Raw genomic sequence first — 72,089 nt, 5'->3', positions numbered from 1 at the left:
TTTATAACCGAGCTGTACTAACCGACCTACACCGTTTTGACCGACTCTACACTATCTAAACCGAATCACCAAGTTATAAAACCGACCCAACAAACTCCAAACCTATCCTATTACAAAACCGACCCAGCAACTTCCAAACTACCTTATCCAAAAACCGGTTCTGCCTATCTCGTGAGTGTGCTGCTTCAACCTGAAACAAACCTCTTCCGCGCTTGAACCTGGTTCAAGGGTTTGTGTCAATTTGTGTAGTATTGAAACCCCGGTGTTAATTTTTAACCGGATTAATCACCACCCTTTGAGTGAGACGCGCTAACCGGCCCAACCCCGGTCCTCCAGCCGCGACCTAGATCTTAACAATATTAATTTCATGCATATAAATTACATGCATATAATTTCATATTAATTTTATGCATATAAATCTGCATATATTTACACCAAATATAATTTTCTCCTTACATAATTAAATCTGAATATGTTATATAATTTATCATATAATTAAATCTGTATATTATATCTACATCGATATAATTTCTCAAATAATTAAATATGCATATATATCTATCCCCATATAATTTCTCACTTAATTAAATTAGGATGGCTCTGATACCAATTGTTAGATTATCTGAATTAAATCCTAATGATATATATGAAAAAATAATACTACGATTAGCTATTAGCGAAAGCGTACATGTACTCATCATATCTTTCCTTGTTTTTCTCTCTCTGTTGATGGGGACGCAAAGAGGAAAATGAATTGTTACTTCAAATGGGGACCATTACCATTACATATAACCAACAATAAGTTAGTTATTATGGTTTGACAATTCTAATTTAGCCCCTTCATAAAATTAGAAATGTCACTTAGGTATTCTCACTTTATATTTATGACAAATACACCCATAAGCTATAAACTTAATTTCACATTAGATCACATTATTTTGGCTTATATTAAATATGACATATGCACAATTATTTATTATACAAGTGACCCTAAAAATCCCAACAAGATACACATTTTCAGGTGCAATGGGACGAACCTTTATCCATTTTCCTTCCAGAAAGAGTTTCACCATGGGAATTAGAACCAATAATGGCTGCAACTCCTCCAAACTCTCAACCTCTTCAGAGAAACAAACGAGCACGGCTGGTTGTGCTACCCTCTCCAATGCCAGATATTTTTGCAATTGGTATGATATCAGATCATACTTGTAACTGAAGACTCATTTACCTTGGTGATAGAGCGTATGAAATCATGTCCGCAAGGTCATGAGTTCGAGTCTTAATGTTGCAATCACTATGATAATCCTTCCGTCAGCTATTAGCCGACGGAAATCTTGTCTGAAATGTCCACACAAATCACATAGCAGACAGACCAGGAGCTGCACAAAAGTAAGTTACTCTTGTATCCATTGTTGTATTAATTTTTTCAAGAAAAAATATATTGTATTTTGGCTTTGGCTTTTGAAGAAGACAACGTCTTTCCATATTCCTGTGCCCATTGAGCTGAACATGATGCTACTAGGAATTTGTATACCCATTGGCACAGAAGATCAACTGTCTTGGGGGCATCCATTATGCAACTAAGTTCTAAGAATTCTTATACAAAAAGCTTTGCTCTATTCTTTTCAAGTTCTACATATGTTTAGTTGTGCATATACATATTCTTATGTTTAGTTGTGCATATACATATTCTTATGTACATCTATTTTACTGATATTCTTGTCTTGAATGTGTAAAAAAAATGTATAAGTAGAGGGTGTTGCAAATTGCGAAGATACAATACAAAAAAGAAGAGTCTTGTTAAATGTTCCTAGATAGACTTCTTTATTGTTTTTATGGCTTTGATCTTAGTCTTATGGAATAGTTTATTTTGAGCATAATTCAATTAGAGTTTTATCTTCAGATAGGCCGATCTTCAAATTTTCTTTTGTTAAGAGAAAATGCAATAAAATTGCCCAAACTATTGCCAACATAAGTAAAGAATTATCTTAAACCGATTAAAAGAATATAATATAATTTTTTTTTTTTTTTTAAAGTATCATCCATGCGACCAAACATTCTCCCTACAAAGGATGAAAATAGATTTACAAATATCATTACTAAGTGAGCCATAAAAATTACAAGTTCAAAAGTAAGGATTCTCCTCATTTTTAGGTTTTCTCTTATGAAATAATTTAGTTACTTTCAATTCGAACAAGATCAAAATGGTTTACACAGCACTAACTAGCTCTATGTTAAATACTAGTAACTGTTTGTTCTGTTCCATCAACTATGTGAGGTTTTGACTGAACTTTGACCTCGCTCTTTTTATTCTTTTTTTTTTACGAATTGCCGAAACATTAGTTTCGAACACAACCTTTTCAGATTAGAATTTTGAATTGTATCCAAATGTACATCAAATGTCAAGATATAAAGAAAGACTGAAAAAGTAAGATCTAAGTATATAATTATTATCAATTTTAACCCCATTAGCCAAAACAGTGGCTATGGACACACTAACAAAGCAACATAAACATATATAACAGAGAAAACAATAAAATAAAAGAATTTATTGAAACATGTTTTATTGAAATGAATTTAGTGATAATAATAGAGGTACATAATCTTATTTATAGAACTATAGGGTAAGAATTAAAATAGAAATAGGATAATGACAATTAATTAAAGTTTATTATTATGAGAGTCTTGAAATTTTTTATCGGAATTTTGATTTCCGACTTTGATTTCGTCTCGGATTGTTGCGGGCCAACAACAACTTTACACTTTTAACAAAAGCAAATATGTTGTTTTCCTTCAACGGCTTCCTTCAATTTGGTACCCTGCAATATATCATGTTCCAGTAGATCAAACCTCTTCCCTTAACTAGACATAGACATGTTCACAGTTTCAAAAAAAGAAAGAAAAAGAAAACTAGAACTTGTTATTGAAAGTAGATCAATATAAGGAGAAGATGTTATTTGATTGTTCTCCATTACTTAGTGTCATTTATGCTCAATGAGACAGAAAATAATGCAACTATTAGTAGTTACCTTCTCATTTGGAAGATCACGCCAATCAGCACCTGGACGAATAGGAATTCTTTTACATCTGATTAGATTAATCTCATTCATTTCTTTAGATATGTGATCTGTTAAAACTTCCATATTGTCTCTTATTATCTTCTGAAACCAGGATATTGGGTCCACTCCATACTGCAGAAGCAAAAAAAAAGAAGTTATTGTTTAATGTTTGTGATGTCAATCAGTCTTATTGAACCAAAGACAGAACACATACTTTCATGGATGTTACTGAAGCCCCACTGTTAACAGCAGGAAGATCGCCTATGGTATCTCGAACAGTGATTGAACGAAGTGGAGCACCTGATGAGGTACTTCTAACAGCAACATAATGTGAATGAACAGATCTGTTTAAGTTGATCTTAAGATTTGGAGTGGCAAATACATGAACTGGTTCAGGCCAATCAGGTAGCTTCTCACCAGGTGCGGCTGCCCATATAAATGTCCGCTTCCTCGATTGCGATATACCATAAGCCCCAGCTTCCAAAACGCCAAATCTCACCTGCAAATTAAAAAATATATATACGTCAATATAAATGTCTACATTTCTTTTATGGAAAAGGATTACAAAATTTCATAATTTCAAAATTACGTGAAAGTAGCCATGAAAACAACCTAACAAAAACAATACAAGTCTTGATATTTAGAAGGAAATAATTTCTTTACATTTTAATTTCAGGAAATTAAGAATAAAGAAAAAGGCCATGAATGAGACTTTAAATAATACAAACACCATACATACCAAATTGTTAACGTTGAATTGGTAACAATTATAGTATATGTTTCGTATACCTGACATGGAGGTCCTCCATTTATGAAGTCAACTTGTCCCGGCATAGGCAATTTATTCATCAGCTTCTTATCAAGATTTTTGGCCAATTCTGTAGCCTCAGAAGTTGAAATGCAGTCATGGGAATCCCCACATGCGTCCATGATTGCCCTAGATATCATCCACAAATAGTCAATTATTGAGGACAATAGGAGTTGCAACAATTCTAACAAAAAATAATAAATTATCCCGTCAGAAATAGAAAATGAAAATATATATATATATAAGCAAGCAAAAGAATAATGACATTACTTCATACCTTAGAATCACATTACAGTTGTTGACTAACACCATTGTTTCTGGATGATTTAGTCTGAAAGCTTTCCCGGCAGTTTTCTCATACTCAATGGCCCACTTGGTTTCACACACCCCTACAAAAAATGTTCATAAATACAAGTGATGCCAATTTTACTAGAATCTATATAAGCTAATAATCATCAATTTTATCATATCAGTACAAAAAGTACTTGCCTGATTGTCTTAGCCCTTCCGATAGACCACCACAACCAGCAAAAATATCGAGGGTTAATAAGGGAGTAATGGGATTATCCTTCCTTTGCTCCAGTATCATCAAAATTAACTTCTTCTTTACACTTGCTAAAGCAGCAAATTTCCTCTGGTTCTCTGAAATGAATCTTGACAGACAACTACACAAACTCTCTCTGTGCCTAAAAAATGAAAATTACAGCAGTTTGTTTGATATCTATCATATCAGTGAAAGAAGAAAATAAATTTACCTGCAGCAAAATCCCTTTGGTTCTTTTAAGTGATTCTTGACAGACAACTGCACAAGCTCTCTCTGATTCTGAATTCCCGTTCTTCCGGATTCGGCGTGCCAATTTTTTGTTGCCAATTCCGAATTCCATAAGTATAGAGAGATGAAACCCTCCATTTAATAGATTACCATAATCAGGAGTAATCTTATCAGGATTCATCTTCTTTTTTAAAGTCAAATAAATTTATTAACTTTACTGAGAAAGTTAATAAATGACATTAATAACACTAATGGCAACCAAATCTCATGAGATTTTCTCAAATCTCATGAGATTTCCTCAATCCACAAAATGAAATAAATTTATGATATCGCAAAACCGAATAGGGTTCGAGAAATTTGGGTATTTCACCATTTGTGTTTTGGTTTTAAAAGTTGGAAAGTTGAAGGCCAATTTGGAAACAGCCAAGCCACCATTAACAGCAACTCTCAAAAGTAATTTACTGAAAACCTTAAATTTTGTTTCTTTTGGAATTGGTATGTATACATAGCGACTGTGGTGTGACTGACCTTTGTGAGAACAAATAGTGAGAGAGTCAAAGTGAGAGTGAGAGAGATGTCCTAACGGAAACAGTTGTTGCAATTTTTACCCTTTTACCCTCCACCAACCCAAGAAGCTATCTAGAAAAAAAATCAAGTCATAAAAGTTGTCTAAGAAAACAAAGATAAAATTAACACAAACTTTGTCTTGCTCTTGATCAATGTATTTGTCTTTTTTTTTTTTTTTTTTTTTTTTTTTTTGATAATTAGGTCTTTATTTACGACTCTATTTTTTCCCTAACTTCATGTTTTGATGTTAAACTTAAAAGGCAATTTGTATTCATTTAAAACATGAACTTTTTAAAAGAATCAAATAAATTTTATCAAACAAAATTTTAAAAACAATATACAAAATCATTCATATCCCTGGTTATCACAAAATCCTTGCAACCCATTATGTAAAGAATCATCTTGATACTTGCATTTACTTCAACTTCTTATTATTATAATTAAAACTATTATAATTTGCCTGAAGAATAAAAGGCCATATAAACTCATTCAATGACTTTGGCACTCAACATCCCGATTTTGTAGCCATTAGAAAAACAAGATCACTCACTCCCTTATTGGAAGTAGAAATAAGCAAAAAGTTAAAGATTACCATTAATATCTATTGATAGGAACAAGAATGAATATAGCAATTAATAAATAACAGAGCAACTTCAATTCAAGCAGAAGAAACTTATTTAATGATTTGATGGAAATAAAAAACAAGGAAATTCGACTAAACCTAAATTCGGACCGCTATTTGGAAAAGCTTTCTATTTTATTCATATAACTGGCCTCTCCTAGCTCTTCCACCATCCAAATTTAAAAGGGTACACATTTTTGAATGAAGTTAGGTATCGAGCAAAGTATTTGAATTACGGAAAAAATGTATTAAGGTAATTTTTATTCTGTGTCTATTTCACTTGTGTTCTCGTATAATCTAAATAACCATAGTTGGGGTTTTCATCTCGAATGGCCATCGATCAATTCTTTGATATCCAAGCTTAAAGAAGCTCAGTTATTTGAACAATCCGGTGTGCACTAACTTTTTTTATGAATTGTTTCAAAAGAAATTAAACAAAAGATAGGGTATTTTGTGAGAAGAGGGTGTGGAAAAGAATTTCATTTATTGTTTTGTATTATCTTTTAAAAGATAGGGGACCTTCTTTGCGACCCTACCCTTGGCCGCCTTGAACAACTCGACGAAATCCAAATCAACGCAGAAATAAATCGCAATATGTAAGAACATTTAAGACACTTTGGGGAGCTTTGTTTTTCTAATGGTTAGAAACCAATTAGAATAACCAATAATGGAGATGAAAATACAGATAGAATGGAATGAAAAACAGTAGAGTTAAAATGGGAAGAGAATATGAATAAGGTGATATAGGATTTGTCATTGTGGCTACAATATTCAACAAACATAAGATATCCCTGATTACCCTTTATATACTACATTTGGTAGGCATAACTATTACATAAAATGGCCCATGGTTTTAGAGAATAATAACTCATGGAAGATAAGAGGTTTCCGATATATATACATCTACATAGCAGAATATTATGCACATGCAACCATATGGAAACACTTTATGCGTATGTCTCACTAAGTTTTTTTCCAGACGTAATCTCATCAATTCCTTTAATAAATGCTCATCACACATCACCATAAGAAAAAGGGATGGAACCGAGAGCTCACATATATCAAATTGAACGAATTCATCTGCTAAAAGTAACAGGTAAATGTTCCATGTTTATCAAGTGTCAGATAGATTAGCAAAAGTAGTGTTGAAAATCATAAAACATCCACATTATCTCATCACAGTAGCAAATGACAAATGGAAAAAATATGGTTAAACTGAACTGTTTTTAATTCTTAATGGTAACACAATAAAAAAGACAAAAAGTTGAACACAAAGACTACTTCTTTTGATAAGGAAACCACTTTCAGTAGTGAGAGTTACCAGAATACAAAACCAAGGCATAAATCTATCTGAAACTTGACTAGTAAATAAAGGGTATGAACCTGAATCGGACTTTTTTCATGTAATCTTCATACTGGGTGCCAAATGTGTCTAACATGGCAGCTTCCTCCATTGTTGCCTTTTGCTGATAGTACATCAAACAGACTGCAACTATGAACAATGCACTCATAGGTGCTCTTAGCGCAGCACAATATGAGACAGACAAAAGCATCATAGATGCATATGTTGGATGTCGAACCCATCTGAATGGACCAAACTGCACAACTGCAGTTGGCTCTACCACTTTCTCAGAATAGTTAGCAAGGTGTAATGTGGAATTGTATTGGACAAACAGTGTAACCATTATCAAGGTCCAAATAAACAGATTGCTCCACCCACCTGGAATAAGATGTAGTTCTGGTCCTTCAAAAGCTGCAAGCCAATGGCCAATCAGGACTCCAGCACTAAACAGGACACGATTGGCTAGTGGCAGATTAATATCCCATTTGGGATCGTGCTGGCGAGGATAGTAGTCTCCGTACAATCGTTTCCTAACACTCACGTTGAAGAAAAAGAAGTAATGATAGACGAAGAAGAACACAAATGGCCAACCTTCAAGGAAACCGTTGAAATGAGCTGGTGGAACAATTGTCAGCCAACTAATCACTGAAGTGACCAACCCGAGTTGCTCAATCACGTTTGCTTCACCTAGAGAGTATTTTCTGAGGCAGTACAAACCGTAAATAGCAACAGAGATAGCAAGAAACCAAGGCCAGAACAGCCATGTATAGCTGAAATACGTCCAGAAGAAAGGGCTGAATAAACATTGAGTTGTCAATTTTGTAGCTGCAATCAACGCAGAGAAAACTAGAGCCATTTTGCATATAACAATTGGAGTCAAGCGAGAAAAGATTTCTCTCAACGATTCCAATGAAAATTTGTTGAGATTTGTCAGCAATGGTTTCTGTTGTTGTTCTGAGCTGGCTGCATCTGAATATGAGCAATTGAAACGGTTCTGGAAACGAAAGTTCGATGCCACAGACAACGATAAAAAGCGTGGATGAAATCGGGTTGTTGAGTTGGAATTACCAAAGGCAGAACCTTTAAAAGATGTCTGAAAAGCCCCAATCTTTTCCCGGCTGAAGACTGACGATTTGCAGCACGCCAGATGCTTGTTGAAATGCGTAGGAGAAACTCTCTTCTCGTATGGTATAGCGAAAGTAAAAGGAGTTAATTTAGTGCAGTATGCCATATGGGAGTTGGGAGCTGGGAATTTGGGTTGTTTTAAGATTCGATAAACCTCCAGAAACTAAATAAGGGTTTTGAGTGTACGAATCAAGAGCTCCAAGATGACGATGAGGACGCTTGCGACTTCAGTTTCTGTGTGTATCGGATGCTGCTACTGGAATAAATAATGTCAAATAAGGAACGCCTCCTTCGGCTGGCGTTGCGGTGGCTGGCTGGCTGCTTATCGCGCCCTCCCACTGTCTCTCTCGAAAGACGAAGCGGAGGAAGTAGATGATAGAAAATCCAGGCCCTAAGCCTTGTTTGTTTAGTAGATAGGTAAATAAAACCTTTTATATTTTCGAGAAAAAAAAAAAACAAATACAACTTTGAACTTACTTAAATAGTTAAATGTTATCCCTAAGCTTAAAATTATACAAACATGCCTGTTCTTTTTTTCTAAATAAACAGTTAAAATATCCCTTAAAGTTAAAAAAAATATATATATATATAAAAACAAAATAAAAAATCAACTAAATACAAAAAAAAATATATATACATATTAAAAAAATACAAAATTTTCATCACAATATATATAAAATATCTCATATAATTAGACCGGTTTAAAAACATTTCGAACTGAAGTAGAGTTGGATTTGAACGGAAAAAACGTTATTAAATTTAGTAATATATATAGTTGTACACTTTTGTTTAATCAACCCCCAAAAATCCCGTTTCGGTTTGTTTTAAGAAAAATGTTTTGACTTTGTTGGAAATCATTTTGCTTACAATCCTCTCGAATATTGTACAAACAAGAAAACCATTATTTCAAGGTTCCATCGTCTTAACTTGATATGAGGAACCAATATAGGATTCTAACCAAATGAGACATAACTGACTCAATTAATAGTCGTCATCTCGAATATGTTTTTCAATAAATTAGGGACGAAGATTTTTCAGAAATTTGATTTTAAAGGTTCAGTGTTTGGTGACGTGTGGGAAATGACTTCGACGCTATGATCCACACGCCCGTCATGAACGGACGATCTTTACTCCAAAACAAATTATCTTTTTAAAGATTCTTACACTAATGTTTGAGTTTAAAACATGTGAGTGTTAATAAACTAGGCCGACCCCGAACAGTCCCGAAATTTGGGGCCTATGCAAAAAAGAAAAAAATTTGTTCTTATTTTTTATATTAATATTATATTATAAATATTAATAATTTTGTATTATATTTAAGGTAAATAGTTTAGTTGAGTTATTTAAATAATATAATAGTTTTTTAGAGGTTTTAGGTTCAAACATTGCTAAGGGATTTTTTTATAAAAAAGAAATTGGCTCTTTAGACTAAGGGGTCTTAGGCAGCTGCATTGGTTGTCTTATCCCTTGGGGCTGGCCCTGCGTTTCAAAGGGACTATACTTATTTCGTTATTAAAAGTGAGTATATGATGTTTATAATATTAGACGCTACTGAAAATGAAAGCGATAAAAGGAGCTTGAATAACGAGAGAGCATAAAATGAAGCAGAAAATATGAAATTGTCCAAATTATGATTTGACAATATGAATTTGTTAAAAAAAATTAGAAGCATGTAAGAATTTTTTCTAATAATTTTTAGAGTTATAAAAGTCAATTGTGATATCACAAAATTAGTGAAATTTGAGAGAAAAAAATCCAAAACATCTTGTGGAATTTTTTTTTATAAGAAAAATGTTCTTTAACTATTTTTTATTTATTTTTCAAATTTTAAAAAAAATTGAGCATTTAAAAGTGGAAAAGAAGTTGAAATAATAAAAAAAAAAAAAAGTCCTTCTGGAAGCTCGGATGAAGGTTGGGTGCGACTTAGTCTTCGGGAGACTAGCTTCGAGAGTAGATCCTCAGCTCGCATGGCTCAATTGGAGCTCAATGTTGTCTTGGGTAAATCTAAAGGCATTGAGAGGTTTGATCCAGGCTCAGGATGTAGAGGGAGCTTCGAGACTTCAAGGCTTTAGGCTCGAGAAATGCTTTTTTTGAGGAAATGAATATGGACACCTTGACAAGTAAGAGTGGCAAAATTGGGAAGTCTCAGGTAAGTACTAATTTGAGAAACATTGATAAATTGAATGTACAATCTGGGATATGCATCGTGACTCCAAGGCTCTAGGCTCGGGAAATACTTTGGAGGAAAGGAATTTGGACACCTTGACAAGTCAGAGTGGCAAAATTGGGAAGTCTTATAACAAGTACTAATGTGAGAAACGTTGATAAGTTGAATGTACAATCCGGGATTTGCATCGGGACCCCAAGGCTCTAGGCTCGGGAAAGAGGAAATGAATATGGACACCTTGACAAGTCAGAGTGGAAAAATTGGGAAGTCTTATAACAAGTAAGTACTAATGTGAGAAACGTTGATAAGTTGAATGTACAATTCAGGATCTACATCAAGACTCCAAGGCTCTAAGATTGGGAAATGCTTAGGAGGAAAGGAATATGGACACCTTGACAAGTTAGAATGACAAAATTAGGAAGTCTTATAACAAGTAAGTACTAATGTGAGAAACGTTGATAAGTTGAATGTATAATCCGGGATCTACATCAGGATTCCAAGGCTCTAGGCTCGGGAAAATCTTGAAGGAAAGGAATATGGACACCTTGACAAGTCAGAGTGGCAAAATTGGGAAGTCTTATAACAAGTAAGTACTAATGTGAGAAACGTTGATAAGTTGAATGTACAATTCGGGATCTGCATTGGGACTCCAAGGCTCTAGGCTCGAGAAATACTTTGGAGGAAATGAATATGGACACCTTGACAAGTCAAAGTGGAAAAATTGGGAGGTCTTATAACAAGTAAGTATTAATGTGAGAAACATTGATAAGTTGAATGTACAATTTGGGATCTGCATCGGGACTCTAAGGCTCTAGGCTCGGGAAATGCTTTGGAGGAAAGGAATATGGACACCTTGACGAGTCAGAGTGGAAAAATTGGGAGGTCTTATAACAAGTAAGTACTAATGTTCGGGATCTGCATCGGGACTCCAAGGCTCTAGGCTCTAGGCTCGGGAAATGCTTTGGAGGAAAGGAATATGGACACCTTGACAAGTCAGAGTGGAAAAATTGGGAAGTCTTATAACAAGTAAGTACTAATGTGAGAAACGTTGATAAGTTGAATGTACAATCCGGGATCTGCATCGAGACTCCAAGGCTCTAGGCTCGGGAAATGCTTTGGAGGAAAGGAATATGGACACCTTGACAAATTAGAGTGGAAAAATTGGGAAGTCTTATAACAAGTAAGTAGTAATGTGTTGATAAGTTGAATGTACAATCCGGGTTTGAATCCTAAATCCTACATGTCTTTAATTAATTTTTTCCTTAGGACAGTTTTATGCCGAGTGGCATTTTTGTGAATAAGATGAAGTTAGATTTATGTCTTTTTGTTTCTAACTAATTGCAACATAGATTCATAATAACCGATGGATGACCCATTCACATTAACTCTGGACAATAAGGGCGCCATGTCGACTTGAAATTCATCAAGCACAGTTCGTCGTTTCTTCTTCGATCAAGTCGGAGATTCATCAATTAACTTTAATCCTCAATTGTCGATGGTAAGCAACCAATCGTCGATTGTTCTTGGCCTCCTCCTAGCTATGTGTAGATCTCTTGAAAATTTTCATGGAGGTTCTTGAGTTAGAGCTTGATTGATGGCCTAGGCTTTTGGTCCTTGCTTCATCTTAGCAGGGAGGTCCTATTTATAGGCGGTCAAGATTAATTGAGGCAGAAAGTGGATTTCATAATTAAGCCTAATGATCATAGGTGAAATGACCACCAGGGTGACCATTTCAGCATTCGTAGTATCACCAACTTCCACTTTTGAAAAAAATCAAAAGTTTCGGTTGGATGTGAGGAAGAAGATGATTAGGGGTCACAGATGCACGTCTAGGCGCGGCATTGGACGTTTCGTTCGTGTCCTGTTTGCGTCTAGGCTAACAACATTGCTTCGGGTGTTAGCCAATCTAATGCGACGCGGAAGTACTCGGCTTCCATTACAGCAGGAGATACAGTGAGTCTTTATCCATTGGACGAGGGTCAACGCTGCATCAGATGATTGTGTGGTCTATGTAGTCGTTTCCTCTGGTTTCATTGCACCAAATCATAATCATTTTCCAATCTTGTAACTTGTTTAAAATTAATTTTTCTTTTTACTCTTTTGCCTTTATATTATCCTACAAAATATACAACTATTTTAATAGACATAACATTTATTTGGTCTATTTTATTTGTTTTTTTTATTTTTGGCTTTTATAAATAATTTATTTGGAATAATTAGATACATCATTTATTCTAAATCATTTATTTAATTTATTTAAGCCTTCTTAGAATTAAGAAGCATTAATCCCGTGCACGGGTAAAAATATAAAAAAATATATTATTTATATATAAATATTTTAAATAAAAATAATATTATTCAAATTTTTGAATTGGTTTTAATTGGTAAAATTAAGTCAATCCAAATTTAATGTTTAGGTATATTTTTAAATTCATCGAGTATATATATAGTTTGAAAAACATATAAAAACAATATTATGTAATACATGCAAATCAATCATATAAATTGACAATATCCATTAGGTGAGAAGAAAAGTAATATATAAAAAAAATTAAAAAATTGAATTTTGGATCAAATTACTAATCAAATTATATAAACTACTCGGGTCTAACATTTCTTATTATTATATACTTATTTGAAAAATAAAAATATTAAAAAATCATTTAACCCATTCATTTAAGTTTTTTTATATATATGTTTGCGTTACTCAAGCCGACATTCCCTCAGCGGAAGAACCCTTAGGTTTTCTCACCAATGTTTAAAAGTTAACACTTTAACCACGACCAGTAAACCTAACCCTAGACATAGAACCACGACCGACGAATTTGACCTAGGACTGAGCCTCCCAGGTCTAGGACCGAGCAGACCGAGTTCGGGACCGAGCCTTCTGAACCTAAGACTGAGCCCTCCAGTCCTTTGACCCATGCAATCGAGCTCTAGTCTGAACCACTCTAATCTTGACCGAGCCTAGATCAGCCAAACCGACCCAAACCCAAGGACTCGGGGTACTAAAGCCTATTTGGTTTCACTTTTCAAAATTTAAAATTATTTTTGTAATTTTGGAACCCGAATCTATTTTTAAATAATCCTGAAATGTCAAAAAATATTATTTTCATATTTTTGGGATACTTCATAAACCAATGTTTTGATTAATCATGTTTTAAATTTATTTTTAAATTCTGATATTTTTCAGGGTTATATATATATATATATATATATATATATCAACGCAATCGCAGATACATCTTTCTAAATAATTTTGTACAATTATTTACGCGACCTAAGTCTATCATTGTTTAGGACCCTTAGATTACCAATTGATGAAAATAAATGTTATAAATAAAGTTTTAATAGCTAGAGTATTTTTAAAAATAAAAAGATGTCGTCCTTTGACAGACGTGGAGAGCATAGTGCAAAAGCCTTTTTTCGAGCATAACCGGAACACGAACCCCTTTTTTAGAATTTTTGGTATAACTACGTTTTCACACGTATCATTTTATTGATTTTTTATAAAATCACTTACTGACTCTGATTTTTAAATAAATAATCTTTTAAATTAGTTATGTTTAACTAATTTAAACTGATTCCAGCTAAATTGAGGAAATTTGATGAAATGACCCTAAAAAGGGCTTTAAATGAGTTGGTGATTAACGCATAAAATTTATTGCGCTAGTGACCACTTAATATTTTTTGACGAAATTACCCCCGTCGCAAGACACAACCCTAGTTGCGAGACGCAATCGAATTCCATGTGAATAGTCCAATATCGCGAGACGCAACCGGTAGTTATGCTTCCATTATCTTAAGACCTCTGTTTATGCAAAACGATTCAGGTATGCTTCTATTATCTTCTCCAGATCCACCATTATAGAATACATTCACATTGCTGACAATTTATTTGTTCTTATTTGTATAAACAATAGAGGAAGCACCGAGAATCACGCAGTTATCAAGAGTGAACCCGAAATTTGCTCTCCATTTCAGAAGAACTCCATCGTCTATACCTAGTTCCATTAGGAAGTTCGATTTTAAGGGAACGAATCTCGTTGAAATTCTTCAAAACCTGAGTTGGGGAGTGGTGGGTTACACCTCCGTGATGAAGATCTTCATTGATTCCAAAGGAATTTATACCACCACCAACTGAAAGGGAGGAAGACAAACAAGAGGTTGACCTTTTTGAGGATAACAGTTGACCTATGGCTTGAATCGTCGGAGATGACGCAATCGATGCGAATGACGAATCTGTAGAATAATGTATAAGTGAAGAAACCGGGGTTGCATCTCACGATTGCCGACTGCGTCTCGCGATTGTGGACTTTTCACATGGCATACAGTTGCGTCTCGCGACGGGGTAATTCCGTCAAAAAAATATTAAGTGGTCACCAACGCAATAAATGTGACCAGCGCATTTAAAGCCTTTTTAAGATCATTTCATCAAATTTCTCGCTAAATTGTTATTTAGTCCCAAATTATTAAATTTTGGGGCAAATGATTAATTGTTTTTACATAATTAATTTCTTACTGCTCAAGATATTATCAAAATCTTTTAAAAACTAAATATTTCATTTTAAAATATGTATGGCACGCAAAATAAGGTTGAAATGCATTGAACCTCGAGCCACTCCGCGACGCATCCCTCTATTGTCACGCGTCCACGGTGCGTGCTGAGCTAGGGGACCTGAGGGGAGACGATCTCGCGGGATTACAATATGTATTTTGTATTTTTAAAATATATAATAAATATTTATTATTTTAATATAATATAATTAAAATTGTATTTATAAAATTTATTAATTCTTACTATTATTATATATTTTATTTATTAGTCAGAGATTGTCATCAATTTGACTACTAAGAGAGAAGATCTTATTTAGTTAATATTTTCCTTCTGTTGAAATCCTTTCACAACCAACATTGCCTTGTACCTCATGATTTTATCATGTTCTTTTTTAATCCTGAAGGTCTATTTGTTGTGAAATGCTTTCTTTTCCTTTGGTAGCTTAATGAGCTCCCAAGTCTGATTATCCATTGTATAAAATGATTATCCATTGTATAAAATGAGAGAATAAAATGAGAGAATGAATATATTTTTAAATATATAATAAACATTATTATTTGTATATAATATAATTAAGAGAGAGAAATAAATAAATAAATAAATATATATATATATATATATATTAAAAGAGATAAATATATATTATGAGAGAGAAAAAATAATTAAAATAGATAAATTAAGAAAGATATACGTTGATGATGTGGATGATTTGGGATAAAGATCACAACACTTTATCAAATTATTTTAATTATTTTGTCATTTATTTTAATTATTAAGATTAATTAATACAATAATTATCCCACTAATTTTTTTATTTTGGTTTGACCTTTATTTTAATTATTTTATTTTGAATTTATTTATTTAAAAGTATTATTTTTTAATTTATAAATTGGTTTGACCTTTAAACTAGGGCTGCAAATGAGTCAAGCCTCTAGTGAGCCGCTCGCCTGCTCGATCAACTTGAGCTTGACTTTGACCGAGTTCGAGTCGAGCTCGAGCCGACTCGTTTATTATTCGAGTCGAACTCGAGCTCATATAAAGCTTGCTCGATGGCTTGTCGAGCCTCAAAATAAATAAATATTTTTTTATTTATTTAATATTAAAATTTTATACAATATTTTTTTTATTTCCCTCTCTCTTCAAAGCCTAAAGCCTAATATGAAGGCCCATAATCTCTAAAGTAAAACCCTAATTTATAATATATAGTTCATTCATCTACCGTCACTCTTCATCATTTCTTCTTTCTTTTCATCCGTTATTTTTCATCTTCTTCATTAGTTACTCTTCTTCAAGTTACTCTTCATCTTCTTCATCAGTTACTCCTCTTCTTCTTCGGTTATTCTTTTTCTTCAATAACTCTTATCTCTTCTTCTTTAGTTATTCTTGTTCTTATTCTTTAGATATTATTTTTCTTTGTCACTTTTATCTCTTCTTCTTTAGTTTTTATATACTTCTTATTCAGTTTTCACAATTTCTTTTACTCTTCTTTTTCTTCTTCTTTCTTCAATCTTCACATCTCATTAATTCACAAAATCCTATTGGTAATTAAATTTGTTTTAACTTCTTTTATAGTTATTGTTTTTTGCTTTTAGAAACTTATGTTTTTATAAATAGAGTTGATATAAAAAAAAACACTTATTTTCAATTTCAATTGATTGAGGATAAAAAAAAGTCACGACAAACAATATTAGACAAACAATATTAGAGATTTATGATAAAAAAATGTTAATATATTATATATATAATAAAAATATATTATAAATAATAATAAAAGAGATAAATAAAGATTAATATATTATATATAATAAAAATAAATATTATGGATATAATAATTAATATGTTATATATAATATTAAAAAGATAAAAGATATAATATATATATAATAAAAGTAAATACTAAATATGTAATAATGAGTATATTATATATAATATTAAAAAAGATAATAAAAAAACGTTAATATATTATATATAATAAAAGTATATAATATATATAATATTAAAAAATATATAAAAAAAATTATTATATATAATTCAATTTTGGTTCAAGCTTTCGATTCGAGTTTTTGGATAATATAGTCGAGTCGAATTCGAGCTCAAATTTATAAGCTCGTTCGAGCTCGAGTTCGAGTCGAGCTAATAAATACTTAATCGAGTCGAGCTCGAGCTCCAACAAGCTTGAGTTCGGCTCGACTCATTTGCAGCCCTACTTTAAACACCGAATATTATCTCCTCTTTCTAATTAATCTCTTTATTATCTCTCATTTAATTTATCAATTAAAATAACTAAAAAATTTACAATAATCCCTCACGTCAAATATCTCGAATAAAAAATAATGTGTTGTATTTATTAATTATTATTTTTTTCTTGAATGGTGAATTTATCTCTTTTATTTTCTATATTTTTATAATTTTTCAATTACTTTATTTATCAAATATTTCTCATCTTATTCTTTTTGCCCTCTTTTCTCTTTTTCTTATTATTTTTTATTTTAACTTATTAATATTTGTTTATTACTTATGAATGTTTATCTAATATTTCTCATTTTCTATTACTTATCATCATCTAATCCTTTATCATCATCTAATCCTTTAACAAGCGTAGATTATTATCAACATATTAATAGTGAGGTACTTTTTTCCAATAATATGGTTAATAATTGCATGTATATTTTAAAAAAAAAGGTAAAGAAATTATTCTGGAAAAGGGAAAAAATGATACAAATGAGGTGATTCAGAACAACAACATTGCGACTCATCGCCAAGTTTAAAAGAAGTAAATTCTCTTAAAGTTGGAATGACATTTTCATCTGAAGATGAAGTGCGTGATTTTTATAAATCTTATTCGGAGAAAATTGGTTTCGGTAGATGAAAAACAAAAATATTTTTCTATTGGATGCGCTAAGAATCGTATAAAGTATCTAGGTCAAAAAAATGTACTAAATCCTAGACCTTCGATTAAAACAAATTGTAAAGTTAAGGTTAATGTAGTCAATAAATGTGATACAAACTTTGTAATAAATATTGTACACCTTGAACATAACCATATATTGAGCTCAAGAAAATCACGATATTTTAGATCTTTAGCTACAAAGAGAAGAAGCTGGAATAACATTAAGTAAAAGTTTTCAATCATTTGTAGTAGAGGCGGGAGGCTATGATAATTTGTCATTCGATGAAAAAAGTTGTAGAAATTATATTTTAGATGTTAGAAGGTTGAGAATAGGGAATGGAGATGTTGAAGCTTTGAGTGCTTATTTTTGTCGCATTCAAAGAAAGAACTCAAATTTTTTCTATGCGCTTGATTTAGATGGTGAATCTTAGATTAGAAATATTTTTTGGGCAGATACAAGATCAAGAGCTTCATATGATTATTTTCCCGATGTTATGACTTTTAATACAACCAATTTGACTAATAGTTATGAAATGTCTTTCGCTCCATTTGTTGGAGTGAATCATCATGGTCAATCTCGTTTACTTGGATGTGGATTATTATTTAGTGAAGATCCAGAAACATTCATATGGTTGTTCAAAACTTTGTTGGTATATATGTTTGGACGTGTTCCAAAGGAAATAGTCACAGACCAATGTCGTTCAATGACAATTGCAATTATAGAGGTATTTCCAAATTCTCATCACCGTTTATGTTTTTGAAATATAATGAAAAAAATTACAGTTAAATTAGGTGGTCTTGTGCAGTATAAAGTGATAAAGAAATAGATTAAGAACATTGTATATAACTCACTTACGGTTGATGAGTGTGATGAGAATTGGTAGAGTATGATTCACTAGTAAAAAATACGCATTTACCGAGAATCCTCGCCGAGAGCGAAATAATGCTTTCGGTGATATTAGTATCACCGAGGTCCAGGGGTGCTCTCGATAAAAAAAAGTTAAATTTTGTCGGGCGGCCTCAATATTTCTTCCTCTCATATTCTCTCTCTAACTTTTTCTCTTCATTTTTTCCTCTATACTCTCTCTTTTTCTCTTTATTCTCTCAAGTTAAATCTCAAACTATTCATTAAAACCACTAAACTGTTCAAAACTCTTCATTCTCCCAAGTTGTTTCTCTAACGGCTCTTAGATCTTGCTAGATCCAGATCTGAAGAAGAAAAAGAATCCAGATCTGAAGAAGTAGAAGAATTTAGATCTAGATGGATGTTATAAGATACATAATACAAGGGAGGAGGAAGTTGTGAAGGCATAGAAGATCATATATACGTGTTAATAATCTTTTATTATTAATTAGTTTGATTGTTCTATGCAGATGTGAAGGCACGGAAGATCATATATACCAGATCTAAAGAAATAAAAGAATCTAGATCTAGATCTACTAATTTGAACTTCATTTTGAAAATGAAGATTTTGTGTTGCATAGATCTGATGACTTTAAACAGATTTTTCATGTCTCCAAAACTATTCGCAAAGTGGTAAGAGTTTGTTGTTGATTTATGGCTTATTTTTCTCTAATTGAAATAAAATGTTAATAATAATGTTGGTATTGTAGACATTGGTTGATTTTAGGTTTATGTGATTTTGATCAAATTGGATATTTAAAAGATTATGAAGCTTCAAATGATCCGAGGAAGATTAAGAATCAAATGGGCGGGCAATGATGAACGATAAGAAATTGGCGGATGAATGATATGAAGGAAGGAGGGCGAAACCCAGATGGAGATTTCAGAATATTTTTTTAGAAAGTTTATCTCTGAGAGCATTAGCTTTGCCCTTGGTAAAAAAATTATAATTATATCTGAGAGCCACAACTGCTCTCGGTGAAACCTATTTTTTCTTCACCAACACCGTCTGAGAGCATTTATCGCCCTCGGCGAAAATAATCACCGAGGGCATTTTGGCTTTCTACGATGGTTTATGCCCTTTGTTAGAAATTCATTTTCTACTAGTGATTGAAGAGTTTAACTTAGAGAATAATGTTTGGTTGAAGTCTTTGAATGAAGAACATAATAAATGGATGCTTGTATATGCTAAAGATAAATTTTGGGTAGGTATGTCTACATCTCATAGAAGTGAAAGTATGAATGCTTTTTTTGATGAGTATATGCATTCTAAAACTTAATTGAAACAATTTGTTGTGCAATATGATCATACTTTAAAAGAGAAAGATTGAAAATGAAAAAGTTTTGAATTTTGCTTCTTTCAATTATGTGATCCCGTAATAACTGGCTATCTTATTGAGAGACAAATTGAAAATGTGTATACTAACAAAATATTTAAATTGTTCTAAAATAAATTAAGAGGTTTGATGTTTTGCAATGCCTCATTAGTTAAGGAAGAAGGGGAAACTATTATATTTGAAGTAGTAGAGACTATTTTGGCAACAAATAAAGAACCACTACGAAAAGTTTGTTTTGTAGTGTGTTATACTATGTTAGATTACCAAGTTAGTTGTCTTTGCCAAATGTTTGAATTTCGGAGTATTTTATGTGGACATGCGATATATGTGTTGATAATGAATGGAGTGATTGAGGTTCCTCAAAATTATATTATTGACCGATGGCGGAAAATGTGAAACGTGGGTATCAAAACATTACTAACAGTTATTAAGGGTGGACAAACCTACCGATTCGATCTAATCCGGTATTTCGGATAGGATATCCGCCTATATTTTTTTAAATTGCAATCCGTATCCGACCACTATCCGATCCGAAAGCATCAGATCGGATTGGATCGACCAGTCGTATACCCGCCGATCCGATTTTTTCATATGCTAGAAATTAAAATTATTCTATTAAGGATCTCAGTTATGAATTCAACTCATAACTCAAATGCCAAAATGAAATCAATATTTCTTTTAATTAATACTATTTCAGACAAATAATAAAAATAGATTAACTATTGTTTAGGCCCTTAGGGTTTGTAATTTTTATAAATATGTTATTTTATTAAATTTTAAAACTCACCGGCTTGACTTTGGGTATCTGAATTTTTTTTGTCCGATCCGTATCTGATCCAAAAATACGGTAAAAATATCGGATCAGATCGATATCCGAATCTGATCCATCGGATTTGGATTTTTTCGGATCAGATTAGACAGATCAACGGATCAGGTCTTTCGGATTGGATTTTTTAGCCACCCTAAACAGTTATGATTATCATAGTTTTGTTGAGGGAAGAAATCGACACAAAACTCTCTCTTTGTTGATGAATGAGGTTCAACAACTTGGAGAAATATATAACGAATGTTGTTCTTTATTGGTTAAAGTTTTGAAAGACGTGAAGGAGAAACTAATTGCTATTAATCTTGAGCATTCAATGGCTGAAAATAATTGCAATTTGCCGCTAATATCTCAAAATGATGAAAAGTTGAAAGAAATGTCTACATTCGGTACAAAAACAATACACTCATCATTAAATGTACGAGCTCGAGGACGTCCACCCACAAAGAGATAATAATATGTGGTTGAAAAAATTGTGAGAAAATCTGTGTTAGAGGCTCGAAAAAATGTTTGATTTATTTTATTTTACATAATATACTATATTTGCTTCAAATAATTTATCTCACAATTAACTTATTTATATTTTTTATTGGTAATTGCAGGTATAAACACTTAGTGGTCAAATATTGTGAAAGAATAAATTAATTAATAGTAAAGAAAAGAAAAAATAAATGATAGGAGAGATAGATTAATTAATTAATTAGAGAGATAAATTATTTAGTTGTAGAGGAATAAAGATAAATTAGTTAATAAAAGAAAGAGAAATTAATTACTGAAAAAGATATAAATTAATTAATTAGTAGAGTTAGAGACAATTTAATTTGTAAGATGAGAGAGAATATTAGGGTGTTTAAAGGAAATATATGTTTTTCGCCGACTTTTGCGGCCCAAATTTGTGTTTACTATCATTATTACTCTAATACTAAACTAGGACTTTTGCGTCCCAAATTTGTGTTTACTATCATTATTACTCTAATACTAAACTAGGAAGATCCTCTTACGATGCACACGGATAAAAATATATTGTTAACAACGTCCTACGTTCATTAAATTTAGTTTTGAATTAAAAATATAAAGTGTTATTAGCTTAGTTGGTTAAAGAGTTGTACATGTTTTGTTAGGTTGCGAGTTCAAAACATACCTATAGCATTTTTTATATTTTTAATTTTATTTTTAACCATTTTAAATTTATGGGTGGTCAACCCAGAATCCGACCCAAGTATCCAATTCCTCTCACATATTTATCCAAATTAACCACAGCTCTCGACCCTCCGGACACTTTAAAAATTAAGCATCATTATATGTATATATAGATTAGTTAGTTAAAAAGTTGAACTTATATTTTTATAACGTCCCGCGTTCATCAAATTTGGTGTTTTGAATTAAAAATATAAAATGTTATTAGTCTAGTTGGTTAAATAGTTGTACTTGTTTTGTTAGGTTGGGAGTTCGAAACATACCTATAACATTTTTTATTTTATTTTTAACCGTTTTAAGTTTATGGGCGGGTTAACCCAGAATCCGACCCAAGTATTCAATTACTCTCACATATTTATCTAAATTAACCACAACTCTCGACCCGACAATCCTGACACTTTAAAAATTAAGCATCATTATATATATATATATATATATATTAGTTAACTAAAAAGTTGAACTTATATTGTTACAACGTCCCGCGTTCATCAAATTTTGTGTTGAATTAAAAATATAAAGTGTTATTAGCCTAGTTGGTTATAGAGCTTGTTTTATTAGGTTGCGAGTTCGAAACATATCTATAGCATTTTTAATTTTATTTTTAACCGTTTTAAGTTTATGGGCGGGCCAACCCAGAATCCGACCCAAGTATCCATTTACTCTCACATATTTATCCAAATTAACCACAGCTCTCGACCCGACAATCCGGACATTTTAAAAATTAAGCATCATTATATATATATATATATATATATATATATATATATTAGTTAACTAAAAAATTGAACTTATATTGTTACAACGTCCCGCGTTCATCAAATTTGGTGTTGAATTAAAAATATAAAGTGTTATTAGTCTAGTTGGTTAAAGAGTTGTATATGTTTTGTTAGGTTGCGAGTTCGAAACATATCTATAGCATTTTTAATTTTATTTTTAACTATTTTAAGTTTATGGGCGGGTCAACCTAGAATCCGACCCAAATATCCATTTACTCTCACATATTTATCCAAATTAACTACAGCTCTCGACCCGACAATCTAGACATTTTAAAAATTAAACATCATTATATATATATAGATTAGTTAGTTAAAAAGTTGAACTTATATTGTTACAACCGTCCCGCATTCATCAAATTTGATGTTGAATTAAAAATATAAAGTGTTATTAACCTAGTTGGTTAAAAAGTTCTATTTGTTTCGTTAGGTTGCGAGTTCGAAAAATACCTATAACATTTTTAATTTTATTTTTAACCGTTTTAAGTTTATGGACGGGTCAACCCAGAATCCGACTCAAGTATTCATTTACTCTCACATATTTATCTAAATTAACCACAGCTATCGACCCGAAAATCTGGACACTTTAAAAATTAAGTATTATTATATATAGAGAGATTTCATTCAATTAGGCAAGTTATCTTTCTAAACATGTTTAATAGGTTATAACGCCGATTTTTTTTTAGAATTAAAGGAGAACTAGTATGACACCCCACATTCTTAGTTCCTCGCTTAAACTCAAAACACTTTCAAATTTAATCGAACCCGTGACATTTTGGTTTATTAAGTCGACTTTGACCACTGGGTTATATTGGTGGGGTAGGTTACAACGCTGATTATATTACCATTGTGACGGTTGTTTTGAGTTGAAGCTAAGAACAACGCCAAATTTTCTATAAATTCTTGCTTGAAATTTAGTTAGCGATTTAAGTTTCAAACTATTAGTGAAATATTTGCCACACTCAAAGTAATCATACAACCACCATTCACACAATTCATGCACGATGGACATAATTTATTTAAAACTTGAATTACAAATGATTAAAGATAACTTACAGATGTTCAAAACAAGTGATTAAGCTATAATTGAATTAAGAGGAACTTCCTACAGCGCGATCTCTAAGATTGCTATCGGCATAGGCTGCATGACTAGCTCATAGACCTCAAATGGTTGAGTATAGTTAGACTTCTCTTAAGTGGAAGTCCAGACTACCACCTTTAGCTACACTGTTCGAAAATATTTTACATTGATCTTCCAAGAGATCTCTTAAATGTGGTGATTGAATGACGACTTAAGACTGATACCAATTTGTTCCTCTTCGTGTTAGAAGTAATTTGGAACTTTACAAGTCTAAAATGGTACATTGTAGTTTCACGAATCATTGTTGGAACCCGAATTGCCCAAAATGAACCTTGTTGACTCGCATTTGCCTCTAGCTGGTCGTCGGCCGCTCCTAAGGACACGTGGGAGCTCTGGTCCACCATCGACCGCCACACGCCGCCGCCCACAACAGTTTTTCGACGACTTCGGAATTTTTTTATATTTATTTTTCTAGACATTTTCCTAAAAAAAAAGTAAAATAACTTTATTAATCTCAAAACGCTCTACATGCTTGCATTATTGATTATATTTATTTTTATCATGTATTTTTGGTATTTTTATAAAACATTTGTGTTTTAACTAACCCGAAAACCGTCTGAAGAGGAACGATTTCGGATTAATATTTTGAATTTCGTTTTAGTAATAATGAATGATCATCATATTAAGCCGAATTTATTTTCTTATAGTATATTCGGATGTAAAAATTGAGTGTGACTACGATAACTAATGTATATTTCAAAATACTAATTAATTAAAATAAATATTTAAAAAAATTAAATACATTTAAAAAATAATTAGTTCAAACGCAGATGACGAGAATAATTACGGGTTTGTTAATTATTGGGGTTAGGTTAAAATATTTTCGGGGATTCTATTTACGGAGAATAATTAGTTCAACTTAAAAGTTTGATATCTATAACATTAATAGTTAGTTATATTATTTTGTTTATAAAATTTACACAAATAAAAATTTAAAATAAATGTACAAAAATTAGTTTGAGTCGCCATGAACTTAATTATAAATTTAATTTAACATTAAAATTATAGATGGAATCATTTACTAAAATAATTTTATATTAATAGAAAAAACTGTCTTAAACTGATATCATTTGTCTTTTTTATAATCTTGTTCAATTTTTTCGGCGTACAAGTTCTATTTACAAACTTTTATATATATATATATATATATATATATATATATATATATATATATATATATATATATATATAATTCAATTTTTGTAGAAGAATATATATAGATAAAAATATATCATATTCCATATATAAAATATTAAAGCTTTATATCAAATACATTTATATAAGTTTTTTTTTTTGAAAATAATAGTTAAATAATCTTTGTACTCACAATTTAATTACTGGATAATATTTTTTTTTTTAAAATTCTTATATTGTTTCTTATTTATTTATTAATTAATTTTTTTAGATTTTGTCCCCGTAATTATCTGACTTGATATAAGTATACATTATTGAATAGAGAAAATACAACCAATTGAGGAGTTTGAAGTCGCAGAAAAAATTTGTTTGTCGTAGATTGCATCGTTTGATCGACTTCAAATCTTGACAACTTGTTAATTATTTTATGATTACGTTTTGAACGGTGAATATCTATTTTTTTGAGACTTATAAGACGAACAATTCACTAGTAAAAAAGTGGTCAAAACCGAGAGTAAAAACCCCCGATTTTGACCCTATAACTTTCGGTATAGACCAAATTCCGAGAGTTAAGGTAACTGTCGCCATCCCTCGGTATTGACTCCGTCGTTAAAAATAATTGTGCGTTTACCGAAAGATATTCTATAGTTCTCGGTTTTTCTTCAAAGGAGAAAACCGAGAGTTATTGAATTAACCTTCGTTTTTTCCCTTTGAAGAAAAACCGAGAGTTATTGAATTAACCTTCGGTTTTTCCCTTTGAAGAAAAACCAAAAGATATGCAATTAACCTTTGGTTTTTCCCTTTGAAGAAAAACCGAATGATATGCAATTAACCTTCGGTTTTTCCCTTTGAAGAAAAACCGAGAGTTATTAGGTTATCCTTCGGTTTTTCCCTTTGAAGAAAAACCGAGAGTTATTAGTTTAACCTTCGGTTTTTCCCTTTAAAGAAAAACCGAGAGTTATTAGGTTAAACTTCGGTTTTTCCCTTTGAAGAAAAACCGAGAGTTATTAGGTTAACCTTCGGTTTTTCCCTTTGAAGAAAAACCGAGAGTTATTAGGTTAACCTTCGGTTTTTCCCTTTGAGGAAAAACCGAAAGCTTCCATTTAACTTTCGGTTTTTCCCTACAAAATTTACAAAATAGCCCTATTGTTTTGTGCTCAACCGAAACCTAAATCTGTTCAGCCAAACCAATCAATTCATAAAACAAAATGATTATTCCAAAATTCTCAAATCAATCAACCCAACAACATGTTTTACATTAACCATTAAACATATTCAATCAATTCATATAGTCGAAACGTCTTAGAATTAGCTGGTGGGGGGAGGGGGTGGTTGATATTGCCGCGTAAACATTTCAAAACTCTTTAATCTTGCATTCAATTCTAACCTTTCCTTCTCCTGTTTTGCACTTTCGCTATCCATTCTTGAAATCAATTCTACATTTTCCGCTTGTATTTGATTAATCGTTTGAGTTTTTTCTTCATCCCTTTCCTTCAATTCCTCAAGTTCCATCGCCATTCTTTGATTCTCTTCAAACAATCGATCAGTGGCTCGTTGAGAATTGTTAGAACTTCGTAGATCCTGACGAAAGTGTGTGGGTCGGATGCCTGATCCCATACCGAATACTCCCCCATGCTTTTGGCGTCCGAATACTCTCTCCGTCAACTCAAAGTCTGATATTTTTGGTTCGTTACTTAGAACTTCCTCCATCTCAACCTGCAAATTTGAAATAATTTGTCAATTATATAATAATTTATAAACTAGTTATAAGTAATTTATTTAAATTCAATTCACTTACAATTTTCTCTTGCACGCGTTCGTCCGGGATGGGAGTTGGGTTTTCTTTTGTCGGTTTTGGGGTATGGGTCCTCTTGAACACTTCAACGACAGATGGAGCCCGTCCCATTTCAATCGCCTGTTGAAAAAAAAAATTATATAACTCATAACAATCTTTATATTAAGTTATTACAAATAATGTATTTACCAACTTTTTTTCAATTTGAGCAAACGGTCTACTTCCCGTATGATGCGGGAATTTCAGCTGCTTTCTGTTAGCTATATTTGTGCTACTATTTTTCTGAATTTCAAATAAACAAATTGAAGTTAGAATAACTAATATCATATTTTATTTGAATTATGAAATCGTACCTTAAATTTGTCCGTAAAGAAATGGTTGCGACACACAAACTCCCAATCATCTCGATCGTAGTCTGGTGGAGGATTGGCAAGTACCGCGGCCTCGTCTCCTTTATGGACGCGGATATATTCTTTGTGCAAATCCGAGCGCCATCTATCCCATATCTGTTTGACGTGTCCCATTCCGGTCTTTCGAAAAGAATCAATAGGACCATTAGTAGCCTCGAACGGATCCTGATAATAAAAACATTCAAATGTTTTAAAAATAATTATTGAATGATTAATGTATAATTAATTAATCTTTACTTTCACAGCAGTCCAAATGTAATCCAATTGGTCAGCACTTAATGCCTTCCACTTCAAAAGACGATGTGAGACGGCTGAGGGATCCCGCACAACCGACCCCACATGTCTAGACCACCTTGTTCTTCCAACGTCAACACCGCCCGACCTCCCATCTACCTCTCTAAAAGTTAAAGGATTCCTTGTTCCCACTGGTCTCTTAGATAACGCAATATTCTTGTTTTTCCCCGTCTTTTTCGGGCACAAGATTCTTCAAAATTATCAAATTCATAATCAGATATGTGAATCAATTCAAACTATAACTAATTGTAAACAAGTTACTTGTCGATGATGGGTCGGGAGTGGATCCATTCTCCTCCTCTTCATCCTCCTCACGAGGCTCCTCGTGACCCTCGTCTTCAGCCTCATCGTCGTCATCCCCCATATCAGCAAACGTACTCTCTACAAACTCTTCTGCCTCAGCAGCATCAACATCCTCGTCTGCTGGGGGAGCAGTAGCTATCGGGACCACAACAATAGGTGGTGGATCTCTAGTAGGCGATTCTCGGAGCCTTAAGTTTTCTGATTGTGCAATGAGGTTCTGGTACGGCTTAGAGAGTTTGCTGGGTGTTTTCCTCATACTCCACCAAGGTTCTTTACTACCTTTAGACATTCTTAATGCATAACATTAATAAATGAGCGAATAATTGAAATAAAGTAGTAATAAGAATTAATATAAAGTAAAAAACATATAATCTACCTAATTAATTAATCTGAACTATATATTTGTAAATCGCGGTTTTATTTTTGTCACAATCTTCCAACTGGGTCGGGCTGACATATCAGGGGCGTAGAATACTTGTTTTGCTTGACTCGCCAATATATACGGGTCTTGACTTTGGGTTTTTAAAATTCGGTTTACATTTATACTTACGAAGCCATATTTATCCACTTTCACTCCTAGTTCTCCCGAGTGTGTATCAAACCACTTACACTTGAATAAAACAACTCGTTTGTGAGAAAAGTATTGCACTTCGATTATATCCGTTAAAACTCCGTAGTATGACATAGTTTCAGACCCATTGAACCCTTCAACAACCACCCCACTATTTTGAGTGGTCAAACCTTCGTCGTGTTTTTCTGTACAGAATTTGTATCCGTTTACTTTACACCAAACATACATAGACGAGTACATACTTGGACCTTCTCCTAAGATCTTGAGGTCTCTTAATATGTCGTTAAATTCGGTAAATTGAGCAACCTATACATACATATACCCGAAATGTAGTTGTTAAAATAAATATAAAGAGTTAGAATATATGGTTTATAATTAACTCACTCTATGCTTGAAATATGCGGCAAACGTTTCTCCACGAGACTCGTTGTTATTGCAATACTGCATGTAATCCCTGCAAATAGATCGAATATTAAATAGCATACTCTTTAATGCTAATTAATAACAGCAACATAGAATCTTACATGTAAGACCACAAACTCTACAAGAATCTTCATTTTTGTCGTCCTTCCAAAATAGCATACAGTTGTTCTTACATGCGTCTATCTTGTCATACTTAAGCCCGATATCAGTAATGAATTTTTTACTTTCGTAGTAGGAGTTGGGCAATTGAGCGTCAATCGGTAATATGTAGTCTTTAAGTAGACGCAACAACATATCGAACGAAGAATTTGTCCATTGACAGACATTCTTTATGTGAAGTAGTTTCAATAGTGCCGATGATTTCGTTATTCGAGCACCTTCATACAATGGCCGTTTGGAATCATCAAGCAATTTATAAAATCTCTGCGCATCTTCGACTGGTTCATGGTTGTTCAGGACATCATTAACGTTGGAGAACATATCGTTTATGAAATTGTGCATATAACGTTCTTCATTGACCTCTTCGTTAACTGTATTATTCGTCTCCGTTCTCGGATCGTTGAATTCTGGCACGGCATCCTCTGACTGATCATCATCATCATCATCATCATCGTAGTCATCGGCATCTTCATCGAGATCGTCATTAACCACTTGAGTAGTACGTCTTTTTTCTCCATGACAATACCAGTACTCATAATGCACATTTATTCCATAAATGATGATGTGAGTCTTCACTTCGTCTATTTCCATAAACGACGTGTTCAAGCATTTTACGCAAGGACATTTCACTGTTTGTCGGGATGTACTCCTAACAGCAAACTCGAGGAATTTGTCAACACCTTCCTCGTAATCTGGATGATCTCGACGTAAGGTCATCCAGCTTTTATCGGGTACTTCCATCTTTCTAATAAAATGGAAAACAACCCACATTATTATTTACTTAACTTTGTCTAAATTAATTAGGATTACATAATTCTAACATAATCTCTACATATCCAACCAAAATTCCACTTAATCTCTACATATCCAACCAAAATTCCACCGTAAATCTGGCATACATATAATCTAACATTATTTCATTCTTACACATTTCAAAACAATCAATTCTAATCCAACATAATTCATTCCATATAACAATTCTAACCTAAAATGAAATCTAATTCAAACTCAATCTAATTCAACATTTCAAACATAATCTAACATAAATCAACCCAAACATAAATCAAACTTAAATCTCACATTAAAATCTAACATAAATCAACCCTAAACATAAATCAAACTTAAATCTAACATTAAAATCTAACATAAATCTAACATTAAATCTAACATTAAATCTAACATTAAATTACTAACCTAACCATATAATAAAACAACAATAACTAACCTTGCACAAAAAGAGCGACGAAGAAGAGTGGGCGGTGTAGGTAGATCGAACAATAATAAACCCTATTAATCAAACAATAAAGTATGAATCAAAAACCAAATTCAACAATTCATACAAAATTTCAAACTAAATCCAAATAATATCAATTTCAATCCAATTCAATTCTAAATTCAATCCAATTCATATAAATTCCAACTAAATCCAATTCATACAAATTTCAATCCAATTCAATTCTAAATTTAATCCAATTCATACAAATTTCAATCCAATTCAATTCTAAATTCAATCCAATTCAATTCTAACCTAAATCATTTCAATTCAATTCAAAATCAAAATCAAAATCAAACCTAAATAAATTCAATTCAATATCAAACATAAATCAATTCAATTCAAAATCAAACCTAAATCAATTCAATTCAAATCAAAATCAAACCTAAATCAATTCAATTCAAATCAAAATCAAACCTAAATCAATTCATTTCAAAATCAAACCTAAATCAATTCATTTCAAAATCTAATTACCTAAATCAATTGAATTTGAAATCAAACCTAAATCAATCCAATTCAAACAAAATCTAACATAAATCAAACAAAATATAATCCAAATCAAACAGAAACTAAATTAATCCAACAATTTATATAAACAAACCCTAGCAAATTTAAAAAAAAATAAAACTTACCTTCACTGTGCAGCGGCGGAGCGACGGAGAAGTGGGCGGCGGCAGGTGGAGGTTGCAGGTGGAGTCGTCCGGCAGGTGTAGTGGTTGGCTGTAGCTTGAATCCCAGGCGAGATCCGCGGCGGGAGGATGAACAAGCAGCGGCAGGATGAACCAGCAACGTCGTCGATGGAGGGTTCCGTCGAGGGGGTCTTCAATAGGATGTCGGCGTCGTCGGCGTAGTCGGTTCGTGTCGTTGCCGGCGTGGTCGGATCGGAGAGATGCGGCGGCAGGCTGAATGAGAGAAAGAGGGATCGGGGGGAAGAGAGCGGCGGCGGAAAGAAAGAGGGATCGGGGAGAGAGAATGGATCGGGGAAAGAAGAGGGTTTTTAATTTTTAAGAGGTTAAAACCGAAAGTTATTTGAAAACTTTCGGTTTTGACCAAGGTCAATTCCGAAAGTTTTCAAATAACTTTCAGTTTTAATCAAGGTCAATTCCGAAAGTTTTCAAATAACTTTCGGTTTTAATCAAGGTCAATTCCGAAAGTTTTCAAATAACTTTCGGTTTTGTTGGTTAATTCCGAAAGTTATGCAATTAACTTTCGGAATTACCACTTCACAAATTCTTAAATTAATTTGTTTTCAATCTTCTAATGATTTTGAACAGCATTAATTTAACACATTTAATAACTTTAAAACATTACACACTCCATAGGATCAAACTTGACACACATTCATAAGATAATCAAACATATACACTTTCATATACACTTCTCTATATAATCAAACACATTCATAAACATTTTAACATTAAACACAATATTAATTTTTAAAATACAAGAAACACTTAATTATATTAGTAAGGAGTCTATTGGAATGTTAAAAAAATAATTCATTTAACAATTTATGAAGGGTAAAACCGAAAGTTATATCATTAACCTTCGGTTTATATAGTTATTTCCGAAAGTTAATGATATAACTTTCGGTATTACAATTTCATAATTTCTTAAATTAATTGGTTTCTCACCTTCTAATGACCTTGAACAACATTAATTTAACACATTTGATATCCTTAAAATATTGCACAATCCATATGATCAAAAATTACACACATTCATAAGATAATCAAACATAAACATTCATATACACTTCTCTATATAATCAAACACAATCATAAACATTTTAATATTAAACACCATATTAATTTTTAAAATACAACACAAACTTGAATATATTTGTAGGAGTCTATATTGGAAGGTAAAAAACCATTTTATTTAACAATTTGTCAAGTGGTAAAACCGAAAGTTTATTTGAAAATTTTCGGTTTCGAAGGGTATTTGCGAAAGTTTTTAATAAACCTCTCGGTCCTGACCTTAAACAGAATGTTTTTGGGAAGAGTAAAACCGAAGGTTTTCAAATAAACCTTCGGTTTTTACCTTTCCCATACTTATAATTTTTTTGGATTTTTTTAACCGAGGATCAAAACTGAAGGTTTTCAAATAAATCTTCGGTTTTAACCCTTCTAGATATTTTTGGATTATTTTGGATTTTTTTAACCAAGGGTCAAAACCGAAGGTTTTCAAATAAACCTTCGGTTTTAACCCTTCTAGATATTTTTGGATTTTTTTAACCGAGGGTCAAAACCGAAGGTTTTCAAATAAACCTTCGGTTTTTACCTTTCCCATACTTAGAATTTTTTTGGATTTTTTTAACCGAGGGTCAAAACCGAAGGATTTCAAATAAACCTTCGGTTTTAACCCTTCTAGATATTTTTGGATTTTTTTAACCGAGGGTCAAAACCGAAGGTTTTCAAATAAACCTTCGGTTTTTACCTTTCCCATACTTAGAAATTTTTTGGATTTTTTTAACCGAGGGTCAAAACCGAAGGATTTTAAATAAACCTTCGGTTTTAACCCTTCTAGATATTTTTGGATTATTTTGGATTTTTTTAACCAAGGGTCAAAACCGAAGGTTTTCAAATAAACCTTCGGTTTTAACCCTTCTAGATATTTTTGGATTTTTTTAACCGAGGGTCAAAACCGAAGGTTTCAAATAAACCTTCGGTTTTAACCCTTCTAGATATTTTAAAACAAGGGTCAAAACCGAAGGTTTTCAAATAAACCTTCGGTTTTGGAAATGCGGATTTTTTTTAAAAAAAAATGAAAAGCAAAACAAAAGGTAAAAAAATCATTAACAACATATTAAAACCAAATCAAAGATAATAATAATTCATAATTATTAAAACAAAACACATAAAAATGTCATCGTTCGTACGGAAAACTAAACACATAATTAATCAAACAATATAATCTAGAAATTATTAGATGGAGTGGGAGGAGGGGGTGGTTGATTCAGTCGACTCCTCAATAATACAAGTTCCTGTTTGAGATTCTCTAATCTCTGGGCCATTTCAGCCCTGTCCGCTTTAATTTCACTCAGCAATCGACCTCTTTCCGCATCCCTCAATCGGATTTGCTCCATTTCCAGCGTCATCTGTCTCACCTCTTCCTCACGTGCCGCAATTTCTGTTTGTGCTAGCAAATTCTGGTAACACGGAGACAATTTCTCCGGTGTACGCCGAACACTATTCCATGAATCACCCATCCTAAATGCATTTCAGATATATGTATGTATATATAAATTAATCAAACAAAATAACATAAACTAACATAAATCTAGATAATATATATATATAAACTTAAGAAATCTAAATATCATAATAAACAAAAAATAAAATAAAAAATGAAACAAACCTGAACGAGAGAAGAGAAGAAGCGGCGTGGAGGAGGCTAGGCGGATGCGGCGCGGGAGAGAGAGAAAGAAGAGATGAGTGGAATGACAAAGAGAAGGGTTAGGGTTTGTATTTATAGAGGTAAATGCCGAAGGTTTTCATATAACTTTCGGTTTTGATATTAGTCAAAACCGAGGGTTTATTAAAAACCCTTCGGAAAAAACCATTACCAAACTTGTAATTATTTTTAATTGAGCAAAACTGAAGGTTCTTTGTAAAACTTTCGGAAAAGAGAATTAAAAAAAAGGTAAAACCGAAGGTTCTTTGAATAACCTTTGAAATTAAAAATCCCCGGGATTTCAAAATCGAAGGTTTTTGTAAAAACCTTCGCAATTAACCCACATCCAACACTTAGAATTTTTTTTGGTTTTTTGGGAAGGTAAAAACCGAAAGTTCTTTGTAGAACTTTCGGTAATAATTAATAAAACCGAAGGTTTTACACCCCTCTCAGAATCTATTTTTAATACCAAAAGATTTGTTCCTCTCGGAAGTATTTATGAGAGTTTTATAAAACCTTCGGAAAAAACCGTCGGTAAAGGTCGATTTTTTACTAGTGATTAGAATTACAGAATTTGTATGGTTGGTTGATTTTCCTATTTTTGTTATTTTGTTATTATTTGTCAAAATTGTTATATGATATTGATGCAATTTATAAGACTATAATTTGGTTATATCTAGAGGTAACCTTATTAATGATAATGAATTGTTAAGTGACTTATTCGGTCTTGTATTTTTTTACTCTCAATTTGAATATAAGTTTTTAGTTTTTACACACTAAAATTTATTTTGTATAATTGTTTTAATTTCGTTATGTTATGATTGTTTCTTATATTTAATTAATCGAGAAAGTGTTATATTTTAAAAAATATTTTTTTTTATATTTATTTATAAAGTTTTAATTGCATGTTGGATTATTTTAAATAAAAGTTTACATGTAAAAATAATAATAATTTTTTAGATCATAAGTATAAAAACAAATATATATTTTTATTAGTAGGTTCTATTTAATTATATTAAGTTGGGGGAAATCAATTTTTTTTAATATAATCAATTTAATGTTATTGGTAAATAAAAAATAAGTAGTCAACTATTTAATGGTAATAATAAGAAAACAAATTATTTTCAGACAAAATAAATTGTATCAGGAAAAAGGTCGAAACAAAGCCCTATTTCTCAAGTTCCGTCGACGAGCGGAGCTCCAGCAAGCGGCAGTTCCGTCCGTATGATGTTGTAGCCACTTCAATCTCTCTCGATCCTTCTACTTCAGATCATATACTTGGCGTATGTATTCCATCAATCCTCTCTCAACTGCGACTTTTTCTTATATTTGTTTATTCACATACCCACTTGAAAAACTCTTCTCGTCTCCTTTTAGCAACCTGTAACCTAATTTGGATGTAATTGTTTATTTTCTATGGAAAAGTTTCTTACTTGTTAGAGGATTGTGCGGGAAAATCTCAGGATTTGAGAGTTTAGCCTGAATTAGCCAGATACTATAGTGTTCAGTTGTGTTGATTTTGGGATTTCTTCAGCAATGTCCCCATATTTGTTTTGGCATTCAGGAGGGAGTTTTGGAATTGCTAACCAAGTGGAAGATCTGGGCTTTTTTTAAATGTGTTTGTTAATGTTATTGTTTCATGATTCATAATTTCTGGGTCTAATCCTGCTTCACTTTGTGGGTCTTGTACTTTTGCTAGAACATGGAAGGGAACAAGCAGCCCTTCTTATATAAGAAACGTCCTAGTTCGCCACAATTGAGGAATACGGGAGGCAATAAAAAAGGAAAATGGAGTTCTGGTGAAGATAGGTCATTTGAGAACTCTTCTACCTCAGATACTGTTTATCGAATTGTTTGCCCTTCTAATAGAATTGGTAGTGTCATTGGGAAAGGTGGCAACATAGTTAAAGTTCTTAGAGAGGAAACTCAGGCGAAGATTTCAGTCGCAGAATCTGTTCGTGGCTCTGATGAGAGGGTGATAACCATCCATAGTCCTTCTGCAAAATTATTTAGAAAGCATGATACTAAAGAGGTTTCAGCTTCCGGTAAGGAAGATGATAAAATGGAGCCACATTGTGCAGCTCAAGATGCTCTGTTGAAAGTTCATGATAGAATTGTTTTGGAAGATATTATAAAAGCATCAAATGATGAAGACGACATTGAGAATATGGTAACTGCGCGTCTCCTTGTTCCTAACAATATGGTAGGTTGTGTACTTGGAAAGAAAGGTGATGTTATTCAGAGATTACGAAGTGAAACGGGTGCAAGTATTCGAGTTCTCCGCCCAGATAGTCTTCCCACCTGTGCTATGAGCACCGATCAAATGGTTCAGGTATCTTTTCCTTAGTTCTATATGTCTTGTTTTTCATATATATTTTTTAAAAGCTCGAACCCATGACCTTATGTTGTATTACATATTTTACTTGTACTATTCTTATATTAAAAACTAAAGATGTAATCACAATTGTTATAGTTGGACGTCTTCATGTTGCTTATATATAATCTCTTGCATATGAAATCATAGGCATAGTTAGAAATTAAGGTACCTTGTGCTACTAAAAATACAATGTTCTATACAAAGTTTTGGAGTTGAAAGAATCAAAGGCTTTAATGCTCCATTTGTTTGCTTCTATTCGAAAAAGTAGATTTTTTACGGGTTGAGAATTTTTTGATCTTATTGTCATTTAGCCTTCTTTTTCTCCTTCTGATCTTTTGTTTTTGTTTCTCTTCTCCCTTCCATCTTTAATTTATTAAACGAATCTTGCGTTATCTTTTTAATTAAAAGTTGACCTTTTAAAAAATAAATACAATGTTCTATCCTCATTTAGGAATCTTTCTTCTGGATGCTCACCACATCACTTCTATTGTGTAAATTTATTGACCTGTCCAAGGACTAGTCCTAGTCATTTATTTGGTTGAGAAAACATGCTGCTGATTGTAGGACAGAAAAGAGTAAATCCAAAGCTTCAGCACTTTCACAAAATGGACATTACATCTCCCTATAGAGGACCTCCTGGAGCTTAAGTAGGCGAGGAAATGGTCTTTAGAGTGCAGTTCTTGGTTATCTTATTCACCTATAGAGGACCTCCTGGAGCTTAAGTAGGCGAGGAAATGGTCTTTAGAGTGCAGTACTTTTTTGCAAAGATTTAACAGCTTGAAAGAATTTTTGCATGTACCGTCAAATTTATGTGTAGATGATGTCCGGTTTTCTCTATTCAGTTGTTGGTTGGTTGCTGGTTAGTTGAAATTTCGTTTTAATTGTCTAATTTGTCATAAGTGCCTGGTCATTTGCTTTCTTAATATGACCAGTAAATGATATTGTAAACATTGATCTTTCCATGTTATCCTTTATGTTCCAAGTTTTCTGCAGTCCATCAATTGTGTTTGGGCTTAATGCACTGTGCATTGGATGGTTTCACTGTACTTTCTTTTTAAGATAACTGCTTGAATCACCTATAAGGTGCGGAGTTACATATATAGACTCTTCTAACCATATTGATCTAAGATGTGTATGTCCTTTTCAGTGTTCTAAACGGCGGTAGGCGGTGGCGGAGCGGTAAGTGACTGCCTACTGCCTCGGGTGCCTAGGCGGTTGAATATAAATATAATAAAGATATTCTATAATTATCATTTTGCTAAAAAGTCAAATTAATATTCTCTAACATAGTAACATTTAACAAAAATAAGTATGTAGACGAGCTGAAGAAGAGATAGATAATTACATGATCGAAGAAGAGATAGATAATTACATGATCGAAGAAGATACAGATGATTAAGGATGTGAGGTGAATGAGATAAGAAACGGAAAAGAAGAAGATAAATGTAAAGAGTCATTTCAAAATTTAAATAAACAGTGGGTGATGAAGAGTTTTTTTTATTGAATATATATATATATATATATATATTAATATTAGTAATTAATTAATTAAAAATAACAAATAATTAAATAATCTGACCGCCTCATGTATAGGCGGAGCGGTATTGGACCGCCTACCGCCTAGGTGGCCGCCTCGACCGCCATTTAGAACACTGGTCCTTTTCCATCTGTGATTTGATGTTGAGGTACTGAATTATTTCATCTTAAATGTCATGTTATAGATGTGGTTTCTAAGCTTGCAGATATATTTCATCCTATGTTACATGTGAAATGACAGATGAGTCTTGTGGATTCTAATTTCTTATGCTGCTGTCTTCAAATAAAGTCTTATGAGGTTTCTGCATTCTCATAAATATTGTAATTGCTCTGTTGACCCAATTTTGCATTCCTTGTACTCCAGTGGAACATGCTCACTTTTTATTTATTACAAATGGGATGACTAATATGTGAAAGCACTCTCTTCCTTGTAATCTAAAATTTATGCTCTTCTTTTTCAAAATTCTACGAGAAAACTTGTCTTATGGAGTTAAAAATAAACTTGGATGTGCATTTAATTTTTTTTCCCTGTTTACTCATTTCAGGTATCCGGAAAACAGGCTGTCGCTAGAAAAGCTTTGTATGAAATTTCAACGTTGTTACATCAGAATCCACGGAAGGACGAATCTCCTTTGGACTTCCCCATGTCTTATGGTAGCCAAGGTATTAATTTTACCGGTCCTCCTGCGTCAAATATGATTCCTCAACGAAATCAATTGTGGTCAAGGCGGGACTCTAATTCCAATGATACCATGCCATTGTCATGGAGGGGAGAATTTGGAGATCGATCTGCAAGATTTGGGAATTATGATGACATTCCTCCTATCCATGGTGGTGGGGAACCTCCAACTGAGTTTTTTATGAAAATCTTGTGCCCAGCTAGAAAAATTGGTGGTATTATTGGCAAAGGTGGCATCAATGTAAGGCAGCTTCAACACGAAACAGGGGCTACTATTCTCGTAGATGATGCATTAGCAGATTCAGAAGAGCGTGTGATCCGAGTGTCTGCGATTGAGGTTGCATCTCTATAAAGCTGCTCCTTGGTTGAACATGCTTTTTCTTCAAAAAATATTTTTTCTTAATATGGTTTCAACATGTTGACCTGTATTTCAACTCTTGATATTGTTGATTATAGTGCCAGCTGTATCATTAATAACTGTTAAAAATCAACAGGATATGTGGAACCCTAGATCACAAACTATTGATGCTATCCTTGAGCTTCAGATTAAAGCTAGTGAGATCTCAGAGAAAGGAACTGTTTCAACAAGGCTTCTTGTTCAGTCAAGTAAGGTAGGTTGCATTCTCGGACAAGGAGGCAATGTAATTAATGAAATGAGGAGGAGAACGCGTGCAGATATTCGTGTTTTCTCCAAAGAAGATAAGCCCAAGTGTGCAGACAATGATGAAGAACTTGTGCAGGTGAGGTGTTTACCTCAAGCTTTCAGTTGCTACATTCCAATTTGATCTAAGTCTAAATTTTCCATGTGACTTTGAGCTTTCTTGAAAATGCTTATGGTATTTTAACCGATTCTCTCCTTGATAGTCTAGATATCTGGAAGCTCTCTTATTGTAAAAGATTTGCTAGTTGAGATTGCATCAAGGCTTAGAGAGAGATTTCTGCGAGATCCTAACAGTGGACCTAAACCTCCTCCAGTTAGGCCTCCTAGGGATTTCAGCCCTCGTGGGAACCACCCTCGTTACCCCACTAGACGTGGTGGCGGTTCTAGTGGATATGAATACCTAGAGGTATAGTCATCCTGAACCTCCGTCTATTCTGTTGCATTTTACATGTAGGTAATCATATTAGAGATCATTAAACTGCATGCTTGTTAGTTGATTAAACCTAGACAATCGTAGTAGTCCTGTTAAAATAATGCATGCTACTTTCTTGTAAGGTACATCAGTACATGGCTCTTGGTGGAGATTTTTCTGGCTTATGATAATACCACCTCAAGTGGATCCACTGCACATCTACAATCTCATTCTTTTCACTTGGGTTTTAGTCATTTGAAAAAATACCAAGAGGTTTTGGGTTATATATATATGTATTGTTCTGTTACATAATTGGAGGGAAATAAGATATGACGGTCAGTTCTGACTGTCCGATAACAGTGTGAATAGTAGAAATGCTTTTATATTGGTTTCAGACTTTCAGTTGTCCTTATTGACAGTTGCAATTTGCCCCATGTATCTATTTTGCTGATTCTGACAGATTAACATTGGTTTGCAGGGTGATAGACGTGAATATGAGCATCCTACTTATCCAGTTCCTCCAAGTGCTACCAGGTAGAGATTTTGCAAATATAAATTATAGAAGGAAATGAATGCTAAACTTTTAATTATAGAAGGGAATGATATATGTAATTAGGTACATTTTTTAGTGTACTGGCATTCAACCCTAAGTTAATTTGTAGTGACTTTGAAAATTTATACTTCCTTTTAGCACAATTTAATAATCTATTGATTAAGTCAATTTTATTATCAAAGCGGTTTATCGTGAAATTACTTAGTTTATTTATATTTAAGAAATGGAAACTGGACACTGAAAATTAATTATTGAAATTGCAAGTAAATGAATATGAGTACTTCATATTGTAGGTATTCTAATGTCATGAGCCCTAGGGATATGGAGATGCCATACTCTTCCATGGGCTCTGGTGGAAGATCTAGAGGGCGCGAGGATAAGGTTAGTTCTCAGTTCAACCTGCTTTTTGACAACCTTTAGAAATTAATCATATTTTTGTTTTGCTCGGAGAAATTTATCTTATCTGGACTAGCAATCAACCAAATACAGAAATTGTAAATTCAACTGATATCTTCCAAGTTTTCTTTTTCACGACTCAAAACAGGATTTTTATTTAAGTTTTCCTTTTTTGGCGTTTAGGTTGGAAAAACGAGGTTAGAGCTCCCAGAATATGATTATGGATCTGGCGGATCTAACATTCGTGATAGGCATGCCGCGCCAGAGCACTCCGACTACAATTTAATGCCATCCTACTACGGAAAACAGAAGAACAACCCACCACCATCTCGAAGCCCTTACCAGAATATGAATCTTCCTTCCGAATACAATCCTTATCCCAATCACAATTCTGCCCCTACCACCACCCATTATCCTAATTATAATACTTCTTCCTTGACCTCCTCATCCTATTCAAATATGAATTCTCAGCAATCCATATATGAGAACTACAATCCTTCCTCCTCTTACGAAAATATGAATGCTCAGCAGCAATCCTCCCTTTATGAGAACTATGGCAGCAGGGGAAACAGTTCTTATCAGTATGAACATTAAAGATCATTAATGCAGTCTGTCTCTGTACAACAAAATTTGTACTCTCTTTATCTAATTATTGTTGATTCTTGGATTTATTTAGTAATTTCGATCAGATTGGTTAAAGTTTAACATTTGATATCTTGAAACTTGCAGGTGTTTGAATTCTGTTTCATTATGTATTTTCTTCCACTGTTGAGACTTTTTTTCGTGCTTACAATCAGTGTTTTAATGACTAGAAAATGCAAGATTATATTGTGTATCTATGATTTTTTTTACTATAAATTGATCATTATTCAGTAGTTTAAATAAACATTTAATAATAATGATATCTTGATCTTTTATGATTGCAATTTTTATATTTAAAAATGAATTTATCAAAATATTAACCAATTGAAAACACATTTTAGTCATATTTGCTAGTCTAAATACAGCTTTAAAAAGTGACTTTTTTTTTTCATTTCAACAAGAGATAGATGGAACAATAGTCGAGTAAGAAAATGAGTGTTTAAAATTACAAATAATTAAGCTCCAACAAAAAATTACAATTTCCTAATAGTTGTTTTTGACCATTAAGTAAGAACTGAGAAAAACCGAGCTTATGACAATTTGCCGCCACTCTGTTGCCAGAGATTGATAATATCAGTAGCCTGGTTAAGAAGAATAATCATTTGCTTCTGAGATATCCATGGCTTACTCTCCAACAAAACTTTGAGCTCTTCCCAAGCATCCTTCCTCGGCCAGAAGTAATAAGGACTAAGAGGGATGGTGCCATGGCCTGGAATCACCTGGTCAAGGGATAAACCTATGTTGTTGTCCATCCAAATGAATTTCAACACCAATCTTGGTTTCTGTATTGTTGGCTTCACAACCACACCAAGCCTCTGCAAAGATATACATACCAACCAATAAGAAAGTCAACATAAATATATGCAAATTCAAAGCACAATTGTTTATCTACTACACCATATAACGGGGATTTCAGCTGCGAATCCAGTAGACATTTCTACAACTAATTCAAAGCAAAAGCCAAATTGTAGTTTGGATTAGAGATTAAAAAATAAAGCAAGTGTTCCTTCAAAATATTCAAAGCACAATTGTTTATCTACTACACAAGATAATGGGTTCAGCTGCTTATATTGATAAATGAATGAATCCAGTAGACATTTCAACAACTAATTCAAAAGCAAAGGCCAAATTGTAGTTTGGATTAGAGATTCACAAATAAAGCAACTAGTGTTTCAACAATATTCAAAGCACAATTGTTTATCTACTACACAAGATAATGGGGATTTCAGCTGCTTCTATTGATAAATGCAAGAAGCCAGTAAACATTTCTACAACCAATTCAAAAGCAGAGGCCAAATTGTAGTTTGGATTAGAGATTCACAAATAAAAAGCAAGTGTTCCTTATACAATATTCAAAGCACAATTGTTTATCTACTACACAAGATAATGGGGATTATAGCTGCTTAAATTGATTAATGCAAGAATCCAGTATTGACATTTCTACAACTAATACAAAAGCAAAGAGATTCACAAATAAATCAAGTGTTCCTTCAACAATATTCATGGGTTTCTTCCATATGAAATCCTGGTTTATCATTTTGTTAAGTTTGGGTTTATGTAGTTGTAATGAAAGAGCAAAAACCAGAGCATGAGCAATTAGGTCAAAAAACGAGGGAGATAGAGATATATACTTGGTTAGACGAGTCGTCAACTGATGTTTCTTCCGCAACTGTTTCGGCTGCTACAGCTGAAACCATAAAGGTATCAAATTTCCTGGTTCTCTTACAGGTGTTTCCATCAAGAAGAGTGAGCGACCTGCTGGAAGAAGCTTTGAAGCTGAAAGAGATAGAGTTCTTGGGATGTTTCGCGACGAATTCTCGAGAAGGAGACACAAAAGTAGATGCTTTATAGGAACAGCCGGCAATTGGCTGAATGGAAAGCGATATCATCTTCTTCACAGAGAGAAGGTAATTGATGATAGACCTAGATTGAGAATGGGATTTATAGATAAACCTAAAATTCAGAAACTTTGAATCTTTCTATTGTCTTGTTTTTCACTCGGCTATGAGCAGACTGAAGATGATAGTTTTAAGGATAAGGAGAAAGATAGATAGAGAGAAAATATATAAATATACCCCTAAGCTCTTTATAGTTTTTATATTGTCTTTAGTATCCATTCATTCATAAAATTGTCATCAAACTCTGGGTGTCTGTCTTATGGGCCAATAAACCCTAAAATTGAATGATTTTTGGGATTCCCAAAACTCAACATGGTAATAGAGCCAGAGCCAGAGCCAGTTTTAAGTTTCGAAAACCCTTAAATTCCTTAGGTTTAACAACCGAGTTTGTTAAATGGATTGAATGAGATTCTAACAACATTGCAGACAATTGAAAACAAATTTTTCTCATATGGAGAGTTTTCGAAAGGAAATATTATGGGTACGATCGATTGTCTTAAAAGATTCATCTTACACGCATTCGTCTCAATACAAAAATGGCCTTATACGGGATACAAAATTTTCAATTTTATTAGAATTTACAATTCTTATATATTTTTTTTATTATTTTTTTTTCTCTTTTTAACATTTAAACGCATTTTACGTTCTTATTAATAAAAATTAACATAGAAAAACGTATAATTTGTTACATTTAACTATTTTAACATCAATTTTAATTTACAGTTTTCAAACAAAGTTAGAATAATAAAAAATTATAGTTAAAAAATTAAAGATTTTAAATTTAATTCTCAATCAAAACAAAATTTATGTTAATGATTGCATGAGGTAATAATACCTAACTCTTTAAAAATTGATTGAAAATGCAGGTAAAAAAAATGTCTTTTTAAGAAGGGGGTAAGTCAATAAATCTTGTCACATATTCATCATAATTCATACCTAACTAAAAACAATAATACAATTCACTTGCAATTTAGTATCTATAAAAGAAATAGAAAGTACATGTAAATGTGTTTTGCTTTCTTTCTAAGTTATAAACATAACCATGGAGACATTATACATGTGCCTACTATATCCCATCCAATGTTTTCCCTTTAAAATAACTTACCTTGCATTTGCAAATGAATCATGATTAACTTAGAAACAAACAGAAAAAATCAGTTTAGTATCTGTGTGTGTCTTTCTTTGTCTCTTTCACAATCCCATGTTGGTTTTCTGTTGGTTTGTTTTGCTGTCAAGACCAAGCTTCCACATGGTACTTACCAGCCTTCTCCAATGCCCTCAACCACCTGGAAGCAACTTCTCTCGAAACCCCAGATTCTCGGGAAATGATTTCCTCAAAAGCCGTCAGAACATCTGACGGCATCTTTGTTGATGAACCTGCAACATAAACAGCCGCTCCCTCACTCAGCAAATCCCAAACCCTTTTGCTATTCTCCTGCATTTTATGCTGCACATATATCTTTTCTGGCTGATCTCTAGAAAACGCGGCATAAAATCCTCCACCTTTATCTTCTGAGAGCACACCGTCGCTTATTGTATGAGACAACCAAAAATCTCGATAAAGGAAGTCGTTCTCCTTGTTCCGGCAGCCAAAGAAGAGAAGGATTGGAGCAGTTGAACATGATTTACTTTGCAAGGCTCTTTCCTCCACAAATCCACGGAAAGGAGCACAACCAGTTCCAGGCCCAATGAGAATGAGTGGAAGTGATGGGGATGGGACAGGGAGGGACCCTTTACGAATCCATGCTGGAATATTAATGCCTGCAGCAATATAAAATGGTGATAATTTCAGTTGGTGATGACAAATTACAATGGTGAAAAAAGAGGGGAGAAATTTAAGGGCTAAGAAACAAACATACTCTCGGAAGGATCAAGCCCAGCTAACCATGCAGAGCACAAACCGGTTCGCTTTCTCTTGAAAGGTGTTGTCTGTGACACAACACTTACAGTTAAGTGTATTTGGTCAGGGTGAACATCAAGAGAAGAAGCAATGGAAAACTGACGTGGTTTTAATGGAGGAACCAACTGCACAAGCCATTCAAACGGCATCTGCACAGAAGAGAAATCCTCCAGTACCTACACATAAGGTAGGAGAAACTGGGGTCTTATTGAGAAATTGGATAATCTGACACTAATTTACAAGATAACCGGAGAACAAGCATGGAAAAATAAACAAAGCAGCAATTTAAAGTAGTATGATATATTAGTGGTAGAATAGGGTAGTATGGTAATTAGTAGAGTAATTTCGTACATTAGTAACTTATAAAATGTAAAGAGTATGTATCACTGAAATAATGTTGAATCTAGTTTATCTCCTCCAAATAATACATACTCTAACTATTTATATGCTACTATTCCACTAACCTTCTAAATTACTTTAATAATTACCATACTACTACAGTACTACTAATTACCATATCACGCCTATACTACTACAAGTACACTATCCCATTTATCTTTTGGCAAAAACTAACATAAATATGAGAGAAAATTTGTATACACAACATACAATGTACATAAATAGCTTCATCTTTTTTACATAGTATTGAATGGTATGGTGGGAACCCATGTAATTTAAATTGAATAATGGTTCATTTTGAAATGTCACAACACAAGTTGCAGCTTATGAAAAGATCTGGGTTTTGGTTTGACAAAAACAAAATACATACATAAAGGTGAAGCTCCAGATTGCAGCCGTGTGATATTTTATAATCACAGATTTCAAAAGAACAAAATGAATTTAGTGTTATCATTTTGTTCTGTTTCACTTCCATAAGAACAATTCATTCCAAGTATGAGAACATATTGGCTCTACACTATATATTAACCCTATTATCTTCCCAATACAATAATGCATATAAGATAAACAATTCAAGTCTTTGATTATTATTGATATAATAAATATATATATAGGAAACATAATATATGCATAAGACAAATGGACCAGAAGACAATCAGTATTGTAATTAACAGTCTAATGGATAGACCATCACCTCCAACACTGTTCTCATTTCCTTCTGATTGTATTGGTATAAATCATCCCTCCCTTCGGGAGAAGCAAAATATTGGAGCTTTTCCTTCTCATGTTCGGCACTAGCAAAGAAACTCATAACCTGAAAAAAATATTATAGCTCATTGTTCAAGTATGTTAGTTCATCTGAGGAAAATAGAACTGGATATGATAAGTGTCTACATCGTATTGAACCTATTTAGCATAAGTGTGACAAGATGCAACTCTACAGTGGCTGATATTGGATGTTAACATATGGACAGCTTCATTAGAAGTAGAATCAGTTCAATTGTAATTCTCGTTGCAGATTTGACTTTGGGATTAATCTTGAGTTATATGAATTGGAAAAAAGAAATTCATTCTTTGAAACTGAAACTTCATAAAAAAAAAAAACAGGATGATGGAGAAATTAATGATTTAGTCGCATTCCAAATTCTTGAATTAGTACCCACTTCCAGTAAACATTAAACGAAAGGGAAGAAATAAGCTGAGCCAAACATTCCCATCTCAGAAGCAAAGGACCATGTATTGTCCATATCAAGAATGCAATCACAATATTATAAATCCAGATCTTATCTCATAATGAAAGCAATTTAAATTTTAAGAACCAAACGCACAAAAATAAAGCCAGCGAATCTGGAAAATAAATCTACCTCAAAAAAGTAGCGTCTAGGGTATGCTGACGCAATATCCATGGTAAGTTCCACAAAATTTCTCAACCTAACAGGGGAATTTAAAAGATTTGCGGCACCTCGAGGATGAACCTGTAATGTCAGAGATTAGTAATTGATGTGTGGCAACATGATTATAGGACAACCTAATTGTGTGGCTACGATTGAGAAGATAAAAAATATTCTATAACATAAACCTAACACAATGTCACATTTAATCCTAGATGTCAATAATATATTATTGTCTTCAACACATTTTAGAACTTGCAAAATGATGAAAACATCGTATAACACAGCTCCATCCAAACAACATTTAGCTGAAAAAAATTGATCCCGAATGGAAATGTATGCAAGAAATAACTATTTGAAACTTTAAAGCTTCATATACATGATAGAACTTAAATGCATGAAAACTGATTTGATAAACAGTCAAACATACAGTGATATATGCTTCCGGGTTCAAATTACAGCGCCTTATGAAAGCATCAACTGCAGCAGGACTTTGACCAGGAAGAATTTCAAGAAGATCCCCAACTTCATATTCAATAACCTTCACAATGTTTCAAGTGCATTACAAATAAGATGTAGAATTGAGTTTCAACTGCACTCATAAAAGAGAAGATACATTGTGAAACTAGCAGATTAGCCTGCATTGACTTACCGAGGAAATAGATTCGAACTCAATGTGGCGAACATCTTTCCCACCATCCCCTCTTGTTAGTGGATCATTTTTTATCTGCACCAGATTTTGATAACATTGAAAAAAAATGGCCAAAGAGTGAACTATAAAAACAAAGTGGCCACTCATGCTGGAGTTTTTAAGCTAAGATAGTCTCTAAGATTTCATCGCTGCATTTACTTTTAAGGTGTTGGTGGGAGTTAAGAAAGCAAAAATAACAACTATTACACATCAGATGGCCAATGAATATGAGAAATTTGTTCCCATCGACAGGTCCAAATCAGCCAATTAGAAAGGATCATATGATACATAATTCAACAACAAACAAACAAACAGGACGGACAATGCTACAAGTTTCAGGCCGTATAATTCATCATTTGCAAGTAATACCACAATAAATCAGGTTTTTTAGGTAAGATATGCTGATTTGAATATTCACTAAGAGCTATGAATCTTTCCACTGATTACAATTGAAAAAGATGACAGTTAGGTGTTACCAATGAAGTCAAATCTTGGATCAATTGATCCAAACTGTTGTCATCTTTTTTGACTCCACATTAACTAATTATGTCCTCCATTCAATTTCATTTAATTTTTTGGTGGGGTAAATATTGCTTTGCCAGACAGGATAGTGCACAATGAAGTCAATACCATTTTCAAGAAGCAGTCCGGCTTATTCTTTCCTCCGGAGAAGTTTCCTTGTGATATTGACCGAATTCTTTCGAATTCTATCTCCTTGGATACCAAGTCTAAAAAAATAACACAGAACAAAAATAAAATTCTGGTCAATAAAAAGCATTTCAAAATTCAAATATATGAAGATATAAAAAGCACAGACATAATATGATTATAGCATATATATGTCTATTTTTATTTGTATTATCATATCACACTAATAAATATTAAGGAACCCAGAGTTGCCTCCAATGTCATATTTATGCCACTAATACATGTTAACAATTCATGAAGCATATTGCTTCTGTATTAATAATTCATTAAGATTTAAGATATGCCACTTACTTGAATCAACTGATAACTGAGAAACAATTTCATCTTCGTGATACACAATTTGAATTTTCGGTTGATCCACTAATTTCATGTCCGGGACCAAATCTACACCTGCTGGGAACATTTTGGGATTCATCTGATACAGAGCCTTCCACAAGGAGGACATCCAAGGATCAAGAGCACCCTCATACCTAACAGCGGGAGAAGATAGTTTTATCAAGATAAAACCATCGGAGAGGATGAGAAACAATTTAAGCTGTTTCGATTAGATATAAATTTAAAGTTGAAAGAGAAATATTAAAGGCAGCAAGAATTAAGTTTCTCATTTATGCAACAAGACAGTACCCATTTTTATGCATAAAATAAGCAAACAAAAGAATAATTTGGGACATGGAAAGAAGGCCCAAGGCTTGTCAAACTTCGGTAATATGGAAGTATAGTACATTTTGTTTTTCCTCAGTTCTCATTACAAGTGAACATGTAAATTAGTTGTTCGGATATTGGACACAAAAGCCAGAAAGAGAACAGAAGGTTAAAAACACACTTGCAGTTCTCAGCAGCTAGAGGAACCTTGAAGAAATGCCCAATACAGATACATATAATTACATTAAACTAAGGTTTATGAGTATAGATTGGCTTTTTTTCCACTTTCTTTCTACTCGATTCCAATTCATTCAATTCTTCTAAGGGAGCCAATGTAGTAGTAAAACAATGGATACACCATAGCTCAAGAGATTAAGGTTTCCCATCCCACTAAAATGCCAATCACAACCCATCAGTTATACAAGATCCACACATAAAAAAATAAAGCAACAACACTGACAATACACATTTAGTTTTATGTTAGACTTAAAATCTGAGCGCCTACCCTGAAGGGTGCTGATCATCTCCTAGACCTCTTTCAATTATCGTTCTTGCTCCAAGATCTGAAACTCTCTTGTCTAACTTTTTAGCAACAAACTGCATCAATAATATGAAAACTAATGTTTATTTCGAAAGAAGATACCAATGTAAAATTTATAAATAGCTGATGAAAAGTAATTGATATTCAATCTTGCAAAGCATGCTTATGTATAGGTACGCCAAACTCATCCTAAAACTTAAGAATCCAATTCAAGACTAAACGTTCCCATAAAAGCAAATTATGCATAGAACACCACTAAATAAATTGATTTCACAAGACAAGATTAAGAACTTACAAGTTCCATAGTTTATTTATGTTCATACCTCACTGTTAGAAATAAAAGAAAGAATCTTCATGAGTTTAGAAAAAAGAATAACAAAATTTATTAAACTGGCAACACCATCACGTGCCTAATTTTATGTCTGATGTGAACACCGTTGTGCAAACTCTTCCAGGACAAACACTTGGAGACCTGATTACCATGATTTTCTACCTTAGAAAGCTAAATCATGTTGCAATAGAAAAATGGAGAATGGACCCCATTGAAGAATGTACAACAATCTGAATGGTTAATGTTTACAGAAGTCCATTCACAAGTCATAAAAGAAAATTCCTTGATTAACTTTGAAATTAAGAAAATAGACATTACTGGAAAAAAAATCCTGGCACATTTCTTGAGTAAGATTCTTTGAGATGATGTCCTGGCTCCAGTTTAGGGACTCATATTTGTATATTGAATCATTGAGGACTTAAGAGAACTCCTACGTCTAATAACACTTGGTCAAGCTCCATTACTCAAACCCATACAGAAAAAAGCATAATGTATGCAGTTCAACAATTAACTATAAATGCAGCATAAGTAAACTAAAAATACTAATCTCTAGAGTGAATTAAGTGTCATAATCTGGCCACAGAAAACAAAAAATGGCTCTTACATTATATTTTTGGTAACCAGAATCACCCAGACCAAAGACAGCATAAGCAACCCTTTCCAGCCAATCTTTACTCAGATTTCTCTGTAAAAGAAATCTCCAAAATACCTTGAAACACACAAAGAAACATATATGAATAAGAAAAAGTGTTTGTCTTTTATCCATTCATATGATCACTTCTTATTCAACAAATAAATAAAAAAAACCTTCATGGAATCTGGTGGGTCTCCCTGTCCCGTAGTGGAAACAATGAAAATGACAGTCTTCTTACTTGTTAAAGAACTCTGATAAGGAGAAGATTATCATTAGAATTTCTCTGTCCTAACAAAGAGATAAGCAATTCACATGCAGAACTGTTTTCTGACCATCCAAGTTATACTATTTAGCAGACTTAGAGAAGAAGATGAAATGAAGAGAGCTAGTTCCTTCCCAGTTTCAGATATAAAATTTGATAAGATGGAATAACAGATGCTTAAAACACTCTACAAAAACTACAATCTTTCAAGAAAGAAACCAAGAGAAACTAAAAATTTGAGCTTTCTGAAACGAACTGACACCAAATGCGTAATTACGCTCAGAAGATTATCAATCAGTTCACAAAAAGCATTAAACCCTTTCACTTGCCCGCCTCTTATTTTCTGTATCAGTAGCCAAAGAGACAAAAAAAAGTAAGTGACTCACGGCATCAAACTCGTCCATGGACAGGACAGAAGCAGGACAGCTTCTTCGCTCAGCCTCCCGAGCTACACGCTCAGCTGCGTCAAGGGCATTCCCAGTTTGCGTTGCGTATAGTATCAACAGCTTCAGATTGTCTTCCATTTCTGAATTCGAAGAGGAATAAACAGTCCGCCCCATGTAATTAGTTGGTTCTCTTCACTTTGGTGATTCGAGCGTTCAAACTACTACGGGAAAAGCGCAGACTCGTCAAGGATTTCTTTCCCCTCTTATGAAGAGCATTGACTATTATTCTATTATACGCTCAACTTCAGTATTATCTATTACGGCCGTAACCAGTCGTCGCCGACTTCAGTCTTCAGCTGATCGTGGAAATCCTCTCCGCCGCCGCCGCTGCCGCGTATATTATTAAACCGGACGATCTTAGCCTATTAGAAATGCTCACTGGTTAACCGATGGCGGTTAATATATATATAAAAAAAAAAATATGATTCTAACAAAAATATGTATTAAACGAAAAAATATATTTTTTCATTGTAACGTTTTTTAATTTGATCTGTTATTTTAAATGAGATTATGGTCAGTAACTAATTTTAAATAGACTTTTAATATTTATTTAGTTATGATACATCTTAAAATATACCTTGATTAGGGCTAATGTGTTTTTCAGTCTAAACGAAAAGAAAAAGAATTTCGGGAAGAAATAGGAACAAATGATACTATGTATGTCTAATATCATAGATACCTTAAATTCGAGTATTTTTAAGCGGGAGGGATAAGAATGTGTGAAACTTAGTAATATTTAAAACAAAATGTTTTCTTATTAAAGTTTAATATGAGATTTCAAAATGTCTCATAATTACAAACATCATCAATATAATCTATTTTGCCTTATGCATTCTAATTCAATTTTATTTATTTATTTTTATATTTTCAAAAGAGTTATTTATCTTTTCATTACTTTTTATATTAAAATTTTCTTCTAATAACAAAATAATATTTCTATCTCATTTTTCTTCATATTCAATATTTAATTTTTTTTTATTTTAATAAACAAAGTTCTTATCTTCTTCAATATTTACAAATTTATAAATTTGTAGGTAAATCATATTTTTATTTGTTTTTTTAATATTTCGATATTACTAATTTTAAAATTATTTATTAAAGTTATATTTTTTTTCAACCTCTACACTCTTATAATTTTTTAATCAGGTAACGGGTATATGTGGGGATCGAGTACTCGACAAATTGAGGATAAGATCAAGGGCTAAGACTGACAATAAGAATATAGTTGTTGTTGCTTCATTTTCATGTAAGTTCGTCTAATTTTATCGTGATGATTATATGTTATCTCCATATCAAAATATATGCAATCTAAGATCTCGGTCAAGGTAGTTTCAACCCTTTGAGATTTGAAAGGAGATTCTAAATTCTCATAAAAAATGAGTATATTTGTTTCGATTGACTCAAATAATGAAAGATTATCAATTATTAACTTAGAAAAAATATATTATATTATATTTTCTGTTTCTCTCCAAATTTATTGAATTTTAAGCTTCGCAATAAATAAATAAATATATATATATATATATAATTACAATCGAAACATTCAAAATATAAAAATGATTCACACACATAAATGAGTATACCACTATATATATACTAATAAAATAGATAAAAAAACACAACTCTAAAAATTATAAATTCGACGAGAGAATGAATTTTAATCTAAAACGATATAATATACCGTCGAAATCTATTATTAAAATAAAATTTAGGTTCAAGATAAAAAAATTCACTGGATAGGGTAAACCGTTGTCATACATGGGTACTACATCCTAATTTCCTCTCTTCCTAATTTTTTATTATTTAATTCGGCTATTTATTTTTAATTTTTAAAAAATTGGGCAAATTCATATTATCCACTTTTCATCTATTATTTTTTTTAAAACTTTTACAATTTGCTTAAAATTCACAACTATAATTCATGGTTTCGAGGAGTAGTCATAATCAATAAATATATTTAAAAACTAACTTAATAATTAAGTTAATTTATTTATATAATTTTAACATTAAATTATTATACAATTTTTATATTAATTTGAAAGAGTGTTAAAAGTAATTAAAATTAACAAAACAAAAAAAAAATTACATAGGATCTCATGGATATCCAATTTTCGGGATAATGACTTATAAGATTTTTACAAATCAAAACTCAACTATTTTAATAAAATAAAAAATTAAAGTTAGTTTCAAATTGAATTATTTAAATGTAATTTAGATTAAACGAAAAGAGGATAGTATTATGTTCTCCATTATGAGAGTATGAACTATTAATTATTAATTAGTTCTTGTCGGCTTTCTAATTAATTTTTTGACAAATATAATTTTTATAATTTGTTTTAAAATAATTTTGCATAAACATAAACCACTTTCAAGTTGTAGAATTTGCATTGTACATGTATTAATTATGATTTCAATTTTAAGAAATTATTATTAATATTAATATGTATTTATAAATTTCATTATAATAGATCAAAATATAAATGTATAAAATATATTTTAAAATAAATCGGACTTAAAAAATAATTAAATGAATTAATGGGAGTTTAAATAAACTGAATGAATTAATCGGAAAAGTCACACTGATGATTTTAGGCGGTTCAAATTAAAAAAAAAAGTATAAATACACTCCTCCTCCGCGCATCCCATCTGTGCCAGGTTTACGCCAAGCCAAGCCAATTAGAGGAAAAGCGATCGATCGGATCCACCACCGAATCCTCCGCCTCTCTCTTCTTAGAGGAAAAGTGTGATCGGTCGGAGAGTGAAATCCACCACCCGACGACCATTCCTTCCACATCATCCTCAGGTCGGTCGGTCAGTTCTTCCCATCTCATTTCATTTCTTGTATGAAATAATCCTAATAATTAATGCCTCAAGACAAACCCTAATTTCCCAAACTTTCTTACCCCGTTTGATCAATCAATGTATTCCTCAATCAATAATCATGTTTCTTAATTAGTTGATCAATGAAACTCTTTCTTGACGGAAAATGGATCAAGGTTGGAAATCAATAATCATGTTTCTTAATTAGTTGATCAATGAAACTCTTTCTTGACGGAAAATGGATCAAGGTTCGAGTTCCATTGCACCTCAAAACGTTAATTAGCCTATTCATTTGGAAACTAGTAGTATTTGAGGATTATGATCCAGATTATATTTGATTTTTTATTTAGTTTACGAATTAGTTTCTGCATGTATATAATGTTCTGCTTCATTCATTCATTTGGTATATAGATAATTTTTGGGGATTAGAATTTTATTTCTGAGTTTTGACCAACATGACAAAGGTATCTTTTTCATATTCATATCTTGCTGCGCTAAGAGCACCTATTGAACAATGCAATCTGCAGTTTGATGTAGTTTGATGTACTATCAGCAAAAGGCAACAAACAGTGGAGGAAGACACATTTGCCACCCAGTATGAAGATTACATGAAAAAAGTCCAATTTAGGTTCATACCCTTTATTTACTAGTCAATTTTCAGATAGATTTATTATGCCTTGGTTTTCTATTCTCACTACTGAAAGTGGTTTCTTTATCAAAAGTAGTCTTTATGTTCAACTTTTTGTTTTCTTTATTGTACATGTTACCATTAACCATTCCCCCCACCATTTGTATGATGAACTCAAGATAATGTGGATGATTTATAATCTTCAATACTTCTTTTTGCTAACCTATCTGACACTTGATAAACATGGAACATTTACCTTGTTGGCAGATGTATTAGTTCTGTTTGACCTCTATGTGAAATGTTTAGAGGGTTGAGTTATAAGACTCTGGTCCCTTCCTTTCTTACTTATGATGATGTGTGATGAGCATTTATACAAGTAAAATAACCTATTGAGAGACATATGATAAAGTCTTTTATTGTCGCGTTTTATTGTCGCGTGTGGATAATATTCTGCCATGTAGATGTATATATCAAAAACATTTCTGTCTTCTTGAAAAAGTGTCGCGAATTATTATTCTTCAAGGCCCCATAGACCGTTTTATGCAATAGTTATTCCTACCAAGAGTAGTATATATAGGGTAATCAGTAAAATGTCGTAAAAAGGTTCCCCTATCTTTTACAAGATAATACAAAACAATATATAAAATTCTTTTCCACATCCTCTTCTCTCACAAAATACCATATTTTTATATTCATTTATTTTGAAACAACTCATAACAAAAGATAAAGCATGTACATATATTGTTCAAACAACTGAGATTCTTCCAAAACTTGAACATCAAACAATTAAACGAGAAATAAATTAGGTTGCAACTAGTGTCATTAATGTCCACTATCGACATTTATTAACTTTCCCGACAAAGATGGGGTGGGCTGACGTGGCAATAACAAATTTGTTTGACTTAAAAAAAAAGATGAATCATAGTAAGATTAGGTATGTCCCAGCTGTTATGACTGATTTTTATAATCTATTAATTGGAGGGTTTTATCTCCTTATACCTACGGCATTGACAAAAAAAATTATTTGTGATTAGGACGTATAATTATATTCAGTTTGAAATTATAAAAACACTGTGTATAAGAATACTTTATTTCTTCATATTTTTCTGTTTATTGGTTTAGTCTTACAAATAATTTGATAAGACTATATTGTTATCGCGTAAATAGAAACACAATTATAAAAAACTTTGTGTATGAGAATACTTCATTTATGCATATTCTCATACTTAGTTGATTTAGTCTTACAAATAATATGATAAAACTATATTGTTGTCGTGTGGATAAAATATAAAAATTCTAAAAGATTGATAACGATCATTTATAAATTTTGGTTTTATAATGATTGTGATTTGGTGAATTTAGATTTGAATGACTAGTAATTTGAGACGTCTAATTATATTCGGTTTGACATTATAAAACTATATGTATAAGAATATTTCATTTCTACATATTCTCCTACTTTGTTGGGTTAGTCTTACAAATAATATGATAAAACTATATTGTTGTGATGTGAATAGAAACACACAAATTCTAAAAGAATGAGAACGATCACTTACTAATATTATTTTATAATGATTTTGATTTGGTGGCTTTAGATTTGATTGACTTGTGATTTGAGACGTATAATTATATTCGGTTTGACATTATAAAAATATGTATGAGAATATTTTATTTCTGTATATTCTCCTACTTAGTCGGTTTAGTCTTACAAATAATATGATAAAACTATATTATTGTGGCGTGGATAGAAACACTCAAATTCTAAAAAAGATTGAGAAAGATCATTAACAAATGTTGGTTTATAGTGATTGTGATTTATAGCGTAAAATTATATTCGGTTTGCAATTATAAAAACTATATGTATGAGAATATTTCATTTCTGCATATTCTCACTTAGTTGATTTAATCTTACAAATAAGACTATATTGTTGTCGTGTGGATAGAATCACAAAAATTTAAAATATTAAGAACGATCAATTACAAATCTTGGTTTTATAATAATTGTGATTTGGTGGATTTAGATTTGAATGACTTGTGATTTGGGATGTATAATTATATTTGTTTTGAAATTATAAATACTCCATGTATGAGAATACTTTATTTCTGCATACTCTCCTATTTATGATAAGACTATATTGTTGTTGCGTGGAAATAAACAAAAAAATTTTAAAAGATTGAAAACGATCACTTACTAATGTTGGTTTTATTGTGAGTGAGATTTGGTGACTTTTGATTTAAGACGTATAATTATATTCGGTTTGGATTATAAAAATTCTTATAAAAATAATTTATTTATGCATATTCTCCTATTTAGTTGGTTTAGTTTTACATATACTAAAAGATTGAGAACGATCACTTATTAATGTTTGTTTATGTTGATTGTGATTTGTGGTGTAAAATATATTCGGTTTGTATTATAAAACTCTATGTATGAAAATACTTAATTTCTGCATATTCTCCTACTTAGTTAATTTAATCTTACAAATAATATAGTAAGACTATATTGTTGTTGCCGCGTGGATAGAATTATAAAAATTCTAAAAGATTGAGAACGATTTTTTACAAATTTTGGTTTTATAATGATTGTGATTTGGTGACTTTAGATTTGAATGACTTGTGATTTGGTACATCTAATTATATTCTCCTATAAATATTCTGTGTATGCGAATACTTAATTTCTGCATATTCTTATACTTAATTAATTTAGTCTTACAAATAATATATATGACTATATTGTTACCGCGTTGTTAGAAACACAAAATTTTTAAATGATTGAGAACAATCACTTATTAATGTTGATTTTATAGTAATTATAATTTAGTGACATTAAATTTGAATGACTTGTGATTTCGGTGGTATAATTATATTTTGTTTGGATTATAAAAATTATGTATACGAGAATACTTCATTTTTGCATATTCTCCTATTTAGTTGGTTCAGTCTTACAAATAAGATAAAAAATTATGTTGTTGTCACGTAGATAGAAACACAAAAATTATAATAGATTGAGAACGATCACTTATTAATGTTTGTTTATGTTGATTGTGATTTGGTGACTTGTGATTTGTGGCATAAAATTATATCCGGTTTAGATTATAAATAATTTTTGTATGAGAATACTTCATTTCTGCATGTTCTCTTACTTAGTTGATTTAATCTTACTAATAATATAATAAGACTATATTGTTGCCGCATGGATTGAATCATAAAAATTCTAAAAGATTCATAACGATCATTTATAAATTTTGGTTTTATAATGATTGTGATTTGGTGAATTTAGATTTGAATGACTTGTGATTTGAGACATCTAAGTATATTCGGTTAGAATATATATAAATATTATGTGTATGTGAATACTTTATTTCTGCATATTCTCATACTCAGTTGGTTTAATCTTACAAATAATATAATAAGACTATATTGTTTCCGCGTGGACAGAATCACAATTTTTTTAAAAGATTGAGAACGACCATTTTGGTTTTATAATGATTTTGATTTAGTGACGGTAGATATGAATGACTTGTGGTTTGGGACGTCTAATTATATTCCGTTTGAAAATATAAAAATTATGTGTATTCGAATACTTCATATTTGTATATCCTCCTACTTAGTTTAGTCTTACAAATAATATATATGATTATATTGTTACCGCGTTGATAGAAACACATAAATTCTAAAATATTGAGAACAATAACTTACTAATATTGATTTTATAGTAATTATAATTTAGTGACATTAAATTTGGATGACTTGTGATTTCAGTGGTATAATTATATTTCGTTTGGATTATAAAACTTCTATATACGAGAATACACCATTTCTGTATATTCTCTTATTTAGTCTTACAAATAAGATAAAAGTCTATGTTGTTGCCACGTAGATAGAAACAAAAAAAAATTCTAAAAGTTTGAGAATGATCACATATTAATGTTGGTTTATGTGTGATTTGTAGCTTAAAATTATATTTGTTTTGGATTATAAATAAACTATGTATGAGAATACTTCATTTCTGCATATTCTCTTACTTAATTGATTTAATATTACAAATAATATAATAAGCACACAATCATTTACTAATGTTGACTTATGATTTGAATGACTTGTGATTTGAGACGTATAATTATATTCGTTTTGAAATTATAAAAATAATGTATATGAGAATATTTTTTTTTTGAATATTCTCCTGCTTAGTTGGTTTAGTCTTACAAATAATATAATAAGACTATATTGTTATCGTGTGGATAGAAGCACAAAAATTCTAAAAGATGTATAACTATTACTTTCTAAAGTTGGTTTTATAGTGATTGTGATTTGGTGAATTTAGATTTGAATGACTTTATATTTTGGACATATAATTATATTCGGTTTGGATTATAAAAATTATGTGCATTCATTTTTGTATATTTTACTACTTAGTTGATTTAGTCTTACAAATAATATGATATGAATATATTATTGTTGCGTGGAAATAAACACAAAGTTTCTAAAAGATTGATAACGATCATTTACTAATGTTGGTTTTATTGTGATTGTGATTTGGTGACTTGTGATTATCAATGACTTGTGTTTTGTGACGTAAATTATATTCGGTTTGAAATTATAAAAATTTTGTGTATGATAATACTACATTTCTACGTATTCTCCTACTTAGTTGGTTTAGTATTACAAATATTATAATAAGACTATATTGTTACCGCATGGATAGAAACACAAAAATTTAAAAGATTGAGAACAATCACTTACTAATGTTGGTTTTATAGTAATTGTGATTTAATAACTTGTAATTTGGGAGGTATAATTATGTTTTGTTTGGATTATAAAAATTTTGTGTATAAGAATTGTTAGGTATTTGTTGGCCCAATCTCTAGTAACCCACTTATTGGACTTGACCTAATAATATAAATAGATATTACTCTCTTGGTGGGAGAAAGATGTCAAGCTCCTTTGTGGTGTTTGGAGACTAGAGAAAGGGTTGCCGCTTTTAGTGAGGTAGTGGTGCAACGAAATCGATAAATAAGAGGAACTGAGCCAAACTTTAATCGCATTCACACCCAACAGTAGTATTAGAGCTAGGGTTTAGGGTTTGTAATTAAAGTTTGAGATTGGGTTGGAGGATATAAGTTATCTTCACCAATAAGCATAGATCTGTCTTATGTTTTTCTTTAATCATCTTATTTTATTCTCTGCTTCTACTGCTACTGGAGGAAGAAAAAGCCTCCGCCGCCTCTAGAGAAGAAGCCATTGTTGTCTTGTTCAACTATTGTCGGTGTCACGTTTGTCGCGACCACTGAGAATCAAAGCCACCGTCGTGCCGCTGCTGAGAAGACGAAGTAACAAATCCCCGAGCAGGGTGGGTAAGTCGAAACTTTATTTGAGTTTCGCAAGGTATCATAACTTGAACCCTCCTATTAATTTCTGCAATTGATTGTTGATTTTTTTTTAAATTTGTTTGATAGCATGTCTGGTGTTAATCAATATGGTATGATTCCTTTTGACGAAAAAACTAATTTAGCATTTGGAAACAAAAAATGAAATGTATTTTGATTCAGAAAAAATATTTTAAAGCTGTTAGTCAGGTTTATGCTATTGCTGATACCGTTGAGAAAAATATTGAAATGAATGAAAATGCTTGTGCCTCTATATACTTGAATTTATCTGATTCTGTGATGAGAAAAATTGGTAATTTAGAGTGTGCAAAAACTTTGTGGAATAAATTGTCTAAACTTTATATTGAAACTTCTCTGCCTAATAAAATGTTCTTACTTAAAAAGTTTTTCAAATTTAGATTGGATATGTCCAAAGACATTGAAGATAATCTGGATGTTTTCACTAAACTTATTTCTGATATTAAGTTGTGTGGTGATAATAACACTGATGAGTATGCCCACATTGACTTGTTGAATGTTATTTCTGATTTTTTTAATGATGTGAAGTCTGCCATTAAGAATGGTAGAGACAATGTCACTCTTGATATTGTTGTTAATGGTCTTAAGAGTAAGGAGTTAGATTTGAGACACTCTAAGAGGGGTAAACAGTCTGGTGGGGAAGTCATGCATGTGAGGGGTAAATCTCAGGGTAGGTTGAGTGCCCAAAAGAATGTCAGTAATGAGAGTTCTGGTAAGAAATCTCATCCTATTAGTAAAAGCAGATCTAAGTCTAGGTCTAGTGCTAGAAAATGTTATAATTGTCATGAGTATGGTCATTTTATCAAGGATTGTTCTAAGCCTAAGAGAAATCAACCTGTTGAAAATGCTAACGTGGCTGTTTGTAAGAGCAATATGTGTGATATTTTTATGATTAATAATCTATGTGATTATGCTAGCTTGAACTCTGTGTTTTATGATTCTTTGTGCAAATCTGATTGGCTAGTTGACTCTAGTTGTACTTTCCATGTGACTCCATTTAGAGATTTGTTTTCGAACTATAAAGAGATTTAACATGGTTTTGTGTCTATGACAAATTAGAAAAATTGCATTGTATTAGGAATAGGTGATGTATGCCTAAGGTTCTCTTGTGGTTCTGTGTTTACTTTGAAGAATGTGAGACATGTTCCTAATTTGCGTTATAATTTGTTGTCTTGTGCATCTCTTAAGAATGATGGTTTGGAGGGAAAGTGGGGGAAATGTGTTATAAATTTTTTACGTGAGTCTCTTGTTATCTTTACTGCTAAAAAGATGAACAATCTATATGTGTGTTATGCTGAGACTACTTGTGACTCTGTAAACTCTATGATTGGTGATAAATCTGTTCTTTGGCATAATAGATTAAGTCACATTAGTAACAAAGGTCTAGAAATTTTGCATAAAGATGGTCACTTTGGTAGTGATAAATTGTCCCCCATCCTCTTCTGTGAATCATGTGTGATAGGAAAACAACATAATGTGAGTTTTCCCATCACCTCATACCCAAACGTGTCTAAGTGTACTGATATCCTTGAATATTCGCATGCTAATGTGTGAGGTCCCTCTAGTGTTGCTACACATGGGGGGAACTAATATTTTATGTCCATCATTGATGATTATTCTAGGAAAGTTTGAGTGTTATTTTTGAACCATAAGTCTGATATTTTTAAAAGTTTAAGGAGTGGAAGATTTTGATTGAGAATCAAACAAGTAAGAGAATCAAAACTCTTAGAACAGATAATGGTCTTGAATTGTGTAATAAACAGATTAATGATTTATGTGTTACATGGGGTATTAAAAGACATAGGTCTGTGCCGTACACACCACAGTAGAATGATGTTGCTGAGAGGATGAATATGACACTTCTAGAGAGGGTGAGAGCTATGTTAGCGTCATCTGAGTTGTCTAAGAAGTTTTTGGGGGATGATTTACATACTGTTGTTTATTTAATAAACAGGTCCCCTAGTGTTCCCTTAGGAGAGAAATGTCCCGAATTTGTGTTCTCAGGTAAACCTCTTGATTTGAGCAACTTGAAAGTTTTTGGATGTGTTGGTTATGTGCATTAGAAGGTTGACAAGTTGGAGCATAGGTCCAAGAAATATGTGTTCTTAAGCTACTCTGATGGGGTAAAATGTTATAGGCTTTGGAATAAGAGTGAACATGGGCTTAAGATTGTGATAATTAGAGATGTTGTTTTTAATGAGAATGATTTTTCTTGCTTGCCTATGTCCCCCACTCCTATTAATGATGCTCCTAATAAGGTGGAGCATGTGTTTATAGTTTTTGATCAACCTGCTAAACAACATGTGGATGACATGTTGATTGTTAGTCAATGTCTGAAGTCTATTATGCATGTGCAAAAATCGCTTTGTAAAAATTTTGACATGAAAAATTTAAGTGATGCTAAGAAGATTTTGGGCATTAATATAATTAGAGATAAAACAAAATTTTCTTTTGTGTTGAATCAAAGTGCACATGTTGCTAAAATTTTGAGTAAATTTTCTATGTCTGATGCTAAATCTGTGAATGTGCCTCTTGCTTCCCACTTTGTGTTAAGTAAGGATCAGTCTCCAAAGACTAAAACTGAAATAACTGAAATGAAGAATGTGTCTTATTCCAATGCTATAGGATCTGTTATGTATCTCATGATTAGTACTAGGTCTGATATTGCATATACAGATCGTTGTTTGAGTAGATTTATGTCTAACCCTGGTATGCCTCATTGGAATGCTTTGAAATGGCTTTTGAGATATCTAAAAACCACTATTGATGTTGGCTTGACTTTTTCTAAGTGTTCTGTAGGTACTAAGTTGGTTGGTTATGTAGATTTCAATTATGCTAATGATAGGGATAATAGAAAGTCTACGATTTCCTATGTGTTTACTTTGTGTGGCTCTTGCATAAGTAGGAAGTATCAACTTCAGCCCATTGTTGCTTTATCTACTACAGAATCTAAGTATGTAGCTATCACTGAAGCTTTTAAGGAAGCAATTTGACTTAGGGTTGTTTTGTCTGAAATTGGTTTTCTTGAAAAAAATGTGGTTGTGTTTTATGATAGTCAATATGCTATTCAACTGTGTAAAAATCCTGTTTTTCATGATAGAACTAAACACATTGATGTTACATTCGGGATATTGTTGAAAAAAGCATTGTTAAGTTAGAGAAAATTCCTTCAGAATTTAATCCTACTGCTATGGGTACTAAGTGTTTACCTGCTGAAAAATTTATTTCATGTCAACGAATTTTAAACTTTGACTTAGGGAAAACTCTTTGAGGTTCGTCATTTGTAGACATGGCATGCTTTGTGATTTTACCTTCAATCTTTGTGATTTTCCCATGCTTTGTGCTCTTGCATTTGATCTTTGTGATTTTCGCATGCTTTGTGCTCTTGTATTTGATCTTTGTGATTTTCGCATGCTTTGTGCTTTTGCGTTAGATTTTTGTGATTTTCCCATGCTTTGTGCTCTTATGTTTGATCTTTGTGGTTTTTGCATTGTGCTCTTGCGTTTGATCTTTGTGATTTTCGCATGTTTTTTTCTTTTGCGTTTGATCTTTGTGAATTTCGTATGTTTTGTGATCTTGTCCATGGTCTTTGTGACACGAGTTTACCTTAGATATTTACTTTGATGCCTCTGTGGTAATAAATTGGCGATGATGTGTCTTATGATTCCGTGATTTTGCTTTGCACTATTTTGGGCCAAAGGTGGAGATTGTTGGGTATTGGTTGGCCCAACATTGCGGCACAATCTCTAGTAACTCACTTATTAGACTTGACCTAATAATATATATAGATACTACTCTCTTGGTGGGAGGAAGAGGTCAAACTCCTTTATGGTGTTTGGAGACTAGAGAAAGGGTTACCGCCTTTGGTGAGGTAGTGGTGTAACGAAATTGATAAACAAGAGAAATTGAGCCAAGCTTCAATCGCATTCACACCCAACAAGAATACTTCATTTCTGCATATTCTCCTATTTAGTTGGTTTAAGCTTACAAATAATATGATAAAACTATGTTGTTTCCACGTAGATAGAAACACAAAAATTATAAAAGATTGAGAAGGATCACTTATTAATGTTAGTTTATGTTGATTGTGATTTGGTGACTTGTGATTTGTGGCGTTAAATTATATTCGGTTTAGATTATAAAAACTCTGTGGATAAGAATACTTAATTTATGCATATTCTCCTACTTAGTTGATTTAGTTTTACAAATAATATGATAAGACTATATTGTTGTCGCGTGGATAAAAATACAAAAATTCTAAATGATTGAGAACGATCATTTATAAATGTTGGTTTTATAGTGATTGTGATTTGGTGACTTGTGATTTGAATTAGAATATATAATTATATTCGTTTTGAAATTATAAAAAACTCGGTGTATGAGAATACTTCATTTCTGCATATTCTTATACTTAGTTAGTTTAGTATTAAAAATAATATGATAAAACTATATTGTTACAGTGTGGATAAAACATAAAATTTCTAGAAGATTCAGAACAATCACTTACTAATGTTCTTTTATAGTGATTGTGATTTGGTGGATTTAGATTTGAATTACTTGTGATTTGGGACGTATAATTATATTTAGTTTGACATTATAAAACTATGTATGAGAAAGCTCATTTCTGCATATTCTCCTACTTAGTTGGTTTAATCTTACAAGTAATATGATAAAACTATATTATTGTGGCGTGTATAGAAACTCAAAAATTCTAAAAGATTGACAAAGAACATTTACAAATGTTAGTTTATAGTGATTGTGATTTAGTGACTTGTGATTTATGGCGTAAAATTATATTTTGTTTGTAATTATAAAAAATCGGTGTTTAAGAATACTTCATTTCTGCATATTCTCCTACTTAGTTGATTTAATTTTACATATAATTTGATAAGACTATATTGTTGACGCGTGGATAGAATCACAAAAATTCTAAAAGATTGAGAACGATCATTTACAAATGTTGATTTTATAGTGATTGTGATTTGGTGACTTGTGATTTGGGACGTATAATTATATTTGATTTGAAATTATAAAAATTTTGTGTATGACTTTTTTTTCTATATATTCTCCTACTTAGTTGGTTTAGTTTTATAATAATATGATTATACTATACTGTTGCAGCGTCTATAGAAATACAAAAATTCTAAAAGATTAAGAACGATCATTTACCAATGTTGGTTTTATAGTGATTGTGATTAGGTGACTTGTAATTTGAAACATATAATTATATTTTGTTTAAATTATAAAAACTCTATGTACGAGAATACTTAATTTAAGAATATTCTTCTACTCAGTTAATTTAATCCTCCAAATAATATAATAAGACTATATTGTTTCCCGCGTAGATAATAACACAAAAATTCAAAAATATTGAGAACGATCATTTACTAATGTTTTTTTATAATGATTTTGATTTTGGTGGATTGTGATTTGGATGAATTGTTATATGTGACATAAAATTATATTCGTTTTGAAATTATAGAAGCTTTGTGTTTGATAATACTTCATTTATGCATATTCTATAACTTAGTTGATTTAATCTTAAAAATAATATACGATAAAACTATATTGTTGTATGTGTGAATAAAACACAAAAGTTTAAAAAATGGGAACAACATCATTTACTAATGTTGGTTTTAAAGTGATTGTTATTTGAATGACTTGTTATTTGTGACGTAAAATTCTATTCTGTTTGGATGATAAAAACTCCGTGTATGAGAATATTTCATTTCTGCATATTCTTGATTAGTCTTACAAATAATATGATAAGACTATATTGTTTTCCGCGTGGATAGAAACACAAAAATTCAAAATGATTGAGAGCGATCACTTACTTATGTTGGTTTTATAGTGATTTTGATTTTGGTGGATTGTGATTTGGATGGATTGTTAGTTTGGTGGCTTTAGATCTGGATGGATGGTTATATGTGACATATAATTATATTCGGATTGAAATTATAAATGTTTGGTAGTTGAGAATAATTTATTTCTACATATTATATTACTTAATTGATTTATTCTTAAAAATAATATATGACTTGTCCGCGTCAATAGAAACATAAAAGTTCAAAAATATGAGAACGAGATCACTTACTAATGGTGGGTTTATAGTGATTGTCATTTTGGGTGGTTTGTGATTTGGGACGCATAATTATATTTGATTTTGATTATAGAAGCTCTGTGTTTGAGAATACTTAATGTTTGCATATTATTTTACTTAGTTGATTTAGTCTTAAAATTAATATATGATAAAAACTATATTGTTGCCTACATGATAAAAACACAAAAGTTCAAAATATGGAAACATTATCACTCATTAATGTTGGTTTTATAGTGATGATTTGGGATGTAAAATTATATTAAGTTTGAAATTACAAAAATTATGTGTTTTAGAATACTTAATGTTTGCAAATTTATATACTTAGTTAATTTAGTCTTAATAAAAAATATTATAAGACTATAAGACTATATTGTTGCCCGAATTGATAGAAATACAAAATTTATAAAAAAAAATTAGAACAATATCACTTACTAATGCGAATTTATAGTGATTTTGATTTGGGTGAATTGTGATTTAAGACGTAAAATTATATTCAGTTTTAAATTATAGAAGTTTTGTGTTTGGGAATACTTTATTTTTGTATATTTGACTTAAGATTCTATTGTATTGTAAAATTATGATAAGATTGATTTGATTTTAAAATAATAATATAAACACTTACCTTTTTTTTAATTTATATTATTATTTTAAAATCAAATCAATTTTATCATAATTTTAATTATTTTATTATTTTTTGTTTCAATTTAGAGACTTCTTAATGTGAACAGGAGAAGTAAATTATATATATATATATATAATTGAATCGGTTTGGCTCTGGAGATTTCAGTGATTTTTTGGCCAAAATTTCCGACAATGAATTCTTGAAATTCTTCTCCAAGAAGGTGCACATCATTCTACTCAGCAATAATAACAAATTAGAAACCCAATCGCATCACCGGAAAAGTAAGAAACGTCGTTCATCGATTGAAACACGATGGACACGGTTGACACAACACAATTGACGACACGATCGAAACGGTTGGCATAACACAATCGACGAAACAATCAGCATGAACGATACGATCGACACGAAATATATGATCGACACGAACGACACGATTCGCGAATTAAGTGTCACTAACTCTAAATCTCTCATAATTTTGTTGATAGCTTTTCTGGATGCTTATTTTCTGATTGCGAGCGTTAATGTGTTCTCTAATCTTTGGTGTTCTCGAAAGGTTGTCTCTCGAAGCGATTTTGTCACTAAATCTTCAGGGTTTCTGAATTGTCCTATTTCTGCATTTACTCTGCTTTGTTATTGTGTTCTACTATTCAACAATGAGAAAAGATAAAAGTAATGAAGTCAAAGAAGTCAAACAGTTTGTTATAGAAGGTCTAAAGGAGATTGTTGAAAAAGTCATTCAAGAAAAACAGGACAAAAATAAAAGAAATCAAATATTGTGGAAAATTCTGAAAAAAAATAATACACGAAAGCAATGGAATAAGGTTTTTGAAGAAAATAATACAGGAAAGCAAGGAAATAAGGAAGGAGTCTAGAAGGTTGGTTACAATGAAAGATTCAATCTGTTTGGCCTCAAAAATCAAATCACCAAGCTTCTAATGTATTCTAAAAAAAGGAAAGATTGTTATTAATAAGGAGAAAGTCCAGCATATAATAATTCAACTCAATATTCATTATCTTCAAGACTGTAATTTACTGAAAAAGGAAGAATATGAAGATAGTAAACTGGTTAGTGGCTATAATGAGGGAGCTGATGAAGGCCCTAAATTGAAAACATAAACTATCAAGAGAAACTCTACCTGAAAAGTAAATAAGGTTTGTAATTAAAGTTTGAGATTGGGTTGGAGGATATAAGTTATCTTCACCAATAAGCATAGATCTGTCTTCTGTTTTTCTTTAATCATCTTATTTTATTCTCTGCTTCTACTGCTACTGGAGGAAGAAAAAGCCTCCGCCGCCTCTAGAGAAGATGCCATTGTTGTCTTGTTCAACTATTGTCGGTGTCACGTTTGTCGCGACCACTGAGAATCAAAGCCACCGTCGTGCCGCTGCTGAGAAGACGAAGTAACAAATCCCCGAGCAGGGTGGGTAAGTCGAAACTTTATTTGAGTTTCGCAAGGTATCATAACTTGAACCCTCCTATTAATTTCTGCAATTGATTGTTGATTTTTTTTTAAATTTGTTTGATAGCATGTCTGGTGTTAATCAATATGGTATGATTCCTTTTGACGAAAAAACTAATTTAGCATTTGGAAACAAAAAATGAAATGTATTTTGATTCAGAAAAAATATTTTAAAGCTGTTAGTCAGGTTTATGCTATTGCTGATACCGTTGAGAAAAATATTGAAATGAATGAAAATGCTTGTGCCTCTATATACTTGAATTTATCTGATTCTGTGATGAGAAAAATTGGTAATTTAGAGTGTGCAAAAACTTTGTGGAATAAATTGTCTAAACTTTATATTGAAACTTCTCTGCCTAATAAAATGTTCTTACTTAAAAAGTTTTTCAAATTTAGATTGGATATGTCCAAAGACATTGAAGATAATCTGGATGTTTTCACTAAACTTATTTCTGATATTAAGTTGTGTGGTGATAATAACACTGATGAGTATGCCCACATTGACTTGTTGAATGTTATTTCTGATTTTTTTAATGATGTGAAGTCTGCCATTAAGAATGGTAGAGACAATGTCACTCTTGATATTGTTGTTAATGGTCTTAAGAGTAAGGAGTTAGATTTGAGACACTCTAAGAGGGGTAAACAGTCTGGTGGGGAAGTCATGCATGTGAGGGGTAAATCTCAGGGTAGGTTGAGTGCCCAAAAGAATGTCAGTAATGAGAGTTCTGGTAAGAAATCTCATCCTATTAGTAAAAGCAGATCTAAGTCTAGGTCTAGTGCTAGAAAATGTTATAATTGTCATGAGTATGGTCATTTTATCAAGGATTGTTCTAAGCCTAAGAGAAATCAACCTGTTGAAAATGCTAACGTAGCTGTTTGTAAGAGCAATATGTGTGATATTTTTATGATTAATAATCTATGTGATTATGCTAGCTTGAACTCTGTGTTTTATGATTCTTTGTGCAAATCTGATTGGCTAGTTGACTCTAGTTGTACTTTCCATGTGACTCCATTTAGAGATTTGTTTTCGAACTATAAAGAGATTTAACATGGTTTTGTGTCTATGACAAATTAGAAAAATTGCATTGTATTAGGAATAGGTGATGTATGCCTAAGGTTCTCTTGTGGTTCTGTGTTTACTTTGAAGAATGTGAGACATGTTCCTAATTTGCGTTATAATTTGTTGTCTTGTGCATCTCTTAAGAATGATGGTTTGGAGGGAAAGTGGGGGAAATGTGTTATAAATTTTTTACGTGAGTCTCTTGTTATCTTTACTGCTAAAAAGATGAACAATCTATATGTGTGTTATGCTGAGACTACTTGTGACTCTGTAAACTCTATGATTGGTGATAAATCTGTTCTTTGGCATAATAGATTAAGTCACATTAGTAACAAAGGTCTAGAAATTTTGCATAAAGATGGTCACTTTGGTAGTGATAAATTGTCCCCCATCCTCTTCTGTGAATCATGTGTGATAGGAAAACAACATAATGTGAGTTTTCCCATCACCTCATACCCAAACGTGTCTAAGTGTACTGATATCCTTGAATATTCGCATGCTAATGTGTGAGGTCCCTCTAGTGTTGCTACACATGGGGGGAACTAATATTTTGTGTCCATCATTGATGATTATTCTAGGAAAGTTTGAGTGTTATTTTTGAACCATAAGTCTGATATTTTTAAAAGTTTAAGGAGTGGAAGATTTTGATTGAGAATCAAACAAGTAAGAGAATCAAAACTCTTAGAACAGATAATGGTCTTGAATTGTGTAATAAACAGATTAATGATTTATGTGTTACATGGGGTATTAAAAGACATAGGTCTGTGCCGTACACACCACAGTAGAATGATGTTGCTGAGAGGATGAATATGACACTTCTAGAGAGGGTGAGAGCTATGTTAGCGTCATCTGAGTTGTCTAAGAAGTTTTTGGGGGATGCTTTACATACTGTTGTTTATTTAATAAACAGGTCCCCTAGTGTTCCCTTAGGAGAGAAATGTCCCGAATTTGTGTTCTCAGGTAAACCTCTTGATTTGAGCAACTTGAAAGTTTTTGGATGTGTTGGTTATGTGCATTAGAAGGTTGACAAGTTGGAGCATAGGTCCAAGAAATATGTGTTCTTAAGCTACCCTGATGGGGTAAAATGTTATAGGCTTTGGAATAAGAGTGAACATGGGCTTAAGATTGTGATAATTAGAGATGTTGTTTTTAATGAGAATGATTTTTCTTGCTTGCCTATGTCCCCCACTCCTATTAATGATGCTCCTAATAAGGTGGAGCATGTGTTTATAGTTTTTGATCAACCTGCTAAACAACATGTGGATGACATGTTGATTGTTAGTCAATGTCTGAAGTCTATTATGCATGTGCAAAAATCGCTTTGTAAAAATTTTGACATGAAAGATTTAAGTGATGCTAAGAAGATTTTGGGCATTAATATAATTAGAGATAAAACAAAATTTTCTTTTGTGTTGAATCAAAGTGCACATGTTGCTAAAATTTTGAGTAAATTTTCTATGTCTGATGCTAAATCTGTGAATGTGCCTCTTGCTTCCCACTTTGTGTTAAGTAAGGATCAGTCTCCAAAGACTAAAACTGAAATAACTGAAATGAAGAATGTGTCTTATTCCAATGCTATAGGATCTGTTATGTATCTCATGATTAGTACTAGGTCTGATATTGCATATACAGATCGTTGTTTGAGTAGATTTATGTCTAACCCTGGTATGCCTCATTGGAATGCTTTGAAATGGCTTTTGAGATATCTAAAAACCACTATTGATGTTGGCTTGACTTTTTCTAAGTGTTCTGTAGGTACTAAGTTGGTTGGTTATGTAGATTTCAATTATGCTAATGATAGGGATAATAGAAAGTCTACGATTTCCTATGTGTTTACTTTGTGTGGCTCTTGCATAAGTAGGAAGTATCAACTTCAGCCCATTGTTGCTTTATCTACTACAGAATCTAAGTATGTAGCTATCACTGAAGCTTTTAAGGAAGCAATTTGACTTAGGGTTGTTTTGTCTGAAATTGGTTTTCTTGAAAAAAATGTGGTTGTGTTTTATGATAGTCAATATGCTATTCAACTGTGTAAAAATCCTGTTTTTCATGATAGAACTAAACACATTGATGTTACATTCGGGATATTGTTGAAAAAAGCATTGTTAAGTTAGAGAAAATTCCTTCAGAATTTAATCCTACTGCTATGGGTACTAAGTGTTTACCTGCTGAAAAATTTATTTCATGTCAACGAATTTTAAACTTTGACTTAGGGAAAACTCTTTGAGGTTCGTCATTTGTAGACATGGCATGCTTTGTGATTTTACCTTCAATCTTTGTGATTTTCCCATGCTTTGTGCTCTTGCATTTGATCTTTGTGATTTTCGCATGCTTTGTGCTCTTGTATTTGATCTTTGTGATTTTCGCATGCTTTGTGCTTTTGCGTTAGATTTTTGTGATTTTCCCATGCTTTGTGCTCTTATGTTTGATCTTTGTGGTTTTTGCATTGTGCTCTTGCGTTTGATCTTTGTGATTTTCGCATGTTTTTTTCTTTTGCGTTTGATCTTTGTGAATTTCGTATGTTTTGTGATCTTGTCCATGGTCTTTGTGACACGAGTTTACCTTAGATATTTACTTTGATGCCTCTGTGGTAATAAATTGGCGATGATGTGTCTTATGATTCCGTGATTTTGCTTTGCACTATTTTGGGCCAAAGGTGGAGATTGTTGGGTATTGGTTGGCCCAACATTGCGGCACAATCTCTAGTAACTCACTTATTAGACTTGACCTAATAATATATATAGATACTACTCTCTTGGTGGGAGGAAGAGGTCAAACTCCTTTATGGTGTTTGGAGACTAGAGAAAGGGTTACCGCCTTTGGTGAGGTAGTGGTGTAACGAAATTGATAAACAAGAGAAATTGAGCCAAGCTTCAATCGCATTCACACCCAACAAGAATACTTCATTTCTGCATATTCTCCTATTTAGTTGGTTTAAGCTTACAAATAATATGATAAAACTATGTTGTTTCCACGTAGATAGAAACACAAAAATTATAAAAGATTGAGAAGGATCACTTATTAATGTTAGTTTATGTTGATTGTGATT

At 32.1% G+C, this 72,089-nt stretch overlaps 7 protein-coding genes across 9 annotated transcripts; 3 read left to right on the top strand and 4 right to left on the bottom strand.

Moving 5' to 3' along the window:
* Positions 1-2,566: 2,566 nt before the first annotated feature.
* LOC124919983 (DNA (cytosine-5)-methyltransferase 1-like) lies at positions 2,567-5,304 on the bottom strand. 2 transcript variants are annotated; one of them, XM_047460360.1, is made up of 7 exons: positions 4,623-5,304; positions 4,357-4,553; positions 4,145-4,256; positions 3,849-3,996; positions 3,274-3,558; positions 3,030-3,191; positions 2,567-2,819 (listed from the first exon to the last, which is right to left on the bottom strand). In XM_047460360.1, the coding sequence occupies exons 1-7, from the start codon at positions 4,775-4,777 to the stop codon at positions 2,766-2,768; spliced, it is 1,113 nt and encodes a 370-aa protein (XP_047316316.1). In that variant the 5' UTR covers positions 4,778-5,304; the 3' UTR covers positions 2,567-2,765. The 2 variants fall into 2 exon arrangements, with proteins under 2 accessions (XP_047316316.1, XP_047316317.1); XM_047460361.1 differs by having other exon boundaries at positions 4,357-4,509; positions 4,623-4,653.
* Positions 5,305-7,037: 1,733 nt separating this feature from the next.
* Positions 7,038-8,685, bottom strand: LOC124919982. Its single transcript, XM_047460359.1, has one exon. The coding sequence runs from the start codon at positions 8,399-8,401 to the stop codon at positions 7,190-7,192; it is 1,212 nt and encodes a 403-aa protein (XP_047316315.1). The 5' UTR covers positions 8,402-8,685; the 3' UTR covers positions 7,038-7,189.
* A 26,301-nt stretch (positions 8,686-34,986) lies between these two features.
* LOC124919980 (KH domain-containing protein At4g18375-like) lies at positions 34,987-41,169 on the top strand. Of its 2 annotated transcripts, XM_047460354.1 has the most exons (8): positions 34,987-35,126; positions 35,543-36,175; positions 38,302-38,772; positions 38,930-39,175; positions 39,305-39,502; positions 39,987-40,042; positions 40,355-40,442; positions 40,641-41,169. In XM_047460354.1, the coding sequence occupies exons 2-8, from the start codon at positions 35,546-35,548 to the stop codon at positions 41,049-41,051; spliced, it is 2,100 nt and encodes a 699-aa protein (XP_047316310.1). In that variant the 5' UTR covers positions 34,987-35,126; positions 35,543-35,545; the 3' UTR covers positions 41,052-41,169. The 2 variants fall into 2 exon arrangements, with proteins under 2 accessions (XP_047316310.1, XP_047316312.1); XM_047460356.1 differs by lacking the exon at positions 39,305-39,502.
* Positions 41,170-41,523: 354 nt separating this feature from the next.
* On the bottom strand, positions 41,524-43,129 carry LOC124920677 (30S ribosomal protein 3, chloroplastic). The gene is made up of 2 exons (XM_047461219.1): positions 42,731-43,129; positions 41,524-41,914 (listed from the first exon to the last, which is right to left on the bottom strand). Exons 1-2 carry the CDS (start codon positions 42,986-42,988, stop codon positions 41,630-41,632), a joined length of 543 nt encoding a protein of 180 aa, XP_047317175.1. The 5' UTR covers positions 42,989-43,129; the 3' UTR covers positions 41,524-41,629.
* A 729-nt stretch (positions 43,130-43,858) lies between these two features.
* On the bottom strand, positions 43,859-51,303 carry LOC124921024 (NADPH-dependent diflavin oxidoreductase 1). Its single transcript, XM_047461622.1, has 12 exons — positions 50,883-51,303; positions 50,408-50,485; positions 50,205-50,309; positions 49,234-49,325; positions 48,378-48,556; positions 48,009-48,106; positions 47,340-47,414; positions 47,118-47,228; positions 46,661-46,771; positions 45,991-46,110; positions 44,857-45,073; positions 43,859-44,758 (listed from the first exon to the last, which is right to left on the bottom strand). The coding sequence occupies exons 1-12, from the start codon at positions 51,054-51,056 to the stop codon at positions 44,229-44,231; spliced, it is 1,890 nt and encodes a 629-aa protein (XP_047317578.1). The 5' UTR covers positions 51,057-51,303; the 3' UTR covers positions 43,859-44,228.
* Positions 51,304-62,296: 10,993 nt separating this feature from the next.
* Positions 62,297-62,788, top strand: LOC124919783 (secreted RxLR effector protein 161-like). Its single transcript, XM_047460120.1, has 2 exons — positions 62,297-62,504; positions 62,595-62,788. The coding sequence occupies exons 1-2, from the start codon at positions 62,297-62,299 to the stop codon at positions 62,786-62,788; spliced, it is 402 nt and encodes a 133-aa protein (XP_047316076.1).
* Positions 62,789-70,497: 7,709 nt separating this feature from the next.
* LOC124919773 (secreted RxLR effector protein 161-like) lies at positions 70,498-70,989 on the top strand. The gene is made up of 2 exons (XM_047460108.1): positions 70,498-70,705; positions 70,796-70,989. Exons 1-2 carry the CDS (start codon positions 70,498-70,500, stop codon positions 70,987-70,989), a joined length of 402 nt encoding a protein of 133 aa, XP_047316064.1.
* The last annotated feature ends 1,100 nt before the right edge of the window (positions 70,990-72,089 follow it).

Source organism: Impatiens glandulifera, chromosome 1 (assembly GCF_907164915.1).
Source record: "Impatiens glandulifera chromosome 1, dImpGla2.1, whole genome shotgun sequence".
NCBI lineage: Eukaryota > Viridiplantae > Streptophyta > Magnoliopsida > Ericales > Balsaminaceae > Impatiens > Impatiens glandulifera.
The sequence above is the reverse complement of the archived record's forward strand: the minus strand, read 5'-3'. Positions and strand labels throughout refer to the sequence as shown.

What these genes read in the sequence shown, in the direction of transcription:
- LOC124919983 (XM_047460360.1), bottom strand. Translation starts at nt 4,777, where the DNA reads ATGGAGGGTTTCATCTCTCTATACTTATGGAATTCGGAATTGGCAACA. An exon ending in AACTGTAATGTGATTCTAAG is followed by an intron (nt 3,997 to 4,144) that starts GTATGAAGTAAT and finishes GATGATATCTAG; the next exon opens with GGCAATCATGGACGCATGTG. An exon ending in ATGGAGGACCTCCATGTCAG is followed by an intron (nt 3,559 to 3,848) that starts GTATACGAAACA and finishes TTTAATTTGCAG; the next exon opens with GTGAGATTTGGCGTTTTGGA.
- LOC124919982 (XM_047460359.1), bottom strand. Translation starts at nt 8,401, where the DNA reads ATGGCATACTGCACTAAATTAACTCCTTTTACTTTCGCTATACCATAC.
- LOC124919980 (XM_047460354.1), top strand. Translation starts at nt 35,546, where the DNA reads ATGGAAGGGAACAAGCAGCCCTTCTTATATAAGAAACGTCCTAGTTCG. An exon ending in GCACCGATCAAATGGTTCAG is followed by an intron (nt 36,176 to 38,301) that starts GTATCTTTTCCT and finishes TACTCATTTCAG; the next exon opens with GTATCCGGAAAACAGGCTGT. An exon ending in CTAGAGGGCGCGAGGATAAG is followed by an intron (nt 40,443 to 40,640) that starts GTTAGTTCTCAG and finishes TTTGGCGTTTAG; the next exon opens with GTTGGAAAAACGAGGTTAGA.
- LOC124920677 (XM_047461219.1), bottom strand. Translation starts at nt 42,988, where the DNA reads ATGATATCGCTTTCCATTCAGCCAATTGCCGGCTGTTCCTATAAAGCA. An exon ending in TTGACGACTCGTCTAACCAA is followed by an intron (nt 41,915 to 42,730) that starts GTATATATCTCT and finishes ATATCTTTGCAG; the next exon opens with AGGCTTGGTGTGGTTGTGAA.
- LOC124921024 (XM_047461622.1), bottom strand. Translation starts at nt 51,056, where the DNA reads ATGGGGCGGACTGTTTATTCCTCTTCGAATTCAGAAATGGAAGACAAT. An exon ending in CCATGGACGAGTTTGATGCC is followed by an intron (nt 50,486 to 50,882) that starts GTGAGTCACTTA and finishes TCTCCTTATCAG; the next exon opens with AGTTCTTTAACAAGTAAGAA. An exon ending in AGTTCGAATCTATTTCCTCG is followed by an intron (nt 47,229 to 47,339) that starts GTAAGTCAATGC and finishes AACATTGTGAAG; the next exon opens with GTTATTGAATATGAAGTTGG.
- LOC124919783 (XM_047460120.1), top strand. Translation starts at nt 62,297, where the DNA reads ATGTCTGATGCTAAATCTGTGAATGTGCCTCTTGCTTCCCACTTTGTG. An exon ending in TAGATTTATGTCTAACCCTG is followed by an intron (nt 62,505 to 62,594) that starts GTATGCCTCATT and finishes AGTGTTCTGTAG; the next exon opens with GTACTAAGTTGGTTGGTTAT.
- LOC124919773 (XM_047460108.1), top strand. Translation starts at nt 70,498, where the DNA reads ATGTCTGATGCTAAATCTGTGAATGTGCCTCTTGCTTCCCACTTTGTG. An exon ending in TAGATTTATGTCTAACCCTG is followed by an intron (nt 70,706 to 70,795) that starts GTATGCCTCATT and finishes AGTGTTCTGTAG; the next exon opens with GTACTAAGTTGGTTGGTTAT.